At 46.1% G+C, this 72,089-nt stretch overlaps 1 protein-coding gene and 2 long non-coding RNA genes across 3 annotated transcripts; all 3 read left to right on the top strand.

The window, feature by feature from the left end:
* Positions 1-31,777: 31,777 nt before the first annotated feature.
* Positions 31,778-33,394, top strand: LOC136551351 (probable inorganic phosphate transporter 1-4). Its single transcript, XM_066542917.1, has one exon. It carries the CDS (start codon positions 31,778-31,780, stop codon positions 33,392-33,394), a length of 1,617 nt encoding a protein of 538 aa, XP_066399014.1.
* Positions 33,395-50,535: 17,141 nt separating this feature from the next.
* LOC136551350 (uncharacterized) lies at positions 50,536-53,400 on the top strand. The gene is made up of 7 exons (XR_010782536.1): positions 50,536-51,593; positions 51,675-51,715; positions 52,233-52,321; positions 52,459-52,612; positions 52,692-52,730; positions 52,849-52,937; positions 53,067-53,400. It is a non-coding gene; the product is annotated as an uncharacterized lncRNA (long non-coding RNA).
* An 8,750-nt stretch (positions 53,401-62,150) lies between these two features.
* On the top strand, positions 62,151-65,188 carry LOC136551349 (uncharacterized). The gene is made up of 4 exons (XR_010782535.1): positions 62,151-62,833; positions 64,800-64,869; positions 64,972-65,070; positions 65,172-65,188. It is a non-coding gene; the product is annotated as an uncharacterized lncRNA (long non-coding RNA).
* The last annotated feature ends 6,901 nt before the right edge of the window (positions 65,189-72,089 follow it).

The following is a 72,089-nucleotide window of genomic DNA, read 5'->3' as shown; positions in this document are numbered from 1 at the left end:
GAAGCCATGCTATATCATCTTCATAGGTTTCCCTTTCTCTTGCCTTCTCCTCAATTGATTTCCTAACCCTGTGAGACTAACTTTGAGAGGGGCGGGACTAGCCGAGGGACCTCATCCTCATGGAACACCCAATGCTGCTACCGAGGGATTTAGCCATGAGGGTGGCAAATCTCACTGAGGGCGAGCGGCTGAGGAAGGCAAAGGAGGACAAGAAGAGGAAGAAGTAGCAAAAGCTATAGGCGCGAGAATGAGGGGAGGACACTAACAATGATGATGATGGTGATGATGATGACAACGACAAGGTGATGGAGGAAGAAGAATCGGTAGCCGACGATATTGAGTGGGACTGTAAGGAAAATGGACCCTAGGCCCATTTACTTTGGATTTTGGTGTTTGATGACCAACACAACCAAATTGGACTAATGAATTTGCAAGTGATTGTTTTGTAGTTCAATAGGGTGCAAGATGTGACTTAGATGAAGGCGACATGATGATCCGATGATGAACACCACAAGCAAGGCCCTAGAAGCACAAGAGAAGACCCAAGATATCAAGCAAAGTCCAAGCACGAAGATAGGAACCAAGCTGGACGCAAGATCGCGAAGAAACGAGCTTCATAGAGGTGACCAGACATGGCCCTTATAGCGATCGAATGCGTCCGGTCAAGATGCTCGGCAACAGTAGTGTCAGCAGCAGTGATCGGACACTGAGGATTAAAAGTAACCGGACGTGATGATCACATTATTCATCATCTCGACAACACATTCATCACTGATCAGACGTTGGTGGATAATCGACCGGACGTAGGAACTAAAGCATCTGATCGAGTCCAGAGAGGTTCTAGAGCAGCGACAGTGCGACCAGACATGTTTGATTAATAGTGACTGGACTTGGCAGTGTGTCCGATCAACATGCGTGCTCCAATGGTCGGGATGATCGGACGTGTCCGATCAGGACGACAGCAGCGTTCGGTCAGTAGCAGAAAGCTGGGTTTCGCCCCCAATGGTGACTTTCTCAGTGGGGCTTATAAATAGACCCCCCAACCGACCATTTGAGTAAGGTGGAGCTAAGGAAGCATCTTCATCAAGCAAAGGCAAAGCTCTCACATGTAGTGAGAAAAAGAAGATGAAGGGCAAGCAAGTTGAGACAAGTTCAAGCTCAAGCTCCTCAAGTGAAGATGAAAAAGAAGATGAGGATGATGATAACGAAGAATCAAGTGATGATGATCAATCTTCCTCCTCCACCTCTGACCTTGATGAAGAATCTATCAAGCTTATCAACAAGGTGGAGAAGATGATCCAAAAACTCAATGTCAAGGGTGTGCCCATCCAAATTCAAGATTTCATCTTCACCAATCAAAGAAATGAGCAAAGAAAGAAAGGCTGCTATGGATGCGGCGAGTTGGGGCACTTTGTGGAAGTTTGTCCAAACAATCCCACACCCAAGACAAAGAAAAAGGTGTGCAAGAACAAAGCCCTCACATCAATAAGGTCATGGGATGATTCTTCAAGTGAAGAAGAAGACCATCACAAGAGGCGAGGGCACAAGCACTCATCATCAAGCACCTCACGTGTGTGCCTTTTGGCACAAGGTAACAAAAAGCCTATCCCTTGTGATAGTGACAAAAATAGTGATAGTGATGATGAGCTACCTTCTTATGATGAAATTGTGCAAGAAAATCTTAACTTTGCTAAAGTTTGCACTAGTCAACAAAAGAAGCTTGAAAAATTAAAAGAAAAACTAGATAGCTCACAACAAGCTTATTTTGTCGCCCACGGCATGACCTGGGGACGGTGATTCCCTATCATCGAGATCAAACCCCTCGGGGGTATAGCCGTGAGATTTGGTGGGTCAGAAAAGATCTTTCCTGATTTCGACCCCTATGGGGGTCTGTCGTTCTGCAATAGTGCATTCGGTCTTTGTGTGAGTCCAACTTTCCTCGAGCCCCCACCTGTAGCAGGGGTTCGGTCGAGGATCGGCTCGTCTTTGCGATTGTTTTCCGTCAAGCGTTTTTTCTGATAAAAACAGAGGGGCCGAGCCATGCCATGATTTTCCTCTATGGATGAATCATGGTGCTCAACTCCGCCTATGTTGTCTCAACATAGCAGGTCCCAAGCCCTGGTAAAGGAGGAGGGTTGTGATAGGCGTGGCGAGCCAACGTTAAATCTAGCCATTCTAATAGAGATGAAACCCGAAGGAAAATTGTTGGGGCGTAACTCTCTTAGCGACGCGCCATATCAGAATTTGGGTATGGTGTTAAATGGGCAAGGGCTAGGTCGACACCCCCTTGGTGACACGCCATGTCGTGATCTGGGCATGGTGTCAAGTGAGCAAGGATCGGATCGTCGCTTCCTTAGTGATGTGCTACATCGGCGCCCGGATGTAGTGAAAAATGAGCAAGGGTCTTCATATCTGAGTCGGCTGGTGCGAAGGGTAAGGAAGCTAGTCGAACCAACTAGGATCCATTTAGGTAGTTGGAATGTAGGGTCGCTTACAGGTAAGTTAAGAGAATTAGTTGATACCATGACTAGGAGGCGTGTAAATATATTATGCATTCAAGAGACTAAATGGAAGGGTCAGAAGGCGAAGGAGGTGGACAATATAGGTTTCAAGCTTTGGTACACGGGGATAGTCATGAATAGAAATGGAGTAGGAGTTTTGATTGATAAGAGCCTCAAGAATGGTGTGGTGGGAGTGAGAAGGCAAGGAGATAGGATTATCCTAGTCAAGCTTGTCATTGGTGATATGGTCTTGAATGTAATTAGTGCGTATGCCCCCCAAGTAGGCCTCGACAAGAGTGCTAAGAGACAGTTTTGGGAAGACTTAGATGGTCTGATTAGAGCTATACCTAGTAGTGGGAAGCTTTTTATAGGAGGAGATCTTAATGGGCATGTAGGTACAACAAGCGTAGGTTTCAAGACAGTTCATGGAGGTTTTGGGTATGGTAGTAGGAATCAGGAGGGAGAGGAAGTTTTGGACTTCGCGGTAGCTTTTGACTTGATGATAGCCAACACTTTCTTTAGAAAGAGAGAATCTCATCTAGTGACCTTCAGTAGCGGACAACACTTTAGCCAGATTGACTTTGTCCTCGCAAGAAGAAAGGACAAACGAGCATGCTTGGATTGCAAGGTGATACCAGGGGAGTGTGTTGTTTCTCAACATAAGCTTTTGGTGGTAGACTTTCATTTTCAGGTGCATGCCCGTAGGGATAAACAAGCTAAGATTGAAAGAACAAAGTGGTGGAAACTGAAAGGGGAGACGTCAGAGGTATTTAGGGAAAGGGTTATCAAAGAGGGCTCTTGGAAGGAAGAAGAGGACATAAACAACATGTGGGAGAAGATGACAACCAACATTTGGAAGGTGGCCTCAGATGTGTGTGGAGTAACCAAAGGAAGTGGAGGCGAGGCTAAAGATACTTGGTGGTGGAACGAGGAAGTTCAAAGGGCTATCAAGGAGAAGAAAGAATGCTATAGACGCTTGTACCATGACAGGAGTGTGGACAACATAGAGAAGTACAAGGTGGCAAAAAAGACTGCAAAGCGAGCTGTAAGTGTGGTAAAGGGTAGAGCATATGAGGATCTTTACCAACATTTGAGTATGAAGAAAGGAGAGAAGGACATTTATAGGATGGCTAGGGTTCATGAGAGAAAGACAAGGGACTTCAACCAAGTTAAGTGCATTAAGGATGAAAGGGAGCATCTCTTGGTGAAGGAGGATGAGATCCGACATTGATGGCAAGAGTATTTTGACAAATTGTTCAATGGTGAGAATATGGACACAACATTTTAGTTGGATGACTCTTTTGATGACACCAATAGGCACATTGTGCAGAGAATCCAAGAATCTGAGGTCAAAGAGGCGTTGACAAGGATGAAAGGAGGTAAGGCGATGGGACTGGACGGTATCCCAATCAAGGTGTGGAGATGCCTCGGGGACATAGCTATAGTATGGCTAACCAAGCTGTTCAACCATATTTTTTGATCGAACAAGATGCCTGATGAGTGGAGGAGAAGTATATTGGTACCGATCTACAAGAATAAAGGGGATATTCAAAGTTGTACTAATTACCGAGGAATTAAGTTGATGAGCCATACTATGAAGCTATGGGAGAGAGTTATCGAGCATCGCTTGAGAGCAATAACACGGGTCTCTATGAACCAATTTGGTTTCATGCCCGGAAGGTCAACCATGGAAGCCATTTTCTTAATAAGACAAGTTATGGAGCGGTATAGGGAGAAGAAGAAGGACCTACACATGGTTTTTATTGACTTGGAGAAGGTTTATGATAAAATACCAAGGAATGTTATGTGGTGGGCTTTGGACAAACATAAAGTCCCAATGAAGTACGTCGGGCTCATTAAGGACATGTACAACAATGTTGTGACTAGAGTTCGAACAAGTGATGGAGACACGGATGACTTCCCAATTAGGATAGGACTACATCAAGGGTCAGCTTTGAGCCCTATTTGTTTGCCTTAGTAATGGATGAGGTCACAAGAGACATACAAGGGGACATCCCTTGGTGTATGCTTTTCGCGAACGATGTAGTGCTAGTTGATGAAAGCCGGATAGGATTGAATCAGAAACTAGAGTTATGACGGGAGACTTTGGAGTCCAAAGGTTTTAGACTCAGTAGAACTAAAACTGAGTATATGAGATGTGACTTCGGCACTACTACTCAAGAGGATGAAGATATTAGTTTGGAAGGTCAAGTAGTGCCTAGAAAGGATACCTTTCAATATTTAGGATCAATGCTATAGAGAGACGGGGATATTGATGAAGATGTTAGCCATAGAATCAAAGCAGGGTGGATAAAGTGGCGGCAAGCATCTAGTGTCCTTTGTGACAAAAGGGTACCACAGAAACTAAAAGGCAAGTTTTATAGGATGGCGATTAGACCTCCTATGTTGTATGGTGCAGAATGTTGGCCTACGAAAAGACAACATGTTCAACAGATAAGTGTCGCAGAAATGCATATGTTGCATTGGATTTGTAGTCATACAAGAAGGGATCGAGTTCGGAACGATGATATATGTGATAGATTAGGGGTAGCACCAATTGAAGAAAAGCTTGTCCAACACCGGTTGAAATGGTTTGGACATGTCAACCGGAGACCTCTAGAGGCTCCAGTGCATAGTGGAATCCTAAGCCAGGATAGTAACGTGAAGAGAGGCAGAGGAAGACTGAAGTTGACTTGGGTAGAGGCAATAAAAGGAGACTTGAAAGGATGGAATATACCCAAAGACTTAGCCTTAGATAGGAGTGCTTAGAAGACAGTTATTCATGTGCCTGAACCTTGGTTGCTTCTGCTGGGTTTCAACTCTAGCCTACCCCAACTTGTTTGGGACTTAAAGGATTTGTTGTTGTTGTTGTTGATGATGAATCATGGTGCTCGGTGAGCTATTAATGGGCTAGTCCGAGTGGGGCCCCATCTCCCATTTGCAGGGATCCTAGCTTGGTGACTGACTCTAGATTCTCAGCGGTCAATCCATATAGTTCTTGGGTCCGTTCAACCGGTCTCGAGGGCTCTCTGCCTTTCTTCAAGGAAAAAACATGGATCATATCTGGTCGAGACTCAAACATGGGCTGGGATGCCCGTGGCACTCATGCGCCTAGGTACTGGCCGCTAGCGGGCCCATCCCTTTCCACCCCTTACTCTAAAGGTGCCCAGAGCAGTTGTCGAACCCATCGGCGGGCCAACCTTCGAACTCCTGGACCTAGATGGGCCATAGGAGCGTTTTTAGCTCCGTATCCCTCTTACTTGTGATGGGATGACCATAGGTTGCGTGTGCACGCTCCACGGCGAGACATGGTGACAGGTCATGGTAGGCACGAAGATCTAGGAAGGCGGTTGGTTTCCTCGCACCCGTCGCTCCTATAAAACCTGAAGAGCTAGAGGCTGAGAGCTTTTCTGTCGAGCTGGCCGTGGATCTCACCGAGGTGAGGAAAAATCTATAGGCAAAGAGTGATGAGCTCGGTATCCTAAGCACCACCCTCGGAGTAGTCTACGATGACCTTTAGGTGGTGTGGTAGGAGAGGACCAACTCACTCACAACTCATGCCATTGAGATCATGGCTCGAGTGCACCAGCTCGAGAGGAATGCCCTTCACGCCGGGGTCAATCAGTCCTTCCTGATTGCTCATTCTCATTATGGGGACAGCATCGATCTGGAGGCGATGAGCCACGGCTACGCGCCCGGCTATGAAGTCCATGAGCTGGAGGAGATGGAAATGGCGGTGGATCCCCTTTTGCAGGACCTGGTGGATAGGATAGATGACATAGTTCTCCCCTAGAGGGGCTAGTTAGTTAGATAGGTTGGGTGATCGTTCTTCTAATAAGTGGACAAGTTCTAACCCTTCCATCTTGTTCAAACAAGCTTGTTGTTTTGTTTTGTTTTGTTTGAACAAATATATTCTTTCTCCCTTTCTATTTGTGAAAAGGGGTTAATGCGCTCTGACCCTTCTGTTTGTTAAGACCATAGAGTTTGAGGTGTAGGCGGGAAACCTTGATCACGTTGGTAAGCAAGAATGCCGCAGCCGCCAGGGCATAGGTTTCTTGCAGTCCGACTAGCCTTACTCAATCGTTTGTTTTCGCAAACCTTGCCACTAGGTTTTTTAATGTGAGGAAGGGGTCGGACACAATGATTATTTTAGAAAGGGTATATATATACCCTTATCAGCCCCCGAGTGAGGCCTGACACCTTGTCATTGCCAGGATCAGGTGTCACTAAAGATCGAGGAGAGGATAGCGAAACTAGTAGGAGAAAGTGTCTCTTGTTTTAGGAATGTTATTCTTAGTTTTCGCATGTACCCCCTCCCTAGGATCTGAGCCATCATTCTATGACTGCACATTCGGTCTCCTTGCGAGTCCAACTTTCCTCGAGCCCCCATGCATAGCAGGGGTCTGGTCAAGGGTTGGCTCATCTTTGTGATCATCACCCCGTCCGTGGTTTTGGCAACCAGAGGGGTTGAGCTAACATCACTTACCTCGATGGCTCGAGTAAAGCACTTAGTGAGCTCGCTAATGGGCATGTCCAAGTGCAATCTAGGTCTATCCTTCATGATGGGGTTGGCATAGCCTTCATGTGGCATTCCACTGCTCCTTAACCTACCTCCCGGCAGATGCCCGAGTCGTTCTAGGGACCGACTCAGGTGGCCTGCTGGCCTCCCCTCGATGGAGATTCTATGGGCTTGGTGTGAGGTTAGGATCAAACGAGAAGGTCAATATAACCCTATCCACTTCTGAGTGGGTTGGGCAAAGGCTGCTAGGGCTCATCTGTGTTTTCTCTCCTGGCTCTGTTTGATCCGAGGCAGCCTTGAGCCCTTCATGGGCCGGCCTTCAAACCTCGATCGGTTGAATTCCCGAGTCACGGTCGGGCGGCTCGAGCCCCCAAGCCCTGTTGGGCTCAGTAGGGGTCAGCCAAGTTTTATGCGTCGCCCTGTCCGCGGTTTTCACAACAAAAGGGGTTGAGCTAACGACACTTGCCTCAATGGCTCGAGTGTCACGCTCAGCGAGCTTGCTAACAGGTATGTCCAAGTGGAATCTTAGTCCATCGTTCGTGATGGGGTCAGCATAGCCCTCATGTGGCATTCCACTGCTCCTTAACCCGCCTCTCGATAGATGCTTGAGTTGTTCCGGAGACCGACTCAGGTGGCCCATTAGCCTCCCCATGATGGAGATTCTGTGGGCTTAGCTCGAGGTTAGGATCGAACAAGAAGGTTGAGATGACCCTATCCACTTCTAAGCGGGTCAAGCAAAGGCCACTGGGGCTCATCTTTGTTTTCTCCCTAGGATCTGTTTGACGCGAGGAGGCCTCGAACCCTTCGTGGGCCGACCTTCAAACCTTGGTTGGTCGCCGCTCATATCGAATGAGACGACTACCACTTCGTGACGCAACACAAAGCATTGTGATGCAATAATTGCATATGCGATGCTTGGATGTATGAGATGAATGTATGGATGAATGTATGAATGCATGCGTGAGAATGGATGAGTGAATGCTCATGCACCGGAGAAGTAAAGTGGGGGTTGGTAAAGTTACCTCGATGGCTCAAGTGACGGGTTTAGGGAGCTCTTATCGGATATGTTCATGTGAAATCCAGGTCCATCGTTCGTGACGGAGTCAGCATAACCCGCATGGGGCATCCTGCTCCTCCCTACCCGTCTCTTGGTAGTAGCTTGAGCCATCTAATCGACTTGGGTGACCTACTGGCCTCTCCTCGATGGAGATTCTATAGGTGGGCCCATCCAAACCCTTCTTGGGAAGGCGGAGGCTAAAGCTTAGGGTACGGGGACAAAAACTCTGATCACGCTGGTGAGCAAAAACGCCATAGCCATTAGGGCATAGGTTTCTTGCAGTCCGACTAGTTTTACTCAGTGTTTGTTTCCACACATCTTGCCTTTAGGTTTTAGCGTGAGAAAGGGGTTGGGCATAGAGAATGTCTACTGAATAGACACTCTTACCAGCCCCCGAGTGAGGCCCGACCTCTTGCTGTTGCTAGGGTCGGGTGTCACTTAGAGATGACCCGTCTCTCAATAGTGGCCCGAGCCGTCTAATCGACTTAGGTGACCTGCTAGCCTCTTCTCAATGGAGATTCTGCATGTGGGCCCCTCCAAACCCTTCCTAGGAAGGCGAAGGCTAAAGCTCGGGGTGCGGGGACAAAAACTCTGATCACGCTGGTGAGCAAAAACACCATAGCCGCTGGGGCATAGGTTTCTTGCAGTCTGACCAGTTTTACTCAGCGTTTGTTTCTGCACACCTTGCCTTTAGGTTTTAGCATGAGAAAGGGGTTGGGCATAGAGAATGTCTACTGAATAGACACTCTTGCCAGCCCCCGAGTGAGTCCCGACCTCTTGCCGTTGCTAGGGTTGGGTGTCACTTAGAGATGACCTATCTCTCGGTAGCGGCCTGAGCCGTCCGATCGACTTGGGTGACCTGCTGGCATAGGACTTACCTTGATGGCTCGAGTGACATGTTCGGAGAGCTCTTACCAGACATGTCCGAGTGGAATCCGAGTCCGTCGTTCGTGATGGAGTTAGCATAACCCGCATGGGGCATCCTACTACTCCTTACCCATCTCTCGGCAATGGCCAAGCTATTCGATCGACTTATGTGACCCACTGGCATAGGACTTACCTACGGAGATAGAGGATGAGATCATCCCGCCCAAGAAATTAGTTAGGTAGATAAACCAGGTGGTGAACTTGTAATAAATGGACAAGCTCTTAAATTTTGTTATGGACAAACAGCTTTTTAGCCCTTCTCCCCTTTTTGTATAAAAAGGTTAGTGCGTTCTGACCATTTTCATCATTGAGGCCGTAAAGCTCGAGGTGCGGGTGAACAAACTCTAATCACACTGGTGAGCAAATATGCCATAGCCACTGGGGCATTGGTTTCTTGCAGTTCGACCAGTTTTACTCAGCATTCGTTTCCGCAACCCTTGTTTCCAGGTCTCAACGTGAGAAAGGATCAGGCATAGAAAATGTCTACTGGATAGATATGCTCTTATTAGCCCCTGGGTGAGGCCCGACCCCTTACCGTTGCTGGGATCAGGTGTCACTAAAGATCAGGGAGTCAATAGCAAAACTGATAAGAGAAAGTGTGTGTATATTAAGGGTAAAAGTGACATAGTTGCTCGATCTTCCAAGCATTGATGAAGACTTCGCTGTCGATGGTCTTGAGCTTGTAGGTGTCTGGTTGGAGCACCTCCACGATGATGTATGGTCCTTCCCATGGTGGAGAGAGCTTGTGGTGGTTCTTGTTGCTCTGGACGAGGCGGAGCACCAGGTCCCTAATGTTGAAGGCCTGACCCACACTCGATGGCTATGGTACTAGCATAACGCTTGCTGGTACCTGGCTGAGCGAAGGAGGGCAACGTCGCGTGCTTCATCTAGCTGGTCCACGGCATCCTCGATGGACGCCTCAGCTCCCTGTTCATCATATGCCCTGACCCTTGGTGCTCCATAGTCAAGGTCGGTCGGGAGGACAGCCTCGGAACTATAGACCATAAAGAATGGCGTGTAGCTCGTGGCTTAGCTAGGGGTTGTCCTTAGGATCTAGAGGACTATGGGAAGTTCCATGACCCATCGTCTGCCAAACTTTTTCAACCGGTTGAAGATCCTAGGCTTGAGGCCTTATAGGACCATGTCATTCGCGCGCTCGACCTGCCTGTTCGTGCGAGGGTACGCCATGGTGGCCCAATCAACATGGATGTGGTATTCATCATAGAATCAGAGGAACTTCTTTCCAGTGAACTGCGTGCCGTTGTCCATGATAATGGAGTTTGGTACTCCAAAGCGATGGACAATGTCAAGGAAGAATAGCACGGCTTGCTCGGACTTGATCATAGAGATCGGTCGAGCCTCTACCCACTTTGTAAACTTGTCTATGGTGACAAGCAAGTGCGTATAGCCCCTGAGCACCCTCTTGAGAGGTCCGACCAAATCGAGCCCCTAGACCATGAATGGCCATGTGATGGGGATTGTCTATAGTGCTTGGGCCAGTAGGTGGGTCTATCGAGCGTAGTATTGACACCCTTCATAGGTGCGCACAACATGTTCAGCGTCGGCTACCGTAGTCGGCCCGTAGAAGCCTTGTCGGAACACATTTCCGACCAGGGTTCTAGGTGCTGCATGGTGACCGCAGACCCCACCATGGATATCGCTCAACAACCACTTCCCTTGTTCGATGGGGATGCAGCGCTATAGGACCCTAGTGTGGTTTCGCCTGTAGAGCTCGCCATCAATAATTGCAAAGGACTTGGCGTGACATGTGAGCCATTGATCCTCCATTTTGTCTATCGGTAGCGCCTCGCGGAGAAGGTAGTCGAGATAAGGCGCCCTCTAGTCGACTAGAGGGCCGAGCTCTGTTGCTGGATCCTCGTCAAGTTCCATGACTATGGGGTCAGATGGAGCTAACGACTGGTTAGCCCCCGAGCCCAGGGTAGCAGCCCATCACTGGCTTGTTTTGGCTCCTCATAGCAGACCGAGGGTTTGTATTGATCGTTGGCAAAGACGCCTATCGACACTGGCTCTCATCTGGCTGTTGCTTTCGCCAGCGCATCTACCACCTTATTGAGACGCCTCAGGATGTGATTGAGCTCAAGACCGTCAAACTTGTCCTCCAGTTGGTGGACTTCTTAGCAATACACAGCCATCTTGGTGTTGTGGCAGCTTGATTCCTTCATGACTTTGTCGATGACTAGCTAGGAGTCGCCCCGGACATCAAGCTGTCGGGTACCCAACTCGATGGCAATGCGTAGGTCATTGATGAGCGCCTCATATTCAGCCACATTGTTGGAGGAGGGGAAATAGATGCAAACCATGTACCTCATGCGTACCCTGAGGGGCAAAATGAAGACCAGCCCCACGCCGGTGCCTTTCTTCATCAGCAATCCATCGAAGTACATCATCTAGTACTCCTGGTCGATGACTACTAGTGGCATTTGGACCTTGGTCCACTCTACAACAAAATCAGCCAACACTTGGGACTTGATGGCTATCTAGGGGGCATATGAAATACCTTGACCCATCAGCTCGAGTGCCCACTTGGCCATTCTTCCCGTGGCATCCCTGTTTTGGATGACCTCACCAAGAGGGAAGGATGTCATGACCATCACCAGATGTGACTCGAAGTAGTGATAGAACTTCCTTTTGGCGATGAGGACGACATATAGGAGCTTCTGGATTTTGGGGTAGCGGGTCTTGGAATCAGACAAGACCTCGCTAATGTAGTATACGGGACACTGCACTTTGAGGGCGTGTCCCTCTTCTTCTCGCTCTACCACCAGGGCGGTGCTGGCCACTTGCATGGTGGCCATGATGTAGAGCATAAGAGGTTCCTTGTTGGTCAGGGGGACCAGGATCAGAGCCTTCGTCAAAAGCTGCTTGACTGTGTCAAGTGCCTCATGGGCCTCGGGCGTCCATTCAAAATGGTTAGCCTTCTTCAGGAGCCTATAGAGGGGGAGACCTCATTCGTCGAAGCGTGAGATAAAGCGGCTGAGCGTGGTGAGGCATCCTATAACTCTTTGTACCCCCCCTTTATGTTTTGAATCGGGCCCATCCTCGTGATGGCTGAGATCTTCTTTAGGTTGGTTTTGATGCCACGCTCAAAAATGATAAAACATAGCAGCATACCCCTTGGGACCTCGAAAACACACTTCTCAGGGTTGAGCTTGATGTTGTTTGCTTGAAGTTTTGTGAAGGTCTATTCTAGGTCGGCTGTGACCTAGTCAGCCCGTTTGGATTTGACCATGATGTCATCCATGTAGTCCTCAACGGTTCGCCCAATGAGGTCCCCAAAACACTTGAGCATGCAACATTGGTATGTAGCCCCACGTTTTCAGACCGAACAGCATTGTGACATTGCCAAATGATCCAAATGGGGAGATGAAAGATGTCACGAGTTGGTCGAACTGTTTCATCACGATTTGATGGTACCCAGAGTACACATCAAGGAAGCAAAGGGTTTCGCACCCTGAGGTTGAGTCGACTACTTGGTCTATGCGTGGCACAGGAAATAGATCCTTTGGACACGCTTTGTTAAGACCCGTGTAGTTAACACACATTCCCCATTTCTCACTCTTTTTTCGTATAAGAATGGAATTGGCTAATCACTCGGGGTGGTATACTTCCTTGATGAACCCAACCACCTAAAGCTTCGCAATCTCCTCACCAATCACCCTATGTTTCTCCTCATCAAAGTGACGCTGGCGCTACTTCACTGGCTTGGAGCCTGGCTTGATCTTCAAGGCATGCTCGGCGACTTCTCTTGAAATGCCTAGCATGTCTAAGGGTTTCCATGTAAAGATGTCTCTGTTGGCACGGAGGAAGTCGACGAGCGTGCTTTCCTATTCATAGGAAAGCATGGTGCCAATGCGCACCACTTTGCCCATGGAGCCACTAGGGTCTATGAGGACCTCCTTGGTGCCCTCTATAGGCTCAAAAGACGTGGCCAGCTGCTTGGGGTTGGGTGTTTCTTTGGCGACCTCCTTTCTGATGGTCGCAGGCTCTTTGGAGGCGACAATTGCCGTGGCGTGCTTGCAACACTCGACCTCACACTTGTAGGCGTGCTAGAAGGAGGTGTCGATGGTGATGACCCCGCATGAACCTAGCATCTTCAGCTTTAGATAGGTGTAGTTGGGGATGGCCATGAACTTCACATAGCATGGATGTCCCAGGATGGCGTGGTAGGTTCCATGGAACATGACCACCTCAAAGGTAATGGTCTCCATCCTATAATTGGATGGATCCCCAAAGATGATGGGCAGATCGATCTGCCCGAGTGGCATGGCCTACCTTCTAGGCACGATGTCGTGGAAAGGCACCCTAGTTGGCTAGATGCATGCTCAGTCGATGCCCATGGTGTCGAGCGTTTTAGCGTAAATGATGTTGAGACCACTGCCTCCATCCATCAGTACCTTGGTGAGCCGCTTCGTGCCGATGATCGGGGTCAACCACGAGCAGATATCGTCCTGGCTATGGGACACTTTTTGGGTGGTCGGTCCAATCAAAGGTTATGACGGACTCTGACCATCGGAGGAAGGAAGGCGTGGCTGGCTCAGCCATATAGACCTCACGGCGCATAAGCTTCTAGCCATGCTTGGAGTCATAGGCTATTGACCCTTCGAAAATCATGAGGCAGCCATCTAGTGTCAGAAAGCTGCCGTCCTTCCCCTCGACATCGTCTACGGTTGGCTTGGGGTCCCCCCTATGCTCCCCCTTATTGGAGCCTCTAGACAAGAACCGCTTCATGAGGCCACAGTCCTTGTATAGATGCTTGATGGGGAAGGCATGGTTCGGGCATGGCCCTTTGAGCAGCTTCTCGAAGTGGTTCAGGGTACCCTCAATGGGCTTCCGACCCCCTTACGGTCAGCGGTGGCCACGAGCGAGCCCTCGCGCCACTGCTTGTTCTTCTTCTTGTTGGGACGGTTGGTGGCGCCTTCATAGGCATCCTTGTCTCACTTGGCCTTGCCCTTCTTCGACCACCTCCTTGCCTAAAGCATGGCTAGTGGTGATGTCAAGGAGCTCCTTGGTGGTTCATGGGCCCTTATGTCCCAGCTTATGGACCGAGGACTAGCAGGTGGTCCTAGATAGCAAAGCTCTTCTAACATCAGTGTGGGCTACGTTGGGCAGCTCCTTGCACTGCTAGGAGAAGCGCTGAATGTACCCACAAAGGGCTTCTTCAGTCTTCTATCAGCAGTTTTTGAGATCCCATGGATTCCCAGGACGCGCGTATGTGTCCTAGAAGTTTCCTACGAAGATCTCTTTCAGGTCCGCCCAACTTTGGATTCTGTTGGGTGGAAGGTGTTCCAACCACATTCGCGCTGAATCAGCCAGGAACAATGGAAGGTTGTGGATAATGAAATTGTCATTATTTGCTCCACCAGCTTGGCAAGCAAGCTAATAATCCCTGAGCCATAGTCTGAGGTTCATTTCCCTAGAGTATTTTAGGATGTTGGTCGGTGGTTGGTATCGTGGGGGGAAGACGGTGTTGAGGATGTGTCAGCCAAAGGCCTGAGGCCCCGGTAAGTCAGGGCTCGGGCTTTGGTCCTTGCCACTGTTGTAGCATCCACCATGATGAGGGTGGTAGCCGTGGCTAGCCCCCTCCCTCGCATCATCGTGGGCACACCTACGAGCATCGAGGGTGTCGTGCATGTCACAATGGCGGCCGAGACGCTCATGCACTAGGACTGCGGTGCACGACCTGCTGCCTTGTTGTGCCTGGTGGACTGACGCGTCCTTGTCGGGTCGTTCTGAGGGCGTGCATTGGCTAGCGTTGAGCTCGCGTCACCAGGACAATGAGTTCTTGGCCTGCTACACCGCTGCACGCTCGAGTAGCTTGCGAATCTCATGATGGACCCAATGATCCTCAGGCATCGCATGCCCTGGAAGCCCCCAGAGCAAGGCTGCCGTAGCAGTGATGTTCTGGCTTGCCCGAGAGAAGTGTGGGAGGGCTTCATCATCCTCGATGATCCTCCAGTTCATGTCACAGGCCATGGCATGCGCACGCCCACCGTCTCCATGGTGCTCGATCTCTCGCTCGAGCTCCACACATTCCTACTCGAGCTAGAGTCATGCTTCCTTGAGCTCTTGGTGTCGGGCCTTCAGCTGCTCTACCCGCAGGTGAGGTGGGGCCCCTGCATCCCTCTCGATCTTATCATCGAAGTCGTTCATCAGGGTAGCCTCTCCCTCATGGATGCATTTGACGTGTCCCTCGGGGGTACCTGCCATGAAACATTCATGAGAGGGATGATGGCTCCCCCTGCTGGAGTCAGAGTTGGAGGGCGACTCTGATTCTCCTGTGATGAGGTCGTGGAAAGATTCCGTGACAATTTTTGTCATCCCCACGAACTCATCGTTCGTGAGGGATGGAGGAGTGCATTGCGCCACAAGGTGACCAACAGTCTCTGCGGCGTTGCACAGACCGAACAAGAGCGCTATCGGGGTGCTCTAGATGAGGTATTCTAGAGAGAGCGGCTCTCCTCTAACAAGCTGTGCCATGACATTGGCGAACTAGAAGGTGAGGTGGCATAGGCCCTCTCAGGATGGTCAGGGTCCCAGGAAGATGCCGACCTAGCGCTCTAACCTCCCATAGTCGAAGCCAAGGAGCTGGTCGCTCATGGGGGCATGGGCCTCCAGTGCGTGCAGCTGTAGCTCCTCAAGCACCACGGCGATCGCGTCGAGGCCGGTGAAGTGGAGAGGTTGGACAGTGGCAGGAGCCTACGCCAACTCTCCCTTTGTTGTGATGATAAAGTCTAGGTCCCTAAAGGGCACGTGCATGCTTGGGACCTAGCTAACGTCGTGACTGGCCATCCAAGACCTAAAGTGGACGTTGAGACGCACAAAAGGCCCCTACCTGGCATGCCAACTGTTGGTGTTTCGAGTTACCACCGACGAGTAAATTTGTATTATTGCATGTCTGGCTTGGATGGTGTGCTCAGAGGACACGAGGTTTATACTGGTTCGGGCAGAAAGTCTCTACGACTAGTTCATCGCTGTTGCTCATGTTACTAGCACTGAAAGTTTGTAGTAGAGGTTAGAAACGGGCGAGAGAGGGATAGGTCCCAAGTCTCTAGTGAAAGGAGTGAACGGGTGCCAAGAGCTCGGTTGCTGCTCTTGTGTGTATCTGGACCTAATTGGTTCGGGGTCTGATCGGGGGATCCCTTTCATGGGATGCCCTACTTTTCCTTTTATAGGCCAAGGGAAAGCACGGGTTATAGTGGAGGAAAAAGAAGAGCTAGAGAGAGAGGGAGTCCTTCAAGATCATCGAGTCCTTCTTATCCTTCATACAGGTCCCACCGACCCTATAGATGTCAACAGGGACAGCTCCACGTCATAGCCCTATCCGTCACTGACGCCATGCATAGGTGTCGTCTGCCGGTCATGGCGTTCCATTCCATTGCAGCAGACGTCGTGGTGAGCTGACGTGCCTATCAGTGTTCGCACAGGGGTTAGGCAGAACAGCATCGGTACGCCCGATGCTATTCCTAATGTGAATCCTTAGGTATGGCCCGTCATGGCCACGGGTTACATCAGGGCATGCCGGTCTCTTCCTTGGCGTCAAAGTTTTGACCTAGGCCCATACGCTTAGACCTAGAGTGGTTGGCGATGGCATGGGTCTCCATCGGGTGAGGCGAAGCCTGCAGCCTCAGGGCCAGGTGAGGCAGAGCATGAACCCAAGGGTCAGGCAAGGCAGAGCCCACGGCCTTGGGGTTAGGTGAGGCAGAGCCCGTGGCCTTAGGGTCAAGCGAGGCGGAGCACAAACCCAAGGGTCAGGTGAGGCGGAGCCCATGGCCTTGGGGTCGGGCGAGGCGGAGCCCATGGCCTCGATGTCAGGCTAGGCAGAGCCTGAACCCAAGGGTCGAGCGAGGCGGAGCCCATGGCATCAGGGTTGGGCAAGGCAGAGCTTGCGTGCCTAGGGGTTGGTTGGAGCTGTTGTTGTGCTCTTGAGTGCTTGGATGAATCAATGTTGATGGTCATTAGCTCCTCCTCTTTGGGTACCCTAGTATTGGTCCCCAACACATGTGTTCATGAATAGGACAAGAGAAGAACAGATAGCATGCCATTGAGAAGGTCGGCAGTGAGGGTTCCTAGAGGCACCATGGGTGCATAGAAACTAGGTGGAGGGACCCAGCAAAGCGTTGGTCTAAATAGGATGGGGAAGCCATCAATGGACGCTGACTCCACCAATCCAAAGATGATGTTGAAGCCATTGGTGGAGGATTCAAGAACGACCACCCTAGAGCTAGGGAAGGTAACTTGTAGGGCGTGTTGTAGTAGGGGCAGAAATGTCTTGATAATACTTGGCTCAGGGTTGCTGAAGGACGATGGGTGTAGACGAAGGAGTTGGAGGAAGTGATAGGGGTGAAAATGGGATGAGGACTGACACCACGAACCAGATCCAATAAGAAGGAGACCCAATCCAAAAGCACAATCAACAGATCAACCCCAATCCTAGTTGGTTCGACAACGACAACATAGGAGCTCGGGCAGTGGTGGGCAGAGATAAAGCTACTCGAGGGAGGCACATGAAATTATTGAAGGCCATACCAACACTGTAGTTGAGGACTACTAAACGAAGACTGAAGACGGTGCTCGCGGTGCCTAAAGTGATGTGGCCAGACAACAACAACAACAACAAAAACAACAAGGGAATACCACCATATGGCTATAACTCAAGTAAAACAAACTAAAACTTAAAACCTAAAGCAAGGACTCAGAGGGGGTTCCCACCTCTAGGGCGTCAGAGGAGGAGGGGACCAAGAAATAGCTACGTTGGGAACCTAGTGGTCGAGAGGCTCATGGAGGGGGCTCCTTCCTACCACATTGGTATTGGAATTTTCTCATATTTGTGCAACCAGCGTTGGCTTCACAATGTCCATATGGCACCTTAACGGTGCATGTTATTCTCTAGTACCTTAAAGTTAACATGTGCCTTACCCAACCAGCTGAGACGCCATCAGTTTGTGGGTGGTAGCTGATGGTGTGTTGATCTGCTATAAACACTAGTAGAGAAACAACTTTTGATCCACTTCGAAATTTGGCTTTGATCCCGATATTTTTCGCGCCCGGGACTAGAGAGACCTTTAGTCCCGGTTTATAGCTCCAACCGAGACTAAAGGTCCCTGTCCAATGGCTACTATGGCAGGCTTTTGCTGTAGGGGACCTTTAGTCCCGGTTGGAGCTACCAACCGGGACTAGAAAGGGACCTTTAGTCCCAGTTGGTGTCTCCAACCGGGACTAAAGGTCCCCTCCTATATACCCCTTCTTCCTCCCCGAGCCCGAGCCACTTCAACCTCAGTGTTCTTGCTTCATCACCGGCCTCTCTTCTTCCTCATCGCCGGTAATCACAAGATTTTGTCGATTCCTCCATCGATTCTTTGGTTCTAAAGGTTACCAACTTTATACTCTCATGTTTCATCAGTAGCATATCTCATTTTGTGGACTAGATATATGTGGTTTTTTATGGTGGATTTTTTTTATTTGTAAGCCATTTAAGCTCAAAATCACTTTAAAGTTTGCATATTTGGATGAAGGAAGGTTAAAGTAGTTATTCAAAACTAGTATTCAGCTTTCATTTCTAGCATGCATAGCACACTTCATGGTTTAGAGATATAGAGAATTTTAGAGTTTTTTTAATTTTATTTGTTTATAAAATGAGAAATTTATATTATATTAAAAATGAGTATAGAGAGTAGATGGCAATTGCTTCTAGGTCCTCGGCCTCTCATCGGGTTCTAAAGCGACTGAGGCAGGACCTCCCTCTCATTGCATGCGGCAAGTGTGAGGAGAAGATTGTGATGGAGTACTAGGCGAGGAAGGAGTGTCCCAACAAGGGTCGTATCTTCTACAAGTGTCCGGATTGCAATGTGAGTTATTTTGTCGCATTTGATGATTATGGTTAATTTATACTTATTTTCATGATGATTGTGATTAAAGTTCTAATTTTTTGTTTTAATTTTAGTGGGATGGCACCAGATGTTCAGGCTGGTACTTGGAGGAAGAGTATGTTGAACACGTGCAAAACTCTCTTGCATAGGTGGCTATGGTGGCTGATGAGGCAGTGATCCTGCGGAAGAAGCCCATAGATGTTGAACAAATGCATGATCTGTCTATTTTAGTTGGGATTGATCGCGAAATCCTTATGCTACTGAAGTGCATTTTAGCTTTAGTTTTTTAGTGGTAGTTGGGATTGTCTACATTGTAGCGAGACTTTCATAAATTAATACCTTGTGTGGTGGCATGCATGTTGTATAATTAACTAATTATGTTCTAGGTTTTAATATGGTATGTATGTCATGTAATGCAGATGAGCTGGCATTGGATGTACAATACTGATCGCCGCTCCCAAGAGTTCATTGAGGGCGTGCATTCTTTCTTACGTGTGGCCGAGGCAAACAAACATGATGGTTTCATGTGCTGCCCATGTGCCATATGTAGAATTTGAAGGAATATGCTAGCTCAAGGAGTCTTCATTCACACTTGTTGAAGTCGGGTTTCATGCCAAACTATATTTATTGGATGAAGCACGGAGAAACCGGGGTTGTAATGGAAGAAGGTAAAGATGAACAATGGGACGATGATGACATTATTGCTGAATATGGTGCTTTCAATGATACTGCAATGGGGGAAGCTGAAGAAGAGGTAGGGGCAGAAGATGAGCCCGCTGATGATCTTGGTCAGGCCATTCATGACGCACAAAGAGAATGCGAAAGTGAAAAGGAGAAGATCAAGTTCGAGCATATGCTAGAGGATCACAAAAAATTGCTATACCCAACTTGTGATGCGGGGTAGAAAAAGTTGGGTACCACACTGGAATTGCTGCAATGGAAGGCAAAGAATGATGTATCTAACAAAGGATTTGGGGAGTTACTGAAAATCCAAAAGAAGATGCTTCCGAAGGATATCAAATTGCCCGCCACTACGTACGAAGCAAAATAGGTAGTCTGCCCTTTGGGATTAGAAATCCAAAAGATACATGCATGTCCTAATGACTGCATCCTCTACCATGGCGAGGAGTATGAGAAGTTAGATGCATGCCTGGTATGTCATGCATCGCGGTATAAGATCAGGCGAGATGACCCTGGTGATGTTGAGGGTGAATGTCCCACGAAGAAAATCCCTACCAAGATTATGTGGTATGCTCCTATAATACCACGCTTGAAACGTCTGTTCAAAAACAAAGACCATGCAAAGTTGTTGCGATGGCACAAAGAAGACCGTAAGGTAAATAATATGTTGAGACACCCTGCTGATGGGTCCTAGTGGAGAGCAATCAATAGAGAATTCCCAGAGTTTGCAAATGACGCAAGAAACTTAAGGTTTGCTTTAAGTATGGATGGTATGAATCCTTTCGGGGAGTAGAGCAGTAGTCATAGCACTTGGCCTGTTACTCTATGTATCTACAACCTTCCTCCCTGGTTATGCATGAAGCGTAAGTTTATTATGATGCCAATGCTCATCCAAGGCCCAAGGCAACCTGGCAACGACATCGATGTGTACCTAAGGCCACTAGTTGAAGAACTTCTACTTTTGTGGAACAAATCAGGTGTACATGTGTGGGATGAGCACAAACAGGAGCACTTTGACCTGCGAGCATTGTTATTCATAACAATCAATGATTGGCCTGCTCTAAGTAATCTTTCAGGACAATCAAACAAGGGATATAATGCATGCACGCACTATTTTGATGACATTAAAGGTATATTCTTGAAAAAATGTCAAAAGGTCATGTACCTTGGCCATCGTCGATTTCTTCCTATGAATCACCCCCTAAGAAAGAAAGGCAACCATTTTAAAGGTAAGGCAGACCACCAGACCAAGCCAAGCAACTAGACTGGTGATGATGTACTCAATATGGTCAAGGATGTGAAAGTAGTATTTGGAAAGGCACATGGCAGCGAACCTATTCTGAACGACACCGACGGTGTGGAAGAAGAAGTCCATATTTTGGGAGCTACCCTATTAGCAAGTCCTAGAGGTCCGTAGCACGATCGACATGATGCACCTGGCGAAGAATCTTTGTGTGAACCTGCTAGGCTTCATGGGTGTGTATGGGAAGCCTAAGGACACACTTGAAGCACGATAGGACCTGCAGTGTTTGAAAGAACGAGACAACCTGCATTCAGAGAAGACAGATGATGAACGCCATTATTTAAGTCCTGCCAGCTACACTCTTAGCAAAGAAGAGAAGGAAAGCATGTTTGAATGCCTAGCAAGCATCAAGGTACCATCTGGATTCTCCTCAAATATAAAGGGTATAATAAATGTGCCAGAGAAGAAATTCCTAAACTTAAAGTCCCATGACTGTCATGTGCTCATGACGCAATTGCTTCCAATTGCATTAAGAGGAATTCTACCTCCAAATGTACGTCTAGCCACCGTAAAGCTATGTGCATTCTTCAATGCAATTTCTCAGAAGGCAATCGATCCAATGGATCTAGCTAAACTACATAATGATGTGGTTCAATGTCTTATCAGCTTTGAGTTGGTGTTCCCTCCTTCCTTCTTTAATATCATGACACACCTCCTAGTTCACCTGGTCAAGGAGATTAGCATTCTCGGTCCTGTATTCTTGCACAACATGTTCTCCTTTGAGAGGTTTATGGGAGTCCTAAAGAAATATGTTCACAACCGTGCTCGGCCAAAAGGAAGCATCGCCAAGGGCTATGGAATAGAGGTCATTGAGTTTTGTGTTGACTTTATTCCCGACCTTGACCCAATTGGTATTCCTGAATCACGACATGAGGGGAGACTAAGTGGAAAGGGGACACTAGGGAAGAAACCATATATTGGTACGCAGGACAATTATTTTAATAAAGCACACTACACAGTTCTGCAAAACTCCTCCTTAGTGGATCCGCATATCGAGACACATAAAGAGTTGCTTCGATCTGAGTTTCTAGGGAAGTCTGAAGCTTGGATTACACGTCAGCACATGGAAACTTTTAGCGACTGGTTGTGAAAAGAATGTCAGGGTGATGAGAGTATTGATGAGCAATCGTATTTGTTGGCTAGGCAGCCATCGTGGCATATCCTCACATACAAAGGGTACGAGATAAATGGGAATACATTTTACACAGTAGCCCAAGATAAAAGGAGCACCAACCAAAACAGTGGTGTCCGCATAGATGCCACCAACCCTAATGGAAATAAGCAAACATATTATGGCTGCATAGAGGAGATATGGGAACTAAACTATGCACCTACTTTTAAGGTACCTTTGTTCAAGTGCCAATGGATAAAGGCGACTGGAGGCGGGGTAGCAGTCGACAACCAGTATGGAATGACAACCGTGGACCTCAACAATATTGGGTACAAAGATGAACCATTCATCCTTGCCAAGGATGTGAATTAGGTGTTCTATATCAAGGACATGTCTACAAAACCAAAGAGAGGGAAAAACAACAACGACCCAATCAATGAGCCAAAGCGCCACATAGTTCTTTCAGGGAAAAGAAACATTGTCGGAATTGAAGACAAGTCAGACATATCAGAAGATTATGAAAAGGATGATCGAATTCCACCCTTCATAGTGAACAAAGACCCAAGCATCCAGCTAAATGATGAGGACACTCCATGGTTACGGTGTGATCATAACCAAGGGATATACGTTAAGAAGAAGTTCACTATTGTGCCCGCTTGATATATATATATATAGTGATGTTTAATAGTGTGTATTAGAGGTATTATGTAATAATTATGAATTCAGAGATGTTTATTAGATGTTTCCTTTTTTTCTATGTTCAGATTAAATTTGTGTTTGATGGTGGGATTTCCATGTCGCTTTTGGACAATGAGTGATAAAAAAATGAAAAGATTTATGTTAAAATGATGTGAAAACAAATTTCCAATCGAAAACAAAAGTTTTAATGATTTAAATTAAACACTACATTTTTGCATTAATGAAATAGTAATTATTAATGACATTATGTTTCAATATTTATAAGAAAAAACAAAAAACTTTAGGTCACACAATTTTCCTGTGTGCAATAAAGCAAAAGTAAATCCATATTCTTTTAAAACAATTTTATGCCTTGTATTTAATTTACTATGCAATTAACAAGACTTTAACATTTTATAGAAAGAAATAAATAAATAAACAAATGGAGCTTGAAACCGACGGGAAGTGAAACTGCAGCCCAACTTTAGTCCCGGGTAGATCTACCACCCGGGACTAAAGGTGGGCTGCATTTTTTGCGGTTCGCCAAAATACACCTTTAGTCCCGGGCATTTACAGGAGCTAGGACTAAAGGTCCCTCCCATATATAAGGCGGCCATTTCTTCTTTCTCCTCACTCTTCATCTTCGTCGCCCATCGCCACTGCCGCCGCCGCCCTCGTCACCACCGCCCTCACCTTCCCCATGCCCGAGCCCAATGCCGCACCTTCCCACGCCTTCCCCAAGCCCGACGCCGCACCTTCCCCGTGCCCGAGCCTGACGCCGCAGCAGAGGAGCCGCCCAAGCCGATGCACCGCCGAGGACGAGGAGCCCCGGAGCCGGCGATGAGACCCCCTCCCGTCCTGTGGGTCTCATCTTCCCCGAGACCGGCGAACCCAAGTCCAGCGCCCTCGACGGGGACGCTGCCCTCCGTGCAGCGGCCCTCCATCATCTGGAGGAGCATCGTCGACATTCGCACCACGGACCATGACTGGGGCACCTCCGTACCGCACTCCGCCACCTGTAGTATGTCGCCGCTGACCTCGACGCCTTCCCCTTCCGCACCTGCTGCTCCTACTTCGTCACCACCGTGTCAGTGGCTGAGGAACCATGGATTTGGGGAATTGCGGTATCATGGCGAATCTGCTTCATCACCACCGTGTCACGGCTGGAGTATTCGATTCCAATCCAATTCCTATTCAACCTCGCTCGGCCAACACGGCACCTCGGACATGAAAACAGAAAAACTTATTACAGAAATCCTCTCTAGTCTCGAGGGGTAAAATTATTACTATCCAAATATCGTGTACGTGATATCCTATAATTTTACCCCTCGATTTATACACTGAAAGTGAGATGGTGGTGTGCACTGTGCTACCGCTGCCGACTACCATGCCGTGCGCTACTGAACCTGCCCACCTCTACAGACGCGTTAGCCATGGAAGCTCGCTGCGCCTATGCTATACGATGGGATGGGATGATGAGTAGACTGAGTTAGCTACCACTACAGGCTAGTGTAGCAATAATGTGTGATGCCGAGGCGAGTGCTATTTTTGTGCTTCAGCAGTGCTATAGTGCCAGGCGCACCAAAGCAGCTATGCGGCAGGATGCCTTTTTGCTTTTGCTTGGCCGCATGGCACGCAGAGGTATGGGCGCCCGTGGCAGCGATGCCCATTGTGAACAGTGGACACGACACGCAGAGACCTACATAGCATGGATACTGTAAAGTAGTTCAAGCTTGGTTCCTTGACTAGGCTAGTGGGTTGGCCTGACTTGATGTGTGTTGCGTGCCTTACCAGATCCATGCCATGTTGGATTGGTTTGCTTCTTTGGCCTATATAGAGGAATGGGAGGGGAGCGTGAGAGACGTAGGAAGGTTTATTTCTACAACAAATCTAGCTACCAGGGGCATGCATGAAGTACTCAATAGTATTATACCCAAATGGATGATGGACCCTGCATCCTAAAATATAAAGGCTAGAAATTCAAATTTTTGTACCAAAATACAAGATATCATGGATCCTTAACCTCCTCTCTCCTTTTTTTTGGCCAGGATGTATTGAGATTCTTTTTAAACTTATTAGCTTCATCCAAAACAATCCGTTAGTAAATAAGGAAAATAACAACTAAACTACTCCCCTCTATTCTAATTAATGAGGGGCAAAGTGGTCTTTGTTAATCTTCTTATTTTTTATCTAAATATCGTTAGGATACTTTATATTTTAGAACGGAGGGAGCAGTTAGTATACCAGTTTACAACTACCAAGCTTCTGTATTTCCATGAACAAAGCACCACCTATCCTGCTGCCCTCCGCCTCCTCAAAGAGTCGTTTATATATATATATATATATAAATGTTATGTAGAAAAAAACGAATGGATTTTTGAGTGTAGTTATTTAATTAATTTTGAGCACATGACTCGATCCATTTTATAGATATATGGTTTTTATTTTTTATAGATATATCTAGTGGTGTAAAAGCTAGATGACTGCCCCGAGAGACAACATGGATGAAGAAATGATGGATATTATCAACACCGGCACTCAATTTGCCGATGGTGACCAGCAGGATGTAGATGACGGGAGTCAATACCTGGCTCTTGAAAATAATCAAGAAAATATTGTGCAAGAAAATACTGGCGAGGTATATATATTTATATATATATTTGAATATCTATCATCTATTATGTGTACACATGATATTTATTTATTATTTTTTTATATGTAGCCCTCTGGATCGACGACCACAACGGCAAAAAGCAAAAATATTTGAGGCCCGAAAAAGTCATTGGAGGGGCGCTACATAATATCGGAATTCAATATCGAGATAGGCGAACCACTTGGTCCACATGCAAGTAAATTCGTGCAACACTATGGGTACCTTGTAAGGGACAGACTTCCGATCAGTGTCCGTGAATGGAAGCAAAAGATCAACGAGCCTCATGTTAGTTTTGTCTCTGATCTTGATAAGAATTTCATTTGGGATGATATCCTTCAACATTTCACGTTGCAAGCGGATGATTATGATGATATCAACAATGATGAATTGAAGGAGCTAGTTCGAAAGTGGGCTATGAAGAAGATAGCCACACAATTCCAGACTTGGAAGAAATTCCTATACACGAAATACGTCAAGAAGAACCTAACGCCCAATTTCAATACTAGGGGCCCACTCACGAAGTTGAGGCCCTACTGGAATGATTTTGTATAGTATAAGACATCGGAAGAGGGTGAGGAACGGGTAAGAAGGAACCAAGAGAATGCCCGACAGAAGGTATACCACCATGGCATTGGATCAGGTGGCTACGCGACTACAATTCCCAAGTGGGAAAAAATGGAAGCAGACATTCTTGCCAAGGGTATCACACCAGAATCACTCAATTGGCCCAAACGCACAAAGAATTAGTTTTTCGCTCATGGGGGAAGACTGGACCTAGAGACCAGGAAGCTGGTTCATGGCCCAAAACTCGAAAGAGCAACACAAAGATTTTCTTATGCTCTACAAGCTAAAGCTATTGGTGTGTTCAGGCCCAATAGAGAGAAGGATGAACTGACATATGCCATCGGGACTGCTGAACATAGTGGCCAAACAAGAGGTTTAGGATAGAACATTTCTTAGGAGCATGGTTTCCCTAACGACAGAGATACCTATAGAAGCCGGCAGAGAAGGAAGGATGAGGAAGCAGCGCGGATCAGCAGGTTGGAGGAATATGTTCATGAGTCACAGGAGGCGTTGCTTCAAGCACAGGAACGTGAAAAAGACATGCAAGCTAGAATGCAGGATGAAATCATAAAGCAAGTGCAAATAGCAATGAGTGCCCAAAGGCAGGCATCAGATCTAGGAATCAACATTAATATTAGCCCCCCTGATCAGTTGAAAAGCAGCTGCGCTTCCACGGAGTTGCCAAATCAAGATGACGCAATGCTACGTTTCCCCGTGTATGACATCACTACATCGTTTACATCATGTGAGCTACATATTCCAAAAGAGAATGCCACAATCATGGTGGCTCTTGGTGTTTTTTCTCCTCCACATCCTACCAAGACATCAAGAATCTATGGGGCAATAATACCACCTGTATATGTTAGCATCTCAGTGGATAGAGTTAATAAAGGTTTTAGTGATCTGGCTCTTGACATTCTAGGAGGTGATGGGGAGAAGACTCTAGGAGAAGCAAAGAAGACATTCATACTATGGCGCAAGCGCTACATCATTATTCCCGAGGTCTCTAGTCCACCGCTGCTTCCTTAACTGCCAGACAATAGGTGCGGACAAAAGTGAACGAAATAATTTTTCACTAATTTTCTATTGACATGCATGATTAATAATAATAATAATTTCTTATACCTAATTATTTTTTTTTGTACTCACACAGCAGGGCCTCCGCTAACCTAAGTCCAATTATTCAATATCTAGATCATCATAGTGCTTCAGGCAATGATTATGCAATGCCGCCACCACCGCCACCTCCAAGGAGGTCTCCAACGCCTCTAAGAAGGCCTCCACCGCCGCCACCTCCAATGAGGTCTCCAATGCCTCCAAGGAGGTCTCCAACGGCTTTCTCGCCTCCCTTGATGACCAAGAAGTAGCCAGCACCTAAGAGGTCCGCCCCACAAACGAAGCCGTTGACCCACCAACCAGCAAAGAAGAAAGCCTCCACTAATCCAGTTATTCCCCCAAAACTGTCTTACGAGAAAAGTGAAAAGGAATTAAATGTTGTAGTACAAAAAAATGTGAACAGTTTCTTTGAAAAAGTAAGAAAGCAACGAGAAGCGAGGGAGAACCCGAAGAAACCATACTTCTACCTACCTCCAGATCTTCTAAGAAAGAAGGTGGACTAGAAAAAGCGGGAATCTCAAAAGACCCTGCCAAAATTGGACTACGACCGCTCTCTCATCAAGTCATTTAAGGCGGCGCAGAAAAAGACTAGAGCAGAAAAAGGTGTTGCACAACTCGGACAACAATCGCAACAATCAGTCCCCTCTCTTGTCATTCATAATGAATATGGTTCAAACTTAGACTTACTGGACGTCGATTTTGAGGACCTGGCTCGGTTTTACGAGGATACTAGTTTGGACCTTGCCCAAGTGCTCGCTGAAGGACCATCTGCTCCGAAAGTGGATCCTTGGAAGAAATTTAAACATAGAAAGAGTCTATACAACCCTGAGGCCTTAGGTGAACTGGGTACGCAAATGTACCTGCTAAACAGGTGGTACATGGCGGCATGTGAACAGGGAGAGACCTTTGTTTCTGTCAGAGTTAGAAATCAACATTACTCCCATGGCGATGACGTTATATATGTCGAGTTTTTAGAATTACACCAACTATGCCACCTGGACTCTCTCGACAAAAGTCTCATTAGCTGCTATTTTCTGTAAGTGTGATTATTTTCTACTATTAAAGTGTGTATATATATAAAGCTACATGTATATATATATAAATTATATATCCTCACACTATATTTTTATATATGCAGATATGAGATGACAGAACTCAGAAAGAGAAAAGATAATGATGTTGGTTTCGTTGATCCAAATATCGTATTCAAACACCCTAATCCCCCGCCTCAATGGAAAGCTGAACTCGAGAAAAATCTCATGAAGTTCTTAGTGAACCAACAAAACAAGGATATACTCTTCCCCGACAACTTCAAGTAAGTGTTAAATAATTAATGTCGATCATATGGACATTTATTCAATTATTTGCTTACTAGCTAAGCTATCTCCCATATATATATGTTGACTCTAGTTAATGTCAATCATATTTGTGTATAAAAACATATGCAGCAATCACTGGATATTGATGGTCATCGATATGGCCCATAGTCGGTTAAGCATCTTAGACTCGTTAAAAAAAGAGCAAACAGAGTACCAAGACATGATAGATATTATCCAAGAGTAATTTGGTCTCCCTCTAGCAACTATATATACCCCGATCTCTTAATTGCAATAATTATTAAAGGTCAAATTATTTTTTTATTTTATTGGGCGCAGTGTTTGGAAAAGTTTCATTGAGGAACACCACATGAAACATTGCAAAGCGCCACTAGATGTAATCGCACACAAAGTAAGTACTAGCTACATATATATATATATATATATATATATATATATATATATATATATATATATATATATATATATATATATATATATATATATATATATATATAATTCAATTAATACCATGCATGCTTTCAATTCACTGGATCTTTTTTCTCGTAAAAGTGGGTTCTGAGGCAAGAACAGGGGACCAACTACTGCGTATACTATGTTTGCGAGTTCATTATGGCGTACGCAAAAAGAACTCCTCAAGAGATCCTCAAAGTACGTTATATAAATATATTCATATATTCATAATTTCTTTTATTGCTCATATATATAAGTAATCGCGTGACCAACACACACACACACACACACACATATATATATATATATATATATATATATATATTAATACTTTTCCTTTATCTTTTATTGAAGACTCTACGGTTGAAGAAAAAAGTCATACGACGTGACCAACTGAAAGCAATTCAAGAGACCATAGCAAGATTTCTTAATAACCAGGTCTTAAACCCCGTCGGCGAGTTCTACAATGACATGAACGAAACATGGAAGCCAAATCAGATAGAGTGAATTTGTTATCAAGGATATGATAGAATATACTATGCAAGCTTTATTTGTAATATATACATATATATATATACATATATATATACACTATATGTACATAAAATAACGTACAATATATGTATATGCATGTAATATATACATTAGTTTCATACTTTAGTTTGTACAAAATGTTCGAACATTATAAACGTGTAAAATACATATATTATTAGCAGCGTAGAATGCGTATTCGAAAACCAAAACGAATCATCAATTGAAAATAAAAACAAAAAAAAAGAAAAAAAAACCTTTAGTCCCGGTTGGTACCAACCGGGACTAAAGGGCCGGCCCACGTAGCCAGACCAGGAGGCCTCTTTAGCCCCGGTTGGTATTACCAACCAGGACTAAAGGTGGATCTTTAGTCCCGGGCGAGAAACCGGGACTAAATGAGAGACCCTTTAGTCCCGGATTCGTGCTCCTGGTTGGGAAACCAGGACTGAAGGGGTTTCCCAACCGGGAGTACAGTGTACTAGTGAAATAAGCAAACTCTTTGTGTGAATTTTCTTGAACTTGAATGACTTAATTACCACCATTTGACTCCTTCCAAGTTAGATATATACATAAAGAAGCATAAAACTTGTGATTTTGTTCTTGCTGTGAATTTGCAACAGCTGCATCATTTCGAAATAGTCTGGAGCATCCATTGAGTTGGTTCTACAGCTGAGCATAGTTCGGCTGGGTTGCCTGGAAAACCGAAAAGGAGTAAAGGATACAACTCCATTCTCACTTGTAAGTTGACTAAGTTCGAAACACAATTTCTAAACTAGGTGCTGAGGGCCTATTTGGAACGAAGGAATGGAAAACATTGGAATGGAAAAAAATGCAGGAAAGGAAGGTGTGTAGTGGCAAAACTAAGGAAAGGAAAAACACAGGAAAGAAATAGGAGAAGGTGTTTGGAACATAGGAATTTGTAACAAGGAATTCCAAAGCATATGACTGATAAAAGGCACTTAACACATAATGATAAATCTTTGTAAAAACGTACAATGATAAACTAATACCCATGTATGATTGATTATTTTTATTCTTATTTAATGGGTGGGAGAAGCTACCCTGAGGTACAACATATGGCAGCATATGACCTTAAAAAAATGACCTCCAAAACGTATGGCAGCATATGCCGGCCTGGAGTAATCTCGCATTGATGTGCTCATGCTAATCACGCTGCACGCCTCGGGCTTCCGCGAAGAGAAGAAAAACCAGAGCACAAACTGGATTTTTTCATTCCTGTGAAATCTTGAAGAGACTACAGTATTCCATAGGAATGGAAAGGATATTTTCCTATGTTTCAAACAGCATATTTCCTTTCCTTTCCTCCGTTTTAGTTTCCTGTAAATTTCCTACGAAAAACCTACAATCCAAACAGGCCCTGTGTGCACAGATTTTTAATGCACCTTGCCATAACAACACTACTGTAGTACCCCAGTGGTACTACCCTCCACAAAGGTTTATTAGGGGCGTAAAGTTTTAGGGTGTTACGTGAGGGTATCGCATGGGGTGTTTGGATAATCTGTGATACGAATTTATTAAGTCTAATTAATTCATCATTAGCACGTGTGTTACTATAGCACCGTATTGTCAAAACATGGACTAATTAGGCTTAAAAGATTTGTCTTGCAAATTAGTCGTAAACTATGTAATTAGTTATTTTTTTAGTCTATATTTAATAGTGTCAAACATTCGATAAAATATGAAGTAAAGTTTAAGGAGAAGAACAAAACGAGACCTTAGGATATTCTTCTCTCAAACAACATTTGACGCACCTCTGCGCACTCACCGGATCCAGTCCACTGCCCACCGTGCCTCGGAATTTCCACCAGCCACTCTGACACCTGCCGGGCTAAAAAAAGACCTTAGGACCTTGTTTAGATTATAAATTTTTGTAATCTGGATACTGTATCACGTTTCGTTTGTATTTGACAAACTTTGTCTGATCATGGACAAACTAGGCTCAAAAGATTCGTCTCATGATTTACAACCAAACTGTGTAATTAGTTATTTTTTTACCTATATTTAATGCTCCATGCATATGTCCAAAAATTGATGTGATGAAGAGAGTGAAAAAATTTGGAATTTGGAGGTAATATAAACAAGGCCTAGGATATTCTTCTCTCAAACAACATTTGACGCACCTCTGCGCACTGCACCGGATCCAGTCCACTGCCCACCGTGCCTCGGAATTTCCACCAGCCACTCTGACACCTGCCGGGGCTGCTTGTTGTTTCTGCGGCATGCGGAAACTGCACACTCCGTCAGCGTCAGCGTCAAATGAGCAGGTCGTAAGCAGGTCGCGGAGGCGGCCGGAGTGACAGCTACGACGCGTCTCGTATCTTCGTCGCGCCAAATGGGCGCCTGCTTATATAAAGCCGTCGCGAGCTGAGCACTGGTGGATTCCTCCCTTCCTGCCTCGTGCCAAGCCCAAGCCTCAAGCTTGCGAGTGCGAGGCGGCAATGGCGCCGGAGAAGCTGCAGGTGCTGCACGCGCTGGACGTGGCGGAGACGCAGCGGTACCACGTCCGCGCGGTGGTCATCGCCGGCATGGGCTTCTTCGCCGACGCGTACGACCTCTTCTGCATCACCCTGGTGACCAAGCTCCTGGGCCGCATCTACTACCACGTCCCGGGGCGCGGGGAACCCGGGAGGCTCCCGCCCAGGCTGGAGGCCGCCATCAGCGGCGTCACCTTCTGCGGCATGATCGTGGGGCAGCTCCTCTTCGGCTGGCTCGGCGACAAGGTCGGGCGCAAGAAGTTCTACGGCAAGACCATCATGCTCATGATCATGGGCTCCTTCCTCTCGGGCCTCTCCTTCGGCAACAGCGCCGGCGGCGTCATGGCCACGCTCTGCTTCTTCCGCTTCTGGCTCGGCGTCGGCATCGGCGGCGACTACCCGCTCTCCGCCACCATCATGTCCGAGTACGCCAACAAGCGCACCAGGGGCAGCTTCGTCGCCGCCGTCTTCGCCATGGAAGGCCTCGGCGTCCTCGCCGGCTGCATTGTCACGCTCGTCGTCTCGGCCACGTTCCAGGCGCGCTTCGGCGCGCCGGCGTACGAGGAGGACCCCGCGGCGTCCACCCCGCCGCAGGCCGACTACGCGTGGCGGATCGTCCTCATGGTCGGCGCCATCCCGGCCTGCTTCACCTACCACTGGCGGATGCGGATGCCGGAGACGGCGCGCTACACCGCGCTGGTGGCCCGCGGCGCCGACAAGGCCGCGCGCGACATGTCCAGGGTGCTGGAGGTGGACATCACGGGCGAGCCGGACAAGGTGGAGAGCATCACCAGGGACAGGGGCGACTACGGCGTCTTCTCCCGCCGCTTCGCGCGCCGCCACGGCGCGCACCTCGCCAGCGCCGTCGCCTGCTGGTTCGTGCTCGACGTCGTCTTCTACTCCCAGAACATCCTCCAGGAGAAGATCTTCAGCGACGTCAGGTGGGTCCCCAGGGCGCGCACCATGAGCGCCCTCGAGGAGACCTACCGCATCGGCCGCGCTCACGCCATCATCGCGCTCTGCGGCACGCTGCCGGGCTACTGGTTCGCCATCGCCTTCGTCGACGTCGTCGGACGCAAGGCCATCCAGTTCCTCGGCTTCGCCATGATGATGGGCTTCATGCTCGTCATCGCCGCCTTCTACGACAGCCTCATCAGCCCCGGGCGCCGGATATGGCTCGTGCTCATGTACACCTTCACCTTCTTCTTCGCCAACTTCGGGCCCAACAGCACCACCTTCATCCTGCCGGCGGAGATCTTCCCGGCGCACCTGCGCACGACGTGCCACGGGATATCGTCCGCGGCCGGGAAGGTCGGCGCCATCGTCGGGACGTTCGGGTTCATGTACGCCGGGCAGAAGGCGGACGGCAGCGAGGCGACGGAGACAGGGTACCCGTCGGGCATCGGCGTGCGCGCCTCCCTGTTCGTGCTCGCCGCGTCCAACGTGCTGGGGATACTCTTCACCTGCTTCCTACCGGAGCCGAAGGGGCGGTCGCTGGAGGAGGTGTCTGGCGAAGGCGGCGAGTCCACCAGCAGAGATGATGCTGATGACGTGGGAGACTCCCAGGTTCTCCCGCTGTAGATGCTCATCTTCGTTACCGGCGTTCATGGCTGAGGGGGCAATAGATTTAATTTGGGCGAAATTTAAACAACAAGCGGCTGTTTTCCCTGTCTCCGACGCACGTTTTTTCCCGTCCGATGAAGCTTACCCATTGTTCGCGACCATCAGATCATGGATGTACCTGTGCTGTTGATTTCCGTCGTCAGTGGCGCCATGCCGCCATGGCCCGGACGGCCGGACTGGCCTATCACATTCTCGTGTGAGTCAGGGAGGTGTGAGACACTTTATAAAGAGAGAGTATACTAAGTTACTAGCTATAAAATAAGTTATTTTATAGCCACCTCTATTTATGATAATTTTATATACTAATTTACGATAATATCAATACATATTTATGATAGTTGAGTTACACATGGGGATATTTATCATAACGTTATAGTAAACTACCTAATAAAGAGTTACTGTAACCTCATAAATTAAAATAGTAATTATCGTAACTCAAAATGGCTATAAAATAAATTATTTTGTAGCTAGAGTAGTAGGAAGCCTTGCCGAGTGTGAAATGATCAACGAGGACGATGAAGTGAGCCGGAACGCATGAGACACTTTTTACGGCTCCAACTTCTAGTCCAAAAATAGCCTCGTTTTCTCCATTACTCACCAGCAAATGGCTTTTCTTTCAAAGTGTCTGGTACTGCTGCTTCGCAAAAGTTGTTAGTGTAGCTAGAGCTAGTTTGGCGTGGCTCCACTTCACCAACGAAGTATCGACAGGTGAGCTGGAACTGTTTTTATGGAATGTTGGCAAAACAACTCCTCACAATGGAGAAAAAGAATGAAAAGATCAAAATGCCAACGACCACGGGCTTCTACGCACAGTTAGGCTCTATTTGGGACAGCTTCACCCGCTCTAGATCCACCAAATATAGCTCCACTCCGTGAAAAGTTACCCGAACAATCTAGATCTATGAAATCCGGATTCACCAAAAGAGTGTATCTGAGGACCAAATTCATCATTTTGGTGGATCTCCCCAAGGGGTGCTCCAACAAGCTCAATTTGGTGGAGTTGAAAAAATTACCTACCACTGCCATTGGTTACACAAAATATACTGGTTCGTTCTAATTTTTGTCTGTCCTCTTCTCCCCGTCGCGACTACCTCCATCTTCTTTTCTTCTTCACCGGTGGCTTGCCCCTCTCCCCCGCCGCGGCCGGTGAGCCTCCACGACGACCGCGCACCCCTCCCCTTGCCACGCGCCCGCCCGGCCCTCCACTAAACTAATTTTGATTAAAAAATATCACGGGCTGGACCCTCTAGTTTACCACATTTATATCTCCTAATTATTGCGTTTCTGAGTTTATACCACTTCTGGCATTATACCACTTCAGAGAAACGCTATTATAATACACAACTGATGATACAACTTTCCAAGCAAAATTGTTGGATGGTTTTGCTATCCGTTCGGCACTTGCCATTTTCTGCTACAAACTGAAGCAAGCCATTGCAGCGCATCCGAACCGACCAAAGTGCAGATACTGGCCCTGGCCTCGAGGTAAATCAGTGTTTGAGTGTGCAGGTGATAGTATCTATTGATACCGTGGAGTAGTACACTAAGGCCTGGTTTAGATTGAAAAAAATTTCAAACTGACGAATAGTAGCACTTTCGTCTTATTTGGTAAATATTGTCCAATTGTGGATCAACTAAGCTCAAAAGATTCATCTTGTGATTTTCAACTAAACTGTGCAATTAGTTATTTTTTTTTACCTATATTTAATGCTCCATGCAAACGGCTAAAAATTAATGTGATGGAGAGAGAGTGAAAAAACTTGGAATTTTGAGGGTATCTAAACAAGGCCTAAGAGAAAATATGATGCTTCTGTGTGGTGTCCTTGTACCAACAGGTTCCTCCAGTTTGGGCATCATCTATTCATCTCCAACTTTGTCCCATGAGCAATTCATCGCCTCTAAGTGGGTGGGAACAAGAACAATGGAACGTCTGCTGCACATACACACAGGTCAGGTCAACTGCGCGATTCGCGTAGCACATGAAGAAAACTAGCTATTACTGTAGCCAATTGATGGGTTTCTCTTCCACTAATTATTGTCTTGTTCGCTTGGCTGATAAGTTATGTTTGAAAGTATTGTTGGCTGATTTGTTGTGAGAGAAAATATTGTTCATTAATCGAAAAAGTTCGACTTACCAGCCAAGTGAATAGGACGTATATTTATTAGGTACTAGTTGGCAATGTGCATATGTAAAATCGTCTGGGGCCTTGCTGAGGTGCTTGGTGAAGGCACACTGCTGGTACGTGGGATCGAAATCGAACCTGTCACTAGAAAACGGCACAGCCCTTTCCAGAGTCAGATCACTGGCATTGACAGCAAGCACACAGCCGTTTGTGTCATCAGCGGGATTCAGCTTGGCCATCATGTAGAAAACATCGTCGTTATACAGGTCCAGTGTGGGGGACGAAATTACCACCTTGTTCAACGTCAGCTTCTTCCCGTCCCAGATCTCCGGAAACAGGTCATGCGAACAAGTGTCAGTGGGGCAAAGGTCAGCAGAGTCCACAGTGCAGCACCAGTCCCAGCTCTCCGAACAGATCTCCCTCGTGAACATGGTCGCCGTCCACCTGAACTCCGTGCCATTCAACTCACCCAGATCGGGATATTCAATCTCGACAAATCAAAGGAGGCACAGCACCATCAAAGGGCGCAAAATCATACTTGTTGATGCCCAACAAAGAGGGCAACTGGATCAAACGCATCTCAGGGAGCCTGTCGACAGCCACGTTGCACAGTAGAACACCTCGCCGAAGATCAATCCAAGCCAACCAGATTCCTCCAATGGAGATCACCTTGGTTGGGTAATGCATCGCCAGTAGATCGTAATCTGTGTCACCGTCGACGGCCACCGGAGCAACGATAGTGCTCCACGACATGGTCTGAGACGAGAAGACATAGAGATCCTAATCCGTCCGGCCACCGGCCTCGAATCGGATTTCAGGGACGACGACGGAGTAGTGCTTGTTTGGTACGATCTCCTTCAATTGGTCCAATGGTTAATTGGGTCTTTGATCCACGTCCTGATCGGGGGCTTCCAACCGCTCCATGATTGGTGGGCCCCCGTCGCACAGCACCATAAAATGAAGGTGGGGACTGGGACACACGGCAGAGGTTCCCCTGAGCTACCAGGCGCCCTACCGACTATTCCCCAACGCGTACCGATCAAGAGAGAAGGTGCTGCCAGTGACGGGAAGCCGCCACCGACCTCACCGTCCGTGCAACCACGACACCGGCGTCCACGTTGCTGCGGCGCCATGGACCCAACTGTATTAGGGCAAGGTACGGGAACAATTTCCCCATCTAAGAATTTTATCCCCTGATCTACGATATTAGAGGTACTACAACCTCTCAATGGTACCAGAGACAGGTTCATATAATGTGTAGATCTAGATAGGGAGAGTAGCAATTTAGAAGGAGATGAGAAAGATCCAATTTAGATCGAAAGAGTGGGTTCGTTCAAACCCTAACCAGTCAGATCTGCGATCGGGGAAGGGGAAGAAGCAAAGAGACAAAGGGTTTCAACCCTAACTCAAACCATAAGCATCAACCCGAACCTTAATTTCATCGGGGAAGATGAACGGCTAAACCCTAACCCTAACCCTAATCTCCAATAGGCAAAGAACCGAAAAGAACACAGTAAGATTCAAAGACAGAAGAGGGAAAGGGGAAGAGGGAAAGAGGCCTACCTCGGCGCTCCACCGCGCTGCCGCCTCGTCGGCGCGCGAGAAGTACTTCGAGCCGATGCTCGTCGGGCCTGCGCGAGCTTCGTGCTAGGGCGCCGCGGCCAGGACGCTCGACGACAGCGCGCTCACCCGCTAGGGGAGCACGCGCGCCGGCGACGGCGCCATCTCTCTCTCTCTCGGCTCTGGTCTCTCTCTCTCTCTAGTGGACGCTGCGCTAGGGCACCACCGCCAGGCCGCTTGATGGTGGCGCGCTCACCCGTAAGGGAGCGTGCGCGCCGGTGAGAGGGCCGGCGACGGTGCCATTCCTCCGCCGCGAGCACCTTCAGTCACTCCGTTTGGCTGCGGCGCGAGAGAGGAGAGGGAGACAGAGAGAGAAGAGGAAGACCCGAATGACCTAGGGTTCCGGGGGGACGACGTCGCGTGGGGTTTTGTTCGCCCGAGATCATCGTGTGGCCGTCGGATGAAAATCAACGGCGTAGATTCACCGGGCCGGATTCGGCCCAGGCGGGAGGCCGCTTTCTCGGCCCAGACCCAGGTTGCGGCCTGGGAGGGTGCCGCTTGCGAGCGCGCGAGCTAGGCCAGGCCGTCTCCGCGGTCGGGCCGAGTGAACAGTGAAGAATTGAGCCTTTGTCCTTTTTCTTTTTCCAGTGAATTTAGTTTTATCCTAGAAATTGATTATTGGCTCAAATAAAATTAGTTTTTGAGGAGTTTTTCCTGTGGGTAAAATTCTCTAGTTATGTTTATGTTTCTGCTGCAAAGTTTAATGTTTATTATCTTCTAATTAAATTCTAACCAACGGGAGAATTTAATTCGAAGAGCAGCTATATTTAGTAAACTAAGATTATGTTTATCCTCTAATTAAATTAGAACCGACGGTGAAATTTAATTAGAGGTGTAGTCAGTTTTTTGTTTAAGTAAAATTATGGTATTGTCATTTTCTGACCAACATTGATGATGACAATATTGTAATGAATTTAAGTTTGAAGTTTAAATCTCTGATAAATTTTACACCAACGTGGTCAATTTTTAGAGAGTAGTTAAGAACCAAGAAATGGTCCTGAACTAAAAGAATGTATTTTATTTAGTTTTCGTTGTAATAAAGTTGATTATCTTCTAATTAAATTCAAACCAACGGGAGAATTTAATTTTGAAGAGTAGTTATATGTATTTCAAGTTGATTTATGAGTTCTATGTATTAATTCTATTTTCTGCCCAACGGTGATGTAGAAATGATGTAGAAGCACCTTGTATGTTTTAATTCGACGATATCACTTGGCTGTATGCCAACGGGCTGCAATGCTAGGGTATATCAATGAAAAGGCTTGAGTCAAGCCAGTTCAGGACAATTTTTGTTAGTTTACTAATTTTCTGATTAAATTGGAACCAACCGAAAGATTTAATTGGAAAATGAAGTATAAGGAATTTGTACCCGGATTTAATAATGGTAGACAACAATAAGAACCATTTAAAGTAAGTTAACTCCTAAGATAACAAGTGTGCTGCCAAACACATTGACACTAAGGTATATGTTGTAAAGGAGAAAATCTAGAATTATTTTGAAAGCATTGAGCAAATAAGTACCGAGTAAGTACTTGCGGATCGATTATGCGCCGATCACCCCAACACCTACAACTACAGATCCAATCTTAAAACCGCCTCTGACGTCATCTTCATTGACAATTCGCTGCCCGCTCCCCCGCTACCCAAGGACACAAATCAACAACAACGATCTGATCGCATCCATTGATCAGGTTGGTCAGAAAGCTCGTCGATTGCCTCTCCATCGCGGAATTGGCTCTGACCACTCTGGTTCAGCGCCGACCACCCTCCGATTCAGATCTATCAGAGGCTGACCAAGAAACGCTAAGGGTTACGGCCCTGCCCTTTGGGCTCACCAGCGTCGTCGCCACCTATCAACATGCCCTAAGGGGTAAATTCACCGACTAGGTTGGAGATATCCATCCTCTCGCAGACCAGCTCTCGTCGACTGTCAACATGCTACACTTCGGCCGACGTCCCGAAGCATCCCTCCAAACCATCCTGGAGGAAAATTCAGACTCCGAGTCCTAGGCCTCTACGGAGATTGTTGCCGAAACCACCGTCGTACAACCTCCTTTCCCTCCCTTCCGTGGAAGAGGAATTTTCAATGTCAGCGTCGACAGCCCCATGGGATGGGGAAACCGAGGACCGCGCTGCTCACGTCAATAGGAATGTCAACCGTGCACAACGCCGACCAAATGAGGCTGCCCTTGTGGTGGCTGAGGCTGCTCGCAACGATCAGCTCGACTCGTAAGGAAGACCACGCCCACTCCAACACATCCTCGACAATATGTTTGTCCGTGTTGACGGCCATGACGTCTACAAGACCCAAGCGCCAACTTGGCCATGGCCACCAACGAGCCTGCCTGGCTCCCACAAACACCGAAGGTCGCCAAGGTCGTCGCCATGCTTAGAGCGGCGCACTACCAGGTCAATGAGATCCACCAAGATCAGAGACCTTCCTACTCGATGAGCTTGATTCGCCGATCCGCCGTGCCAAGATCTAATCGCCGCCCCAACTGAAGTCGTTTCGCCGACCAGCACCGCGACGATGGACAACCTCTCTAGGGAGGAGCTAGGGGCAACCGCATTGACCACCCTTGCGAACACAACCAGGAAGTCGACCAGGACATCCGAGCGCACATCAACAATCTCCAAGACACGCGATGTCATATCGACGAGCGTCGTTTCTCTCGCCATGAAGAAGAAGTACGCCGCCCCGTCCGTGCGCTCCGTCTGCCGTCGCCCTAGCCGCATGGATCGAGAGAGGGAGAGAGCGAGCGGAGAGAAGGAGGGCGTTGGGTCGGGGTCGGGAACCATCGGGAAGGGGAAGGAGCTGGAAGGAGAAGTAAGAGCCACGATATATATTTGTTTCACCGGATTCGAAGACGAAGCCAGAGAAGCAGGGGAGAAGCACATGAGAAGCAAGAGTAGCCGCTCCTAGGAGAATCAGCTTCAAGAGATCTAGGCTATTAATTTGAAGATCCGACGGACGAACAAATTTGGAGTGACGTGGCCGTGGTTTTTGGGCGAGGAGCTAACGTGATTTGTAGTTATAAAAATCTGACCCATTCCTTTCTCTTGAGTACGAGCGGCTAGCGGCGGGCGGCGCGAAGGGCGGACTTGGGACGGCGCTGCCTCTCGCGAAGGGCGCATGAGGGACGGCTCTGTTGCTCGCGGGACTGCTGCTCGTGCAGCTGCTGCTCCGGCATGGCAAAGGGAGGAGCTCGACCTGGCTGAGCATCCACGCTATGGTGAAGGGCGGCCGGGTGAAACGACTTTCACGTGGCCTGGCGCGGAGCACGGCGAGGCAAACCTGTTGAGCACGGCTGCGGGCTGCCGATGAGCGTGCGATTCGTTGCCGCAGCTGACCGCACCGGATCGGATGAAAACGAAAGAATCGGCTCAATGCAGGTTTCACTCGTTTTCCTAGGCGTGGGAAATGACGCCAGCTCGTTTCATCGCGACGAAACTCCGGTCTTCTTTCTATATACTCGATACATGCAAAACAGTGTTTTTTTCCTGACATCTCACTCCATTTAATGTCTATAAAATTCTCATAATACTCTATCCATGGAACTGCCGTGTAAAAAATATATTAAAAAATTGATTCAATACTAATTGTATCAAGACCCTATGGCCTTGTTTAGATTGGGGTAAGGAATCAGTATTTGGCACTGTAGCACTTTTGTTTGTATTTGATAATTATTGTGCAATCATGGTCTAACTAGGCTCAAAAGATTCGTCTCATAATTTATAATCAAACTGTGTAATTAGTTATTTTTTATCTACATTTAATACTCCATGCATGTGTCAAAGATTTGATGTGATAGAGAGAGTGAAAAAACTTACAATCTAAACAAGGCCTATATAAACGATGTTGTAAGCCACGTAAGCGATCTCCATACGAGATTAGGCTCCATTTGCCATAGATCAGCTTCATTATTAAAGTTGTTTTCTTTGCAAAATTGCTTCACATGCAGTCTTTTAGGTAAAGTTAAGCTTTTTAGAAAAAAATATTTGACAAAATAGCTTCACATGATGGACCAAATGAATAAAATGACTATAATACTTTTTTTTAAAAAAAAAATTCTTGAATTTTTAGTCACGGGATTTTTTTTTCCTCCGCACATCTTCTTCCCATGGGGGCGTCCGCACGCAGTCGCAACTCGCGCTCGCGCGGCGGGCTGCGAGATACGGCGGCGCCTGCGCGCCCGCAGTGCCTTCTCCGCGGCTGTGCCCGTCCGGCGGCCTCGAGCGCGCCCTGGCAGGCTGCACGCCCCGGCGCTATGCGTCCTTGCTCCTTGCTTCTTGCTTTTGCTCCCGAAACGAACTGACTTCGATCTCCACCGGCCGCCGAGAGACGCGCTGATCTCGCGACGGCTTCCTTGCTTCTCTCCTGTATGAAGACGCCAGTGGCCGCCGGTGACCTCTGCTACGGTTGTCCGTGCGTCCCAGCTTCACAGCCGCACGCTTGTCGGTCCAGCCAGGGCCGTCTCCTATCGCCACCGTCTTCTGCTCTCCTCACGGCTCCTGCGAACAAGAAAGCTAGCGCTCGTCGGCCCCGAGCCAGTCGCGCCTCCCGGCGGCCGCGCCCCGGCGCTCGTCGGCCCCCAGCCGGCTGTGCCTCCCGCGCGGCAGCATCCTGGGTGGCCGAGCCCTGTGCCCCCGGGCGTCACGCGTCCTCGCCGGTCTTATGATTTTGAGGCTCTCCGGCGAACTCGTCGGGACGGCCTCTCTATCCCATGAAATCTTATAATATACAGGCTAATTTTATTTATATAGAAAAAGCAAATTTAATAATATATTTTTAATTTAACATATCTGATAATTATCGAGAGCGAGAAACAACATAGACTAAATGGACAATATATTTATACTTCCAGAACTAATACGATTACCTTAAAGAAGAATAAAACTTCATCGTATTCACTGCTTCTTACAAAAAGATACTTCTTTAGGTATTTATTGATACAAAATCATCAAGGACGGTATTAAGATCAAAAGTGTCTAAGATATCCTTCTCGATGGTGCACATAGCCAAGCCATTTTAGCCTTTCTTGTGATATAGTTGATCTCAAATAGTTCCTCAACAACTTTAATTTTGAGAAACTTTTTTTGGCCGAAGCTACAGTCACAGGTACAGTTAAAAGAATTCGATAGGCAACTAAAATATTTAGATAGCAATCTGTATCCATAACAAACTCCAGAATCTCTGGCGCCGATATCAAAGAATCAGGCAAAGTCACTTGCAACACCTTTAGTTCTGGAAAAAAATCATTGATCTCAACATTGAATGAGTTATCATAAGAAAAAATTTTCATAAAAATCTTACAGCGCAACCAAAGATTAGCTTCATCCAAGGATTTCAAATTTTCTGAGTTGAACCAAAACCCAAAAACATTATCAAATGATGTCATCTACTCAAATCTACTAGTCAATGAAGCAATTGCAGAATGAATCATAATTAGAAAGTACTCTCTTCTAAAGGAGTCCACAGCAGACTGTTGTATTTCCTCGTCTTGGTCATCTTGTTCATCAAAATGTTTCTTTCTTTTTCGTTGACGTTTCGTAGGAAATATTGGCTCTATATCCAATTCAGATGCAATATTTTTTGTTGTATCCATACTAGAAGTGAAACATTCATCTCTATACTTCTTAAAATATAATATGACACCTTCAATGTGTTTGAGAGTAGCATCTATACTCACAATTTTAGATTGTAACTTCTTGCTAACCTTATTTATAGAGAATAAAATGTCGTGCCAAATAACCAAACCAACTATAAATTTAAAATTCTCAAGTGCACTCACCAAAGATTGACATTCACTAACTGCCATTGGGTCATCAATTGAAGCTTTCTCTAGCGCTATTAAAGCTGATCTCATTTGAGGAGTTTGAAATCTGATAGCTTGAACACTTTTTATTCGGCTTTCCCAGCAAGTATTAGACCATGACTTAATTGTCAATCCTGGGACAATGTCAACTAAATTCTTCCACCTTTTGATAGATTTTGCAAACAGGGTGTATATACGTTGGATAATGCCAAAAAAGAAATAGCTTGCCTGCAAGATTTCAGATATCACAAATAGTCAGATCCCAAATAATGGCATATTATATGAAAACAATGTATAACATATAAAAGAAATAATAGTTTACCTGTAAGATTTTTCCATATCGCAAAGAGTAAGTGTCGACAGAATATGCTCGGCAGTCCACCGAGGGGTATCCCGCGATGGTAGATTTGTCGGTGGGGATGCGCGTAATCAGGAACCGGATGGTGACACAACGTGTAGAGACAACGATTTAGACAGGTTCGAGCCGTCTGATCAACGTAATACCCTACGTTATGTGTCTTTGGTGTATTGTATTGACTGCCTCTCCTTATATACTCTAGAGGGGTAGAGTTACAAGTAAAGTATCATATTTGATACTATATAATATCTTGCGGTGCACGCCGAGCAGCGTTGTGCACGCCTTGATCTTGTGGGCTAGGCCACCTCTGATGGTGCGGCTCATGTCTTGGGGGCCATACCCCCACAGCTAGTCTCCGAGCCTGACAGTAGGTGACGTAGTCATATGGTGCCAGGGTCATAAAGTAGAATACCAGCCGAGCAGGCAGCCAGTCCCCGGGCGTAGCCTCGAGATGAGAACAAGCACATTCACCGTAAGGTGAAGTGTGCCCACTTAGTTCCTGAGCCTGCTGGAAGATGAAGAATGAATCTTGTAGCAGGGTCAAAGAAGTCTGAAAGCTTGCCAACATCGTCTCATATGCGTATATCAAGACCCCAGACGTGCTGCCTAAGATCAGCACCCTAATCCGAACAGCATGGAGTAGCTTGATAGCACACCAATGAGACGTAGCAAGATTCGAGCAGCAAGGGAGTCCCCAACGTCGCTGGCGATGACCGAGCACCGAGGAGCGAGGAGTCCCCGGCGTCGCTGGCGATGACCGAGCACCGAGGAGCGAGGAGTCCCTGGCGTCGCTGGCGATGACCGAGCACCGAGGAGCGAGGAGTCCCCGACGTCGCTGGTGATGTCCGAGCATCGAGGAGCGAGGAGTCCCCGGCGTCGCTGGCGATGACCGAGGACCGAGGAACGAGGAATCCCCGACGTCGCTCTCGATGACCGAGCATCGACGAGCGAGGAGTCCCCGGCGTTGTTGGCGATGACCGAGCACCGAGGAGTCCTCGACGTAGGCGGCTGTAAGGGTCGAGATGGCGACTAGAGGGGGGGTGAATAGTCTTTTCTAAAACTTAATCGCGTCGGCTAACCGATACAAATGCGGAAATGAAACTATCGGTCTAGCCAAGACTATATCCCGCTATATATATGTTCACTAGCACCTTGCAAAGATAACAATTATGCAACAAAGGTGCCGGACTAGCTAGAGCTCTCCTAAACAATTCTAGGAGCAAGGTTACACAAACCTATGCCACTAGTACTTTAAGCGACAAGGGAGCTCCTACACATGCTAGTAAGCAAAAGCACAAAACTAACTAAGCTCACTAGCAATGCTCAATAACAAGGCAACCAATGCCTAATTAGAGAGCGCAAATACTTAGCTACACAAACTAAGCAATGTGACTAACAAGGTTACTAAAACTAAATTAGCCACGCAAGGGAGCTACTTCTATGCTACATAAGCAAGAAGGTAATTAGCAAGCTACACAAGCTATCTAATTACAAGAGCAACTACACAAGCTTAATATGTATAAAAGTAATTGCAAGCTTGTGTAATGGGGATGCAAACCAACGGGAAGAACAAGGTTGACACGATGATTTTTCTCCCGAGGTTCACGTGTTTGCCAACACGCTAGTCCCCGTTGTGTCGACCGCTCACTTGGTGGTTCGGCGGCTAATTAGCATCACCCGCTAAGCCCGCACGTCGGGCGCCGCAAGAACCCACCCCGATAGTGAGGGTAGCTCAATGACACGCTTTACTAGAGTTGCTCTTCGCGGCTCCTGCGGGGCGAGCACAATGCCCCTCACAAGCACTTCTCCGGAGCGCCGCACAAGCTTCTTGCGCGCTTCGACGGAGACCACCACCAAGCCGTCTAGGAGGTGGCAACCTCCAAGAGTAACAAGCACCACCGGCTTGCAACTCGATCACCTAGTGCTACTCGATGCAACCTCACGATGCAATCGCACTAGAATCGCTCACTCACACAATCGGATGATCACTATCAAGTATGTGTGAGATGGAGGGCTCCCAAGCACTCTCAAGCATGGACACAAAGTCCCCCAAGGTGCTCAGCACCAGCCATGGCCGAGGGCCACTTCTATTTATAGCCCCAAGGGCTAAACTAGCCGTTACCCCTTCACTGGGCAACGGTCGGGACGACCGGACGCTCCGGTCGTGTTGACCGGACGCTGGACCTCAGCGTCCGGTCGCCCACAGACGACCACGTGTCCCGGTTCCAACGGTCACTTGACCTGACCGGACGCTCCAGCTTCAACTGACCGGACGCTGAACCCCCAGCGTCCGGTCGTTTCCAGTAAGCTCCCGAGCATGACCGGACGCGTCCGGTCGAACGCGATCGGACGCAGCCAGCGTCCGGTCACACTCCAGCGACTGCTACACTCCACGTCAGCGCGACCGGACGCAGCCTGCCAGCGTCCGGTGCATTCAGATCCAGCGTCCGGTCAGTTGACCGACGCCAGCATCTTCTCCATTTTCTTCACCCTTGCTCAAGTGTGCTAACCACAAGAATTTGCATCCGGCGCAATAGAAAATAGACATTCCATTTTCCCAAAAGCGCCGGAGGGAGAGAAGGACCCAAACCCATCTCACCCCTACAAACACCACCGCCTTTGTAAATGTGCCAACACCACCAAGTGTACACCACCATGTGTAAGTGTGTTAGCATTTTCACAATCATTTCCCAAAGGATGTTAGCCACTCAACTTGCCACGCCACTCGATCCTAGCGATAATACAAAGTTAGATCACTCGAGTGGCACTAGATGACCGATATGCAAACAAGTTTGCCCCTCTTGATAGTACGGCCATCTACCCTAAACCCGGTCATAAACTTCTCTACACACCTATGACCGGTGAAATGAAATGCCCTAGGTTATACCTTTGCCTTGCGCATTCCATTCCATCTCCTCCAATGTCGATGCAACACATGCACCAACACGATCAACAATGATATGATCCACTTCATATCATCACATGATCATATTGGTTCATCGATCTTGACTCTACTTGCTCTTCACCGTTGCCATCGTCCATCGGCGCCAAGTCTTGCTCAAGCTTCACCGCCACGCGGTCCATCACTCCAAAGCCTTCGACTTGCCCTTCACGCTTGCAACCGGTCCATCAAGCCAAGTCTTGTCTTGATCTTCTCCACCTTGATCACATGACTCAATGTCATGTCTCATGTGCATTTAAGCTCCTTCATCATCACATGTGTGAGCTTTGCAACATCTCCAAGCCATTTTCACCTTCATGGCATATGTTGCTCACACACATGTACCTGTGGACTAATCACCTGTGTATCTCACATAAACACAATTAGTCCACCTAGGTTGTCACTCAATTACCAAAACCAACAAGGACCTTTCAGCGGTGATGTCCGAGCACCGAGGAGTCCCCGACGAAACTGGCGATGTCCGAGCACCGAGGAGCGAGGAGTCCCCAGCGTAGGCGGCGATGTTCGAGCTCTGAGGAGTCCCCGGCGAAGCTGGCGATGTCCGAGCACAGAGGTGTCCTCGGTGTAGGCGGTGAGGTTCGAGCACCGAGAAGTCCCCGACGAAGCTGGCGATGTCCGAGCACCGAGGAGTCCTCGGCGTAGGCCGCGAGGTCCGAGCACCGAGGAGTCCCCGGCGTAGGCGGCGAGGTCCGAGCACCGACATAGCTAATGACATCCGTGCGGTGAAGTGTGCCCACTTAGTCCTTGAGCACGAAGTATCCGTGCACCGAGGAGTAACCAGCGTAGCTGGCGATGAAGCATGAGCGACGAACAATCTGGTCAACTGGTCGGCGGCGAAGTGAGCATTGTATAGAAGCGACCGGCGAACAGTCCGATCAACTGGTCGGCGACAGAGTCTATGAACCAAGCAGTCCAACCAGTTGATCGGTGGAGAAGTTCGAGCACCAGGTGATCCGATCACCTGGACGATGATCCTGCAATACAAACATGTAGAACGGGTAATACATGATGTACAAATAAATAAACTCCAGAGAAAAATCAGCAATTGTGATGAAACATCGTAAATAGTTCAATGATCAGTTGGCGTGAAAATATATTTATGTTTAATATAAACCGCCCGAACAGTTAGTGTGTAGCTGAGTCTCTAGCCCTAGCTAGCCCATAGTCCATAACGTCGAGCGCGGAGCCCATAGCACGTGTAGGGAGGAGCCGGAGACAGGGCGTCTCTAGAGGCGTCCGAGCATCAACGTGACTATTCGAGGGTTCGGAAAAATCGTTTGGAGAGTAAATATAGAGAAAACAGTTCGGAGAAACATTATGGCGATATACGAAGATCGGAGAATATTTAGAAGAATATTAAAACGTGACTTAGCTTTAGACGGAGCGTCTGGTCGGTGGCGTATGGCGTTGTCTGGTCGGCGTTGGCGTCGAGCACCTAGGGGGCGGCGAGTTGTTGGTGAAGACGACCTTGAAGGTGGTTTCGAGATCGGATCTACTAGCGCGGGGGCTGGCGTAGCCAGCGACGAATCATCGTCGTGGACCGACATGGATCTCCACGAGATTGATGACGAGAACGTGTTGTTGATTTGAGGTCCATCTAGCTCGCCATGGATCAAGCGCACACCCCTACCTGGCGCGCCAACTGTCGATAGAATATGCTCGGCAGTCCACCGAGGGGTATCCCGCGATGGTAGATTTATCGGTGGGGGTGCGCGTAATCAGGAACCGGATGGTGACATAAGGCGCAGAGACAGCGATTTAAACAGGTTCAGGCCGTCTGATCAACGTAATACCCTACGTCATGTGTCTTTGGTGTATTGTATTTAATACATAATGTCGAGTAGAGGACCCCTGCCTCTCCTTATATACTCTAGAGGGGTAGGGTTATAAGTAAAGTATCATATTTGGTACTATACAATATCTTACGGTGCACGCCGAGCAGTGTCGTGCATGTCTTAATCTTGTGGGCTAGGCCACCTCTGATGGTGCGACCCATGTCTTGGGGGCCATACCCCCATAGTAAGATTCAGACTATGACATGCACATGACATATATAGTGCTCTTAGATTAAACAAGCGTGTCTGAACACCTTGGTGTTTTCCCTTTATATTTGAACCATTATCATAGCCTTGTCCCCTTACATCATCAATATTCAAACCAAGAGAGACCAATGCACTCTTTAATTCATTAAAAAGACCCAATCCTGATGTGTCATCAACCTTCAAAAACTCTAGGAAGAACTCCTCTACCCTTAGAACATTCCCCGATATATTCACACACACCTAATAATTAGAGTCATTTGTTCTTCATGGCTCACATCTAGAGTACAATCTAAAATCATAGAAAAATACTTGGCATCCTTAATGATCTTTAATATAGTTTGTTTTACACAATCTGCAAGAAGAGAAATCATCTCATTCTGAATTTTATGCCCAAGGTAATGATGATGAATCTCACTATTTTGAATCCGCCTAATATGGTCTTGCATCACAGGATCAAATTTACCCATCATTTCAACTGTGCCCAAAAAGTTACCATTGTTAGCTTGATATAGTTTCTTATTTTGCCCTCGGAAAGCCAAATTATATTTAGCAAGAAACTTGACAACAGAAACGATTCTTACTAAAACTTGTCTCCAATGCTCTCTCTCCTTTGCAATTTCCCATTGCAAATCATCATCAATTGTTTTATTTTTGCTCAACCTCAGCCTAAGTTCATTCCAAGTATTCATGTTTCTTATATGCTCAACACTATTATCATATTCCTTGAGTCTTAAACTAAGATGTTTCCAGTGCCTCAATCCATGTGCTGCCAAACTTTTGTTATGATTTGATTTGAACAATTTGCAGCAAAATAAAAAACTTTGTCCACATGTTTAGAGTAAATCAACCACCTCACTATTGCTTAACTTTCTGGAGTAGTAAGCATATGAAAAATATCTATTGTGAGCATCTACAAGGAACTCAAGATTCAATTCTCTCGCTGGTCCTTTTTTCAATCAAAATATCTCTACCCTTATTATCAAGATTCTCCCAAGTTATGAGATTAAAGACATCATGAATAGAAGGTTGCACATCATCAATTGAATTTTCAGGTTGAGAGAAAGGCTGTAAATTTTCATTCTCTATAGCATCAACTTGTTCGCTTAAATTATCATTAACTTGTTGTTGCTCTTCTTCTTGATTATCAGGTGCATCTATAGGGTTGTTATCACGCACATCACTACTTGAAGCTGAAAAAAACTTATCTAAAGCACCTTGTTGTGAGTGAACAAACTGTTCTTCTTGTCTTTTCCGTTTTCTTTTCGCAACCCCTGACAAATGTTTCTTAGGTAACATTCTAAAATTCTTACACCTGACCTAAATTACAAGAAAAACATGACTATATTAGTACAAAGTACTAGACAAAAATTGAACAAGAAAAAAAAACCTAGGACCTAGATAATTTGGACATGAACTGATTCAGAACCAAGATTCATAAATCACACGAAGGGCAGAAGGCAATAACCAAGATCAAATATTCAGATGTCGTCGACTCGTCGTCCTCGTCGAGCCCTGCCTCGGCTGCCTTGTCGCGTGGTGATCGCTCGATCGGCGCTGCGTCTCGCCGTTTGCGGAAGTCTGGTTGCGATCATTGTGCTGGGCTACGGAAGTCGCGATCGTTGTGCGGGGCTGCGGCGTTGGCGGCTCGGCTCCTCGCCTCCTGATTCCTGAAAAGAAAGACTGAAAGAGACCGACGCTGATGGGCTACTGGCCTGCTGGCTGCTGCATTAATCCTAAATTCTAATGGACTTATATACTTAGGATACGGGGTCTTATATACTTGGGCTTGGACCCCCATCCCGCTTGGGCCCTCGGCCATCGCACCTCCTGCCCCCCTAGGGTTAGCACGGGTCCTCGCCCGCTCCTCCCGAGCGGGGGCAGAGGTGAAACAGTAATAAACTATTTTTTTTAGTTTTAACCTAACTCGTCCCCTCGCTAGAGGAGAGAAAAACAGCTTAACCTATGAAATTGTTTTGAAAAAGGTGTTTGGCAAAATCTAGCTCACGACAGCTCGTAAAGTTATTGGTGAAACTGTACCAAACAAGCCCTATGTACAACACAGTTAAGTTGAAGTAAAAAAAACAAGAATGCTATATGTTGGTCGGTTTTTTTTTTGTCATTCATTATCCGTTTTTTTGTCCGTTTGATCTGTCACTTCAGTTGTTGTGGAGCGTCCAATTTCCTTTTGTCGCGCGCGGCTCTTTTTGTTTCGGCGGCGCACGCACACTCGATACCTTGGATCCAGCGGTAGCGGTTGCCGTCCACGACCCTCGTCGCGCTGCACAACCACCGCGAGGCCTGCCGCGGAGCGCGCTGCTGGCGAGGCGCACATAGAAGAGCTCCTTATCGTAGCTAGCGTACAGGGCCAGCACCACACCCTACTGCAGCCCGCCCGCCCCCCCCCTAAGCGCGACTCCGCGCCGTCTACGCCGCTATCTCCGGAAAGGCCCCGGTAAGCTATCCGCCTGCCTGTATCTGTCATGTGGGGCCACGTCTATACAAGGAAACGGCGCGCCCGGGATGGTCGCAGATCGCCACTCGCAGCCCAACTGCTCGACGAAATGCTCCTGTAGCCTGTGCAGTTAGCCTATGTAGTCATGACATTCTGTGGCCTTTTCTATGTCCACTGAAATACCTCGGCAACAGATGCAAAAGACAGGGACGCAGTAGAAAGGTTTCAAGAATTCCTCGGTAGCAGCCCAAGTTGATTGACATGTTGCCCAACTGACTGTCTTTCAGATAAACAACCCAAGTTGATTCATTAATACTGTCCTTTCTTATGGATAAGCACACATGTAAACTGCTAATTTGCTTGATAACTTTATTACGTTTCTGAACCGAATTATGTCCTCACGAAAGTTCATAAAAGTTGGCTACAACCATGCAGAACCATTTTTGTATTTCTGTTGACTACTTTCTGTGGATGTAATAATAGCAGTTATCCTATTTCTGCAGTAGCTAGCGTTCCTATCCATTTCAAACTGTAGTATTGTAGCCAGGATGTATGCCCGACTGTACTCCTGGACTTAATTCTTAATATGTTCATCTAAGCTGCAAGTCACACGCATCGTCGTAGACATGAGAAAAATCCATGGACCTGGTGTAACGCACGGGTATTTTTCTTTTTTTTTGCTTCTTGTATATGTATATATATGTTTGCCTCTTTTTTTATGTTTGGTAGCTGTGAGGTTCAAATTTGGTGGCCTGGTGTCTTCTTTGAACTGGCCAATTAATAGGTAATTTTTTATATATAATTTTTTTGGTTCTATGTACTATAGGTTTATGTGACTCTATTTTTAATTTGAAATTTCATGCAGATATTGTTGATTGAAGTCTTTGTCGTACTGATTATGAAATAGTAAGTTGCTTCCTCGGAAATATTTTAGTCAATAACTATTTTGTTAACATAACCATCATATGGTTAGATTTTGATGGATTTCCTGCACTTGAAGGCATTATAATTCTGTGCATGCGTATAAGCAATCACCAAGGCTATGCTGTCCTTTTTCATTTTGTTTGGAGTGTGGTATTGTCTAAGGATTAATTAGGTGGATTTTTAACCTTTGTTCTAGAATGGTTGCAAAGTGATATTGCTGGCATCAGTTTGAGTCATATACTTCATTTTTTGTGAATTACTGCCTGAACAAATTAAGTTTCTGGAGCTGGAATATCCATTTTTGCCAACTAGGCTTAGGTGTTTGCTTTGGCTTTTTGCTTGACGCTTGCATATGTACTTGTCTTTTACAAATAGTTAGGTTCAGCATTGTGTTCCTTTTTGTATTTTATTCAACCATCAATACTTTGTGTTACTGTCGTAATGGTGATGCTTTTTCTTGTATAATTTTTGGTCTCATGTGTCGCTTAATCTTCTGCAGATACAATGTCGTGCCAAACTGATATGTTTGTCAATTGTTTTCTGCTGATGTACTGTAAGAACAGTAGGGGCCGTAGCTATCGTAGGCAGGTAAGCCATCTACCTTTGTTATCCTACATTTTTCTGATACATTTTGGTGAGTTTCCTTGATAGCTCATGTTGTTTTTTGGTTACTTCTGCATAATCATAGATGGGTGAAGCTATAACCAATTTTTTCTCATGTTCAGTGTCAAATGTTGACGATTATGGAATATTTTCTACTTTCATTATGGCCACCACCTGTGTGGTACCTTTTTTTTGCTGAAGGAGTATGGAAGCCTATTTTTGTCTGTAACCACTGGGTTGTATCTCACTTTCAAGTTGACATCAGTTGTGGAAAAGGTGCTATACATTTTCACTTATCTAATTTTGCTGAACTGATACCTAGCGAATGATCTGACACATAATGTACCTTTGTCAGGTTCAATCTTTTTTTGACAGAAATGAAACAAGTGAGCAGGTAGCTAGTGTATTCTTTGCTTCTTCCATTGTCAGTAAACACAAACTCTGATGATAAGTTTTGAGATTTTTATTCCTCATTCGATCTTTCAACATATATACTTGTGTTTTGTGTTCAGGTTGTTGCTGCTGGACATTTTTTGTGTGATATGCTCATCCTTTTTTGCGATGCAAACACATTTTTTTGTGAAGATTGCTTATCCGAATTGTAATTCTCATACCCCTTTCTCTGCCGTATATACCATTTGACCTTTTCCCATGCACTATTTTCACACATCTTTCAGTGATCTCATTACCTATATCTGCTTTTTCTTGGCATTGTTTTGGACCATGGCAGGTTTGAGAGGGAGGGAACATGGCTGCTGTGCAGGGCCTTGGTTAAGCCAGTAGACCTCCGGTCATTCGGTGACGGTTCAACAAGCCTCTTTCTTTCATGTATTCTAAATTCTAATCTTAGATAGTCAAAAGAGCAAGTTGGAGCGGTTTTTGTGTTTGTGCTTGTGTTGCTGCTGGCAGCGCCTGCGAGCAGTGCGGCCCTGATACGGTGCTTGGAGAGTGTACACCAAGCTGAAGCTGAAAGTCGTACATGATATGTGCGTTGTGACTGTTCATATTTACAACCCCTGTATATTTGCTGAGCACCTGAGGATTTATTTACCTGATCATATATACGTTCAAATTACTACATAAATAGAAATGGTGAGTATATACAACGGATTCGAATGTTTTTTTTATGTTTCTGTTTTTGGTTTTTTATATTTTTGTTTTTCTGCCTTTTTTTATTTAGCCATTTATTTGTTTATTTTTTAGTTTTTTTTTCATTACCTTTTTTTGTGGCTATCAGATTTGGATCTGACGTTGTTAAATTTGGTTGTTTTTTTTTGTTTTGTAACAACTGTTTTTTGTTTGTTGATTTTTGGTTGATTTTTGGCTTTGAAACTACCGGTTGTTTTGAACCTCAAAACAACCGTTTTTTTGTTTGTTTGTTTTTGGATGTTTTTTTTTTGTCTATGAAACAACCGGTTGCCAAGAAGCCTGGAAACAACCGTTTGTTCAATAGACAGACTAGAAGGATCTTAGTCTGTTCGTTTGGCTATGGCTTGTCGTAAACGATCATAAATTTCCAACCAAAACAGTATTTTTCTCTCACGCAAACCAGCACGAATATGCCATGCCGGACGATCTACTCCGCCTCAGCCTTCGCCGCCTCGACGCCCGCACCTTGCTCTCCAATGCCGTGCTCGCCAGACGCTGGGCGCACCCACCCACGCGAGCTCCACGTGTCCCAACTCAGGGTCAGCGACATCCTCCTGTGGTGCTACAACCGGGCCCTCGCTGTACGCCGCAGCAACGCGCCACAGAATACGATGCTGCCATAGTCCTGAAGCTTGACACCCTTGTAGCACGAAGCGTGGCTAGACGGTAGAGCCACGCAAAGGCACAAAGCATGGGCATATTTGCTAATAATATAATAACAATATGTAGATCTTTTTGAGGTGACATGGATAAGTACGAATTCAAATCCTAATCTAAATAGATCATTTTAAGTCATGAGTAACCTGGATAAAAATACTAATCCTATCCTACTTCTATACAGGATGAAGCGTTTCTTCAAACTATCTTTTTTGTTCTATAATATAGTACACTATTCGTAGGTCTCTCTGTAGCCCTAAACGAAAGGGGAAACCGAAACGGAAAAAAAGAAACAAAAGCGAACAATGAAAAATAGAACCGAACAAAAAAAAAACATAATAAACACTTGGAACGACAAGAGTTTTTTTGGTTTTGTTTTTTTCCCTGTTTTTTTTTACCTCCGCTTATTGGTGTACCCGTAATCAGAGTTTGATCCGGATCTTTTCTTTTACTCATCCTTCCTTCCTTCCTTCCGTGTACGTTTTTGTGTCCTTTTTCACGTCTGTTTTTTCGTCGTCTATTCGGCTTCGGTTTTCTGCGTTTGTTTGTCTCCTCCGTTCATAGTTCTTTTCTAGATCTGATTTTTTTTTGTCTTTCATTTACAGACCACGATGTTATCGGTGTCCTTTTGATCATTCCCATCTGACAATCTCCTTGCCCGCCCCCTCTCCCGCTCGATCGTTTCTGTTTCACGCTCTCTCCAGCTCATAGGACTCGGTACGTTGAGGAACGTGCACCCTTTTGCGTGATTTTTTCATTTTCTTCTTTCCTAAAATATCTCCATTTATTTTTAGAATAAAGATAAATAATAATACATATTATGGGTCTTTGAAACCTTGACCTTTAAAATATATACTCACCGTTTCACCAAAAAAATAAAAAAAATAAAATATATACTCACCACTAAATTGTCGGTGTTATTTTAGTTAGAAATACACCACATTATTATTAGAAACTGAATTAGACGATGGTTAAACTAATTAAACCGTAAAATAAAATCTCGAGCCGTTTGTCATATAATATAATCAAAATAAATGTATCCCCAAACTATTCACATATAGATATTAACTCCATCAACACATTCATAATATGAAAACTAAAGTTATGGTATAAAGGAAGAAAACTCTATCTATCAAGGAAAAAACCTTATCGAGGTTGTGTTTTAATTTGACACAAAATTATTAGGATAATATTATACTGTTCATTTTAGAATAATATTATATTATTGCTAATATTAATTTATATTATGAACGCCATGATCAGCATAAAATAAATTATAACTTTTGAATTTTATACAAAGAGTAAAAAATAAATAAATATGTAACATTGTTATCTTCATTTTTCATTAATGAGCCCATTCGTTTGTGAACGTTGCAGCTACCTCTGTAGCTATAAGCTATAACAACCATTAACAACTACACAAATTAAGTCACCACCTTTGTGCAACAAACTGAGGCGAGGTTGAACATTTAATAGTTTTTCTCTCGTTGCAACGCACGGGCATGTTTGCTAATTATACAAACGAGGGTATTCAAATTTTAAAGGCCGGTCACATAGCCATTTGTCTTATCAAAACCTAATATGGTTATCGTCTCTTAACTGAATGTTTTCAAGATGTAGGAATTGATCCTTAACTCCCATAAATCCCATCCAAAAATATAATCTCTAAGATTTTTTGTCCCTGACTTACATTTTTAAGGTTCCATAGCAACTTTTGCTACAACCCATCTTGTTATACAACTTCTTTCATAGTTTATCTGAGGTTAGATGAGGAGGGTGAGAACATCATATAGGCTCTATTTGGAACTGTTTTTTTTTTCATGAGCATACTTGAGAAGTCGGCTTTTCTTTAGCTCACCACACATGTTGCTTGTTGGAAAAGCCAGAGTTGATGTTTGGCACCCTATAGCTTTTTCACCGTCAGTGGCAGTGGATGAGAAGAGTGTGCAACGTTGTTGGGACGCTTCACTGTGGCGCTATTGAGGGGTGAGGTCGCGAGCATGACTCAGGTAGCATAAGACATGGCTCTGTTTGTAAGAGCTCCATCAACTCTAAATCTACAAAAAGAAAAAAACAACAACTCCACTCTCATTTTTTTATCCAAACATTTTTAGTTCCGCCAGCTCTAAGATCCACAAAAACATGGATCTGACTCATAGATCCATGGATTTCGTGGAGCACCTCGTAGGTGCTCTAAATTTTTAGAGATTTGTGGAGTTCGCAAAATTACCCAATCATACCATTGGTTACACAAAAATAACGGTTCACTTCTTTTCTTTTTTTTTTCTTGTTTGTGTTCCTGTGTCGAACCTCCGTTCTTGCTGCCACCACCCTGCATCGCTTGCTTGTGTCCCACCTCGTCGTCGTGCCCCACCGTGCCGCTACGCCCCCAACGCCCCGCACCGCCAGTGCTCATGCCGTCCCGCCCGTGCAGGGCACTGCCCATCCCGAGTGCCGACCCGCCACTGTGGAGGCACTACGTAAAAAACGATTTTAGCAACGGGACGAATTTTTTGTAGGGGCGGCTAGTGATAGAGCCGCCCCTACAAATGGTTGCCAAATGAGCCGCCCTTACAAATGAATTTGTAGGGGCGGTCGGTGTTATCAGCCGCCCCTACAAATGGCCCGATTTGTAGGGGCGGCTCAATATCCAGCCGCCTCTGTAAATGGATGCCGAATATTAAAAAGTAAGCACTAAAATTCAAATTTTGTAAACGACCTCGGATGAAGAAACAATCAAAATGAAAGTTGTAGATCTCAAAAAGTTATGAAACTTTGCAGTTGACAACTTTTTCAGTTGGGATCATTTACTACTTGAAAAGGACTGTTTGAAATTACTGTTCCTGTTTTGTCCTCTAATTCGGAGCCAATTCTTAAAACTGGTATAGTTTTCGTATACAGACTCCGATTTCGACGCTCCATATATCAAAATCGATCAGAAAAAAATTCCGGATCCGTCCATCCCCGCTCTATCGGGGTTCGAAAAATTTAGATTGATCAAAAAGTGGTCACAAGATCCTCTTTTCGTGGTCACAAGGTTTTTGTCGATTTTGAGCAAGTTTTCTGAAAATTCCACAGGCCACGTCTTTCACTTGTTTCAGCTCATATTTTCTGTGGTTACTTCTTTTGTGCTCCTAAGTAAAGGAAAAATATCAAAAAAATAAAATAAAAAAGTCAAAATTTCCTCAAAAAAACAACGACGACAAAAAAAAAAGAAAAAAAGTGAGGGGCAAAAGAGGAACAATATTTAGAGGAGCACATAGAGAAGGCCAAATGTTATTTTGGAACACTAATTGATTTCAGATGAAAAAATCATGAACATAGAAGTTGCAGAACTTATCAAGATCTATAAGTTTTATTTTGGTCATTTCTTCATCCGATAAAGTGGTAATAACATTGTTCATAAAATTTACATATCTCTCATATAGTTTCATAGACAATAAGAGGGATATGTAACATTTATGAACAATGTTACTACCACTATGTCGGATGAATAAATGATCAAAATAGAAGTTGTAGATCTCGGAAAGTTATGAAACTCTATAGTTGACAACTTTTTAATTTGAAATCATCTTGTCAAGGAAAATTACGTTTGAATTTCTAAAATTTGAAATTTAAATTTTGTAAACGACCTCGGACGGAGAAACAACCAAAATAAAAGTTGTATATCTCGATAAGTTATGAAACTTTGTAGTTGACAACTTTTTGATTTGAAATCATCTTGTCAAGAAAAACTACGTTTGAATTTCCAAAAATTTAAAATTTGAATTTTTTAAACGACCTCGGATGGACAAACAGTAAAAATGAAAGTTGTAGATCTTGAAAAGTTATGAAACTTTGTACTTGATAACTTTCTCATTTGAAACCATCTTGTCATGGAAAACTACGTTCGAATTTCTATTATTTGAAATTCAAATTTTATAAGTGACCTCGGATGGAGAAACTACCAAAATGAAAGTTGTAGATCTCAAAAAGTTATAAAACTTTGTAGTTCACAACTTTTTCATTTGAATTAGTTTAGGGCCTCAAACAATCAATTTATGCTCAGTTTTGTATAATACATGGGGAATCAAAATGGATCGTGGACACAAGTGAATGTAAGGTGTAGTGGTAGGAGATGGCGCGCGAGAGAGAGGTCGTCGGTTCGAATCTCGGCCGGCGCATAGTTTGCAAAAATCATGAAAAAATGCTACAACCATAAAGTGAGTGTGTGTGGCTGCCGGTGGGGACCTCCACGGTTAAAAAAAAATGCTATTTTTTTACCCCTTTTTTCGTGGTTTCAGTTTCTGGAAATTGATTTGTAGGGGCGGCTCAATATACAGCCGCCCCTACAAATCGGATTTGTAGGGACGGCTGATAACACCAGCCGCCCCTACAAATCGATTTGTAGAGGCGGCCTGGGAACCACCCCTACAAATCAGTGATTTTAGCCACCCTTTCATAGGGGCAGCTGGCAAAACCGGTCTACCAGCCGCCCCTAAAAATCTTTTTCTACGTAGTGAGGGAGGTGCCGACACCCGTAGCTGTGGAGGTGGTGGGCACGGAGAAGGAGTGTTCTATGTTTTTTTTCATTTGAGTCTTGATTAAATTTTTATAATCACATATACATGTGAGTTCATATTTACAGCGAGCTCTTTAAAAGATGTTTATAGAAACTTAAGTCCAATGTAGAGTTGCTCTATGGTAAATATATGTGACTTCGTGATCTGAATCTGTTTTTGGAGCTCTCCTAGGTGGTCGACTAGAGTTCACTGGAGGACGGAAACTCGATGAACTCGATGAGATAGAGCCGTGCGCCACCATCCAGTGATTGAGGTAGATCGAGCCGAAGCACCACCGCCGAGCCCGAGCTAAATGAAGACGGAGCGCGCTATCACCTAGCTAGACCGAGGCCGGAGTGCCGCTGCCAAGCCAGATGGTATGATGGCCTCGTGCCGTTTAGCGCCACATTTTAGTTAGCCAAGGCCGTAGTGTCACCGGGACATTCCCATCTGGACACAACTTTGCTGGTGGAGCATTTTGTTCCGGATTTATCTTGTAATATAGGAGGAGAAATAAAATCACAGTGCCTTTTTGAGGGCAGAAAGTATTGAAGCCATCCCCTCTGCTCACAGTCATCAGAATAAAAAAAGAGAGGAAAGAACGGCCAAAAAATAATCTCGTACGCGATCACCCCACTGGGGCCCGTCCCAACACATGATCGGCGTCGTTTCCCCGTGTCCTCCACAACACGCCGCCCTCAGTGGCTGCCTGCCGCTAGCCGACGCCGACGCCGACGTGGCCCTCCCCCGCTTTCGGAACCAACGGCTCACGCTCCCCCGCGCCCCTGCCGCGCACGGGGAAGACCACGAGTTTTAGGCGCTCCACCCCCGCCCCCCCCTTCGGCCCTGCTGCCTGCTTCACATCACGCCTTTTGCCTCGGCATATTCGCCCCCAGCCGCGCGCCGGTGCCGGTACGCTGGTGGTGAGGCGCCCCGCGCCCGCGGCCCGCCCCATGTCACCACCATGGGTGGTGGCCGTGCTGCTGGTGCGGGGCCGCGCCGGTGCAGGCATCGTATGGCGCCCGTGCGCTAGCCACTACGCGCTCGCCGCCTGTCACCTGCGCGATATTTTGCTGGCCCTCGGCGCGCGGCGTCGCCACTCGCCGCCTGCTTCCTCCTCTACTTGAGCGCCGAGTGCGCCTCCGCGCTTCTGCAGTCTACAGCCCCCCGAGCCAACACCACCCAGCCGCTTCTTCGCCTTCCTCCGCGGTCGCAGGCAGCGCGAGGGACTCAGATTCGGTGGCAAGTCACGGCGTAACGTGCGGGCCTCTATCTACCCTCCGAATCCAATCCATCGGTATTAAAAAAAATGCGTCAATCTCACAGGAGCCACGCCGCAACAGTTACCCGCAGCAGCCCGCCGGCCTCCCGCGCCGCGCGCCGCCACCGGCCCCTCGCGACGCGCGCTGTTGCCGCTCCGGCCTCCTGCGCTGCACGCTGTGCCTCAGCGCTCCTGCAGCACTCCCGTGCCTCGCGCCGCCGCAGCTCCCGACCTGTGCGTCGTCGCAGGCTTTTCCGTCCCATACGCTGCCGCAGCAGTCCTGTCGCGCCTCTCTGGAGAAGCCGGTAGTCAGAGCAGCAAGGAGAAGATGGAGCCTGTGCCAAGGCTGATCTCAGCAGCACGACGCCGTTCAAGAGGTCCTTGCCGCCATGAAGGAGATGGACTAGGCAGGAATGCTGTCAAAGTGGTTTCTGTCTTTTGTGATGAATGTAATTAGCTTTTGTATAGAAATCACTTCTCGTAAACATGTCATATTCTACTGGTCTATATGATGAAATCAAGAGACCTTGTTTTGATCTTGTGAAGTACTGAAATCTGGAAATGAAAATGCAAGATTTTGTTCCTCCTGATGTCTGCTTGATATATGTGTATTTGGACAGAATAGATACAGGTACTCTCCATGCACACAAACAAAGCCATTTTCACAAGCACATAATTGGTAGACAGATCAAGTACATTGGATATTTATGTGCTCCACTTCCAAAGCACAAGTCCGAAAGTTCAAAATCATTCAAAGCACCATCAGGTTGTGTACCCTGGCAAGTTGTGCTATTACTGAACTAGCACATGTGCGTCTACTAAAATTCTACAGGCCATTTCGGATATACAGTTAGGCCACAAAAGACTATAACTAGACCTCAAAAGACTATAGTTAGCCCTCTCCAAAATGCTATCTAACCAGCCTATACACACTAGAACTGAAGGTTTTCTTCGTCACAAGTTGGACCTGTTATGAGCTAAGTAAAATTGCCAAGGACATTGTAATCTTGAGACTCTAGAATTTCATCTCTGTTGCTGCCATCATTTTCCAATTCAACTTGGGGCTGTACATTATCATTTTTTGGCTGTACAACTATCTGAAATAACTGAAATACTGAACTACTCACAACCCTATAATCTCTGAAATTTGTATATTGTAGATTCATTTTTAATATTGGAAATCACACATGCACATCCACGAACTTCTAGTGCTAGTTGGATTTCAGGTGAGATGAAAAATTGCTGAATGTGAAGTGAGCACTAAATACAAGATTGTGACAGAGAAGAGGTCTGATACTTTTTGAAGTCCTCACGGAGCTCGTCGACGGTGTCCCGGGCCGGCGGCAACGCTGCTGAATGGCGTCACTGCGTCGGTTTGGGCAGCTCGGCGGCCCGGCCCCTCCAGACCACGGGCGGCGGCGCAATACTGCTCGGGTAAGCGTAGGACTGCTTGGCCCAGGCCGGTGGCGACGCTGCTGAACAGCGTCCCGGCGTCGTTGTATGCAGCTCAACTGCTCGGCCCCTCCGGACAACGGGCGGCGGCGCAGGACTGCTCGGGTCGGCGGTGGCGAGCAGTGGGCATAGGTCGGCGCAGCCCGCCGAAAACCAGCGTAGCGCGCGCGAACGAGCAGCCACTCCCGCCTAGCTTTCACGGAGGAAAACTAAAGTATCTTATGGGAGAAAGCTGGCAGCCGTCGGGTGGTGTTTCAATGTTGGATATAGGGCCGCACGTTACGCTATGACTTGCTGAAGAAACGTTACCCAATCTGAGTCCCAGCGCGAGGTACCTGGCTGGCATTTGCATTTGAGATCCTTTCCTGTTTCCTCCTGCTCTTCTTCTCTACCCACTTTCATTTCAGAATGCACTTGGGATTCCAGGAAGGGGGTAATGGGAACTGCAGAGTGGTCTATCAGTTCTGGGATTGTTAGCTGCCCTAGATTAGTCCTGCAGCCCACCTCAGGCTGGCTTCTCTGTTGTTCTTTTGCTGCTCCTTTGAGGCCCCTTTGTACAGTGTTGTTCTTGTTTCCTTTTGTTTAATAAAACTTGTCTCCCCTGCTGTATTTTTCGCTCAAAAGAAAAAAAGAAACCTCACTAACTTTTTTTTGTAGATTTAGAATCTCGGGTTACTATCTGCAACTCGGCGTTAGAAAAAATGGCTTTCTCTTGAATGGTGTCTCTGGTTGAACTTGGGGCCCTGTTTCAGGTTATGGGGCTGCTCTGCCGTCCCCTCTAATAACTTTAGCATCTTAAGTTTGGGATTCTCATCCTTCAGGCACTTGAAACCTCAAAATGTTATACTTGGATCTAGTCTCATGAACATTTGCTCTAGATCAACATAATATGTACCTTCTTTATTTGTGTGCTGCCTCTCCTTTGAGAATGAGAATATGTGCTTAGGCAATTTAGTTTTTCATTTTTCTCTGAACCAGGATAACATGAAAAACTTCAAAATCTTCATTTGGCATTTGACAGGTCATCATCGAATGGCTGCAATGATGGGTTCAATATCTGCCAATGGTTCTTATCAAACAAATAGGCCCAGTGCACTAAAGCAGGCACCTCACATGCAATTCCAACAATGTTGTAACGGTGGACTTAGGTTCTTAAGCAGGCACTGCCAATCCATGCGAAGTAAGACACAGCTGGCTAAAAGAAGAGCTACAAATAATGGAATTCATCCAAAGACTACTAGGCCTCGGGCACCTATTGTATGTTCTACTGGGATAAAGGGTGTACCCAGTACAGAGAGCTCCCGCTCTGTGCGAGGTCTGGGAAAGGGTGTATGTTCTACTGGGATGACTATAATATTTGTTGCAACTGAAGTGCACCCATGGTGTAAAACTGGTGGCCTCGGTGATGTTGTAGGAGGACTGCCCCCAGCTTTGGCTGTAAGTATTCTTGCAACACGTTACTATTTTCAATAAGGATTAAGTCTACTTTTGACCCCTCAACTACAGGGTTCGTCTAATTTTAACCCTCAACTACAAAACCGTCTATTGGTGATACCCCAACTGTCAAAACCGTTCACTTTTAGCACCTGTGCGCGGGCAGAGCTGTTTTGTCCTACGTGGAGCGGTTTTGACCATGCTCCGCTGGCATTGACCGCCACGTGGGGGCCAACGGGTTTGACCAGGGCTATGCACGCGCGTGTGGGTGACCAGCCGGTGGCCAATCCCGGCCGGGAGGAGGCTCGCCGACGGCGAGGTCCGGCCACGAGCGGCGCATGGCCAGCGCGAGGTCCGCACGGCCACACAGGACCGCGACGGCCCGTGGTTAGGGCTGCGGCGTGCAGGGGCATGTTTGCCCGCGTAGGTGCGGGTTCGCCGCCGGCGGCGCACGTGTTCCGACACACCGGCAACGGTAGAGATTTAACGGGAAGGTGGAAAAGGAACAGGAGCTCACCACAGATACCGCTGCGGAGTTGGTTAGGGCGGAGATGGCTTGGGAAAGTCCAGCCACGTGCGTAGCAGTGGTGGTGCCGGTGCACTGCGGCAACGGTGCCGTTCCTGTTGCTACGAAGGTCCGCCGGTGAAACTGTTTCACGGGCAAGGCCGTGACATTAGTGAGGAACCAAAACATCAAGAATATGGAAGAGGAAGCAAGGAAGAAGAGGAAGCCATGGCTGAGCTCAGTTCGGTGTTCATGGCGGATGGCGGTGATGGCAACGCTTCGTCCGAGTGCCCTGGTGGATGATTCTCGTTGCAGTTTCGTCCGAGGGCTATATAGGGACCTTAGGCACCAGTGAGTACGAGTAATTGGATGGCGGTGGCTTGAGCTTGATGAATTTTCCATCCAATTAATATCTGTTGCTTGCACTTGCCCGTTCAATGCCCGGTGGCCAGGGGAGAAGAGAAGGGTGTGGGAACCATTAGGAGATGGCATCCCCTCACCAAATCCGCATCCCCCGGTGCTGACTCCCCGATCAGGTTCTCCAGCCCATCCATAAAGACCCGCGCGCGCGGCTACCTCGCTAGCTCGGACGATCCTCCAGCCTCCCCCGCTTTCTGATCGCGGTCGCGGCACGCCGATCGGTCCAAGCGAAAACACAACTCGGCGCACGGGGAGATCGCGAGAGGAGTAGGATGAGGCAGTAGCGCTGGGTAGCGAGCGAGCCGTGGGCACCATGAGCTTGGCGGGGCGGCGCAAGTTGTCGCTCGCGGGCGTGGGCGCGGGAGCCAGGGCCGACGCGTTCGGCGCGAAGCACACCGTGACATCGCTGCGCAAGGGCGGGCGGCTGCCGGTCTACGTGGCGAGTGTCTTCTTCTTCCTCTGCGTCATTGTCATGTATGGCCGCGCGAGGGAGCAGCGCCCGCCCCGCCGCGCGCGGAGAGAGGATGCGTCGGGGGAGTGGCCGTGAGGATGGAGAGGTAGGGGTTGAGTCGATGACGCGTGGGCCCCACATGTCACTAAGATGGATGACGCGTGGGCCCCACATGTCAAAACCGCTTCACGTATGACAAAACAGCCTCACCCACGCCTAGGTGCTAAAAGTGAACGATTTTGACAGTTGGGTACTAGTATTAGACGGTTTTGTAGTTGAGGGTCAAAATTAGACGAACCCAATAGTTGAGGGGCCAAAAGCGGACTTAATCCTTTCAATAACCACAAGTTTAAAAGCTTGAGTCCATTTTGCAAACCAGTTGTTCATTACCAAATTCTTTGGTAATTAGGTCCAATTGAGAATATCTGATCACCCTTGAATTGAGCCATAGCAGCAGAATAACTCAAAGATAGTTTCTGCATACTACAATAATGCTTAATGCAGTTATCATGTCTATTTCTTCTCTTTGGATTGTATTGCATAGAAAGTTCTGTGTAAACAATGTTTTACATTATGTATATAACTTTTTATAGGCTATGGGACACAATAGCTCCTCGTTATGATCAATACAAGGATGCATGGGATACAAGTGTCCTTGTTGAGGTATACGTTTTTGTTGTATTGCTATGTAGCTTGCATTTAACTTGAAGCTGCTTAATGATATTTATATTCTATAAAAAACTGAAATAGGTTTCGCTTCCACAGGTAAATATTGGTGACACGGTAGAAACTGTTCGCTTCTTCCACTGCCACAAAAGAGGAGTCGATCGTGTTTTTGTCGATCATCCTATGTTTCTTGAAAAGGTCTGTTGAATCTATTGATCCATTGTATGCTTAATTGCTTACTGAATAACCTAAGCACAGGTGGTGACCTTTCAATGTTGCATTTGAATCATATACTCCAGGTATGGGGCAAGACTGAGGCCCCGTTTAGTTCCATCCAAAAACCAAAAATTTTTGCGTAGTACCCGTCACATCGAATCTTGCGACACATGCATGGAGTACTAAATGTAGACGAAAAAAAAACTAATTACACAGTTAGCCGAGAAATCGTGAGACGAATCTTTTAAGCCTAAATAGTCCATAATTGGATAATTTTTGCCAAATAAAAACGAAAGTGCTACAGTAGCCAAAAGTCAAAAATTTTTGGAACTAAACGGGGCCTGAGCAAAGTTGTATGGTCCTACTACTGGAAGTGACTATCGAGATAACCAGTTGAGGTTCTGCCTTTTGTGCCTTGTAAGTAATCCAATTACGCTTAGCAAACCCATGCATTCTCTTTCCTAATTTAAGGTATACTTTAGTTTTTTTAGTAATCCCTGGCAACTCTTGATCTTTTGGATTCCTAAAAACCCTTATCAGTGAAGAATCTCATTATAAAATTATAACTTTTCCTTTTTACAAAACACAACGAATGATGCAACTTTCCAAGAAAAAGTTGTTGGATGGAATTTCTATATTTGTTACAGAAAAGACTGGCATTTAATGTCTTCAGCTACAACCATTGCAGCTAAAATGAAGCAACTCAAACACTGAAGATTGTATGATGTGCCATTTTCACCATGTCATATAAGCATTGTTACCACACTGAAATTACCCTTTTGCCCCAATACCTCTTCCTTGCCATCAACACACCCCACCTCACCCCACCACTGTTCCCACTTTCACTATTTCCACATAAACTAGCATGAGCAGCCTAATAATTGTAATTTTTTTTTTACTTTGCTTTAGCATTTGCAATTCTATTTCTGTTGATGGTGAATTTACTTTTGGTTGAGGTGAGCAAAACCATGTTGTTGTTGTCAGACTACTGCTGTGGCATTTGCTCTTCTGATAACACAACATCTTATTGACTATTTGATTTTCTAAGCCTATTACTAACATAACTTTCCTGCATCAGTGTACTGCACCATCTAGGTATCTACTAAGAGATTCTAACTGCTAATGTCACATATGATAGCTTATTAGGCAAGGCAAGTTTCAAAATGAAACCAGGAAAGTTTGGCATGTAATGTATCCCTGAGTTTTCTAGGCTTTTGCGGTCACATTGTGGGTCGGTTGGTCTTTGGCCTCATATTGTTAGAAGTCAAGGATGAAATAGTTCGAAGGAAAAAAACTGTCTGCTCGTTGTCCTTATCAAATTTCCAAGTTCAATCCACAGTCTTGATGGAGCCTGGATGCCGGAGGATGGGTTGAAGTATTAATAATACTGCCCACATGTCTTCCATTTGGCTTATATTGGCCCGTTTAGTTCCACCTAAAAACCAAAAAATTTTGCATAGTAACCGTCAAATCGAATCTTGCGGCACATGCATGGAGTACTAAATGTAGACGAAAAAAAAACTAATTACACAGTTAGTCGAGAAATCGTGAAGTGCTACAGTAGCCCAAAGCCAAAAATTTTTGGAACTAAACACGCCCTGAATTGGTCGGTGCAGAAGCTCAGTATCTTTCCAAATGAGTATATAGTTTATTGGCCTCTGCTATGGAAGTTAGGATGCATGTAACTGTCGCAGAACCGACCAATTTATAAGAATACAAGTACAATGGCAATCCGCAAGCGGTCGCACTGTCATACTTGAACCCATATAAACCCGGTAGTCCGTTGAGTACCACGACGGGTCTCGATAAACGTTTTACAACAACCAAGATCGTACAGGATTCAACATACATGCCACATATTACATAAAGTTTACAGATACTTTTCATCATCAGAGTACAAATAAAAGTTATTACAAACCGAGTTTGATAAATAAAGCGGAAGCAAATAAGTTCGAAGATAAAGTTTCCAACATAGTTTGATACAGTGCCAAGCCAGATCACGGTCCACAAAAGCAAGGATAGGAATTAATAAAGAAGCCTGCCCAAGGCTTACTCCTCATCCACAGCGGGATAGATGCAACTCTTGCAATACCCGTGATACACAGTGCCATCTGCAACAATGGGAAAATAAACCCTGAGTACGAGAAGGTACTCAGCTAGACTTACCCGTCATGAACCAGAAATAAAATGACTCCAAGGATTATGCAAGGCTGTATAAGTGGACGTAACTTGACAATATTTTGCGTAAAAGGCAATTTACCCGTTGTACAATTATGATTCCTTTATCAAGTTAATTATAACTATCCATTTCTAGATTAGCAACTATCCTGTGCCAAACATGTGCTATATCATTTAGAAGCATACAATAGTAACCATAGCAGGTATTGTAATTTCATTTTCATCCAAACCATCATGTTTCATAACACAGTTACTACGATGTTGGGACTAGCCAAGTTTCTCACTATCCGGGAGAGACGGCGATTCGAATCGATTTCAACCAGCTGGAAATTTATTCCTAACACAAACCCAGGTCTACCAGCCATGATAGCCTTAGGTTACCTTTGGTACAACTCCGGTACACATTTCGCGGGTCCGTACTGCGCCGCACAATCTGGAACACCAGATGCCAGGATGCTCAGGCCAAGCCTACCCTTGGGCTCAGTCTGATCGTTCCCCAGAAGGAGCGCACAACAGAACGATTCCCGGCCTGAGTTGAATTACTCGGCTTCGCAGTCGGAACGAGTTATCCGGCCAGCTAAGTGAGAGGCATGCGTTCAATCTTGTCAGAAGCGCCAACAACGGTACGGTCCTTAATCGACACAGACGGGGATAAATCCACACCCAAGACCTCCATGTCTTGTCGCTTCTCTATCGACTTCCCGTCCGGTCTCGATTTACTTTTACCCTATGGTTCTTGTTCCACGATAGCAAATATAGCCAACCGTGCTCCGGTATCCACCTATATCTCGCAGGTGACAGGACATCACCCGACTTCTACCGGTCTAAGCATGGCTAAGCATATATATATTCGATCCTGGACCTATACCGGTTAAAGGTGTAATATCTGGACAAGGAATGTACATGCATCAAGTGGCTTCATTCAACTCTTATAACCTAATGCATCAATCATAAATACGTAAGTAAACATTTGTAAATTACTGGGAGACTTATAATGCACTGGGCTTGCCTCGCAGAAAGGAAGTAGGGCGGTGGTCAGGGCACTCCAGAAGCTCTTCAGGGTTCTGCTCCACGCCTTTGGGAGCTGCGGCTTGCGGATCCTCCTGCTGGTTCCCTTCCTCTGCTTCTTCGAATTCCAGCAACGTGATCTCTTCCTCCGATCCTAGATGCATGAGTATGGCATAAGTATTACGAATGCATAATGTTAACAAGTGCATCATGTTTATTGAGTAGGTGCATATCTCTTCTCGATTATTACTGAATCTACTTCGACAATGCATCGACTATGCCACAAACAGTAGTTACTTGTTTCACTCATAACTGGAGTTCTACTAATCCAAAAACAGTGATCCTAGACTTGCTGGAAAGCTTATTAAATTCTCTACAACTTTGTTATTAACCATTTTTACAGTACACATCAGTTTCAACATGCAACTCATCAAACCCTAGAATCAGTCCGGAAACTATTTAATATGCAACATAAAGTAATAATACTTCTACTTCATGTAATCATGCAAAATTTGACAACATAGGATCTACCAACAGTTTAAGCATACCAAATACATTTAAGATAATATAATGGTGAAGCCCAAACTATTTATTTAATTGCCTTTATTATTTTATTTAGATATCTAGGTTAAATAATAAACATATATTAGATATACTTCATAAATTCTCAAAAATTTACAGTGCCTTACTAATGCTATCAAAGGACTACTATAAAAATTTCATGTCATTTTACTAAGTAGAATATTCTATACAAAAATGATAAGGCAGCAAGGCTTGAAATAGCATAAATGGAAAATCCTATTGAAAAGTGTCAAGCAACAGATTTCCTATTTTTCTTAACATCCATATGGTACTAGGATTACCTCCAACAAATTTCATGAATTTTGGACTCATAAATAATTTATAAAAATTCATGCAAGGATTGACTATTCATAAAAGAAAAATCTATAACTATAAATCTACCCATGCACTGGTCCTCAAATTTTTACCAGAGTTTATATATGACAAGAATAGCTTACCACAAAAATTTCATAATTTTTGGAGCACAGGAACTCTAGATATAAAATAAACAAATTTGAATGCATTCAAAAGCACATTTCAAATCCCTATTTAAATCTCCAAAACTTTCTACTGTAAATGTTAAAAACATATGTTTCCTAAATACTACACCTCCTAAGGAACACTCACAAATTTATTTCACAATTTTAGGAGCTATCAAACTGAAGATACAAAAATAACAAAACACACTTGAATCTGGAATTTTTGAACTATCTTTAAAACCTAGAGTCGCTGACAGCAGGGACCCACGCGTCAGTTGGACCCACCGGTCAGTGAGACCAAAACAGAGCCGGCGGCGCTGAGCAAGCTCGCGCGGCCATAGCTCGTCGACGGCGAGTCCGCCGGCGGTGACATCATCACTGAGTGATCCCTGTGACCTAACGCGTCGATTGGTCTACTTAGCCAGCCCTATCATCGACGCTAGTGACGACGGCGGCGGCCATGGTGGCTCGACGAGGCGGGACATCGGCGGTACACCGGTGATGACCTCGGCGGCTCAACCTAACGTGCGGACAAGCACCTACGAACGCTGGAGGACCTAGCGCGCTAGCTAACGGAGCGGAAGGTGGACTATGGCGGCGTGGCCACGACGACGGAGTTGGCGACGAGGCTCTGGTGAGCATTTGCACGGCGCTAGCGCTTACCAAACTCGAACAGCGGGCACTAGGAGAAGCAATGGGGTGCTGGGGAGACGGTGGAGGGATTGCGGTGATGAAGGAGCGGCTAGGCGTGGCTTGTGCCGTCAACGACGATGGTGGCGCTGTGGGAGCTCGGCGGCTGTGCTTGCGGGTGCTGCGGACGGCGAAGGAGGAGCGGGAAAGCAAAACTGAGGGCGCGGACGGGAGCGGGCGAGTGCTGGCGTGATAATGCCGCGCTTAGGCGCGTCGTGGCCGGCGCGGTCAGGGAGCTGGCGACGCGCGGCCATGGCGACCTCCACGCGGCGCACGGTGTCTGAAGCCGGTCGGCCACTGTGCCGGTCGATTCAGTTAGTTCAGACGCGATAGGAGCAGCCTGACAGTGAGTTTTCACGTTGATTTAACTGCTAATCCGTGGCTCCAATTCGTAAATGATCTAAATGACTTTCATAGTCCTAAGTACCAGCTATAAATGTTGTTCAATCATCTCATGCTAATTCGCAACCGAAACTGAGAAAAATCATCCCCAAAGTGAGCCTGTCAGTCGGTCAGTGACCCACGACTTAGAAAATTTTGTTAAGTATTGAAATGTTAATTTGCTGATTCTTGTGATCCAAATTCAAGTATGTTAGGAGCTGAATCAATCAATGACCCAAAAATAAAAGTTGTTCCTTATACCAAATACTACAACTTTGCTTTAGTGATCTCCTCTATGCAAGGTCTCTAACACCTAGTTCCAAATTGGTTAAACATGTCACTTTGAAATCATGATACATACCCAAACCATGACTAATGACCAAACTAGCCCTAGCCCTAAATACCAAAGTTGTTCATAATGATATCCTAAGCATGTTTAAGCAATTTGCAAGGTCACTCAATCATTTTATGTAGTAGTCACTCATAGAGCTATTTAAAGTAATCACATGAAATATGCCTTAAAGGCTTGATTATGAAAAGTGACTTTCTTGAACCATGCCCTAATTGCTAACCCAAGTGTGGTTACATGTTTTTGTGACTCACATCTACCAAGTACATGTTTTCATTCATGATTATTTGCATACATACAAAGAAACATGCAAAAACAAGCAAACGTTGCATATGTTTCAAGAAACACGAGATAACAAGCAATGTTTCATATGTTTCCATCAAATGTTTCAATTGTAAATGATGATTTATGAATGCTTGATGCTCATGCTCATGTTATGCAAGTCAAGTTATGCAAGGCTAACACCTGAGGTGTTACAGCCCCTCCCCCTTATAAAAATCTTGTCCCGAGATTTGTAAGACCTACCATTCTTGGAAAAAGGCGGGTTAAACTTCTCGTAGATAATCTTCTCTTTCCCACGTAGCATCTTGTTTACTATGATTGTTCCACACCACCTTATAGAACTTAATAATCTTACTCCTTGTCACTCTCTCCATCTCTTCTAATACTCGAATTGGCTTCTCTTCATAGGTCAAATCCGATTGAAGCTGCACGTTGGTGGGTGCAATAGCTTCTTCCGGTACTCGAAGACATTTCTTTAACTGAGAAACATGGAACACATCAAAGATTGCACTCATCTCTGGTGGTAGTTGTAGCTTATATGCAACATTTCCTTTTTGTTCCAAAATTTTGTATGGCCCTACATATCTTGGTGAAAGCTTCTTTTTCATCCCAAATCTTTTCACACCTTTCATGGGTGATACTCTCAAGTATACATAGTCACCCACTTCGAAAGTCAGTGGTCTTCTTCTTCTATCAGCATAACTCTTCTGTCTTGATTGAGCTGCCTTCATATGTTGTTGGATGATACGTACTTGCTCTTCGGCTTCATTGACAAAATCAATACCAAAGTATCTCCTTTCACCGGGCTCAATCCAATTCAATGGAGTTTTGCACTTTCTGCCATACAAGGCTTCAAATAAAGCCATTTTGATACTCGCTTGATAACTATTGTTATAGGAGAATTCAGCTAAAGGTAACCATTTCTCCCATGAACCTTTTGAAGATATAACACAAGCTCTAAGTAAATCTTCTAGGATTTGGTTCACTCGCTCTGTTTGTCCTGAAGTTTGTGGATGATAAGCTGAACTTCTGATTAGCTTGGTTCCCAAAGCTTGGTGTAAGTGCTCCCAGAA

Source organism: Miscanthus floridulus, chromosome 4 (assembly GCF_019320115.1).
Source record: "Miscanthus floridulus cultivar M001 chromosome 4, ASM1932011v1, whole genome shotgun sequence".
NCBI lineage: Eukaryota > Viridiplantae > Streptophyta > Magnoliopsida > Poales > Poaceae > Miscanthus > Miscanthus floridulus.
Note: the sequence above shows the minus strand (reverse complement) of the source record. Positions and strands in the feature narration are given on the sequence as shown.

Excerpts from the sequence above, each read along its gene's own strand:
- LOC136551351 (XM_066542917.1), top strand. The coding sequence starts at position 31,778 with ATGGCGCCGGAGAAGCTGCAGGTGCTGCACGCGCTGGACGTGGCGGAG.